This window comes from Primulina tabacum, chromosome 17 (assembly GCF_025594145.1).
Source record: "Primulina tabacum isolate GXHZ01 chromosome 17, ASM2559414v2, whole genome shotgun sequence".
NCBI lineage: Eukaryota > Viridiplantae > Streptophyta > Magnoliopsida > Lamiales > Gesneriaceae > Primulina > Primulina tabacum.
Genome location: NC_134566.1, coordinates 4,226,700 through 4,298,788, shown reverse-complemented (window position 1 = coordinate 4,298,788; position 72,089 = coordinate 4,226,700). Strand labels below are relative to the sequence as shown.

Genomic DNA, 72,089 nt, shown 5'->3' with positions numbered 1-72,089 from the left:
CCAACCACAGTAAAATCAATTCCTACTGAAAGACTGATATCTTCAGATGCCCAACAGCCTATCAAAGCAGTTCCTCTGAAGATTATTCCACCAGAAATCTCAGCTGGTGCAACAAAGGAAACAGTTAGAATCAAAGCTCCTCTAATCCACATCAATCGTCCTACCGTTCTAGCACCTCCCATACCCAAAGGTATAAAGATTATAGAACAGGTGGATACTACTCATACTGGATTGGAAATTCCACACATCCTCAGTACTGAAAAAGGCAAAGGCAAATTGATTGAAGAGCCCAGGCCATCCAATTCAATTCAAACTCATATTGACCTTGTTTGGTAACAGGTTAATAATTTTGCAGCATCAAAACTTAAAATCTATGATGACTGGACCGTCTACAGAACTCAAATTTTTGCTAAGCAGCTGAAAAAGAAATCCCAGCTGAACAAATTTATCAAACTGGAAGCAATTGTCCTCAAGACGGTCAAAGCTGCTACAATTGTTCAGGCTTTGGGGAGAAAAACATATTTTTTTGATCAAATTCGAGCTAAGAAGCTATCTCAACTGCTTGCGAAATTAAAGGCAAACTACATTCCCACCAGTCCAACTGCCTATAATGATCGAGCTGTGATCACTCAGCTAGATACAGATCTTACTAGCTTGCAAGCTCAGATAAAAATGTGGGAAATGGATCAGGAGTTAGTTCTTCCTGAGGGAGCCTCTGAAGAAGAAGAAGAAAACCCCTCCTCTCAGCAGAAAGAGCCATCCTCAGAACAAACTATTTTACAACTGAAGAACCAGTTCAGGATGTGCCACAATCATCTGCTGTGGAACATCAGCTGTACTCTGAAGCCGAGTTGAATTTTGCCAACGTACATTGATGAAATAATTCAAGCAATAGTGACAGAATCTATGAATAATGAAACCATTTCTGAAAAAGTTGATCACTCAACTGATCAAATCACTCAAGAGGTTTCTATCTCAACAGAAGCACCAGTTCAGCCTGCTGTTTCTGAACTAAAGGAGCAAACAGGGGTGCCTACTCAATCACCAAATCAACAGATTGCTGAAAATATGGAGGCAATTCATTACCCTTTCACTGAAAATCTTATTCAGCAGGAAAGCCCAATTGTTGATCAACATCAATCTTCATCTCCTCCAGTCCAAGTAGCAGTAACTGAAACAGATGTTCCAGCACAGACTATCTCTGAAACGATATTATCTGATAGAACCATGGTGGTCTTTGATCAAGTCTCACATGAACCAAGAACATCCAATCAGTCACCTCCTCTTCAATCCACAGAAATGGATCTTGTTCTTGAAGAAATCCAGAATATGCAGCACAATATGCAGCAGCTGATTACTGAAATCAAGAAAATTCAATCCACACAATTCTCTCATACTGTCAAATTGGATTCTTCAATTGAATATGACTCCGCAAAACTGAAAGCCATTCAAGCAAACATGGAGTCTCTTACCCGAACTGTACTTGATATGAAAAATAACAGAGGTCTAGCTCAAAGTCTCTATACAACTCAGGATATAATCAGTCAACGAGTTGAGCGATTGGAAACTTCTGTTTCTAATAAAATGGAATTGCTGCAGACTTGCTTACAAACTGCTGTCTCAAGTATCTCCGCAGATGTCAAAATTCTTTCCACTGACGTTCGAAAATTATCTGAGAAGATGGATTTGTTTGACAAAAAGGGGGAAGAAATAAAAGATCAAAGATCATCTTGAAAAACAGCAGAAAACAGCAGAAGCAGTTAATCAGATTATTATATTCAGCTGTTATTAAATCAAGATCTCTTTCAGTTCAAGAAATTCAATCTCTTATTTTATCTACAATGAGCTCAGATGTTCAGTTATTATTTACTTAGTTTTGTCAAACACCATAAAGGGGGAAATTGTTGGAAACTAAATTCGGGCGTTTGACAAAATATGAATCAACTGAAAATACGAACCAACTGATCGAGTAAACTGAACTCAGCAACTGGACTTAATAACTGAAATCAACTGACTGATCAGTTGGAAACTGATCAACTGACTGATTAGTTGGAAACTGATCAGTTGATATATTCAGCCGTATGCTAAGCACCCTTCAACAGAACATATCTCGGGAAAGAACAATCAACCGTCAAGAGACATAAAGATTGCAACGCCGCACTTCAATCAATACAGCTTAGAAAAAAGCATTTCGGCGAAAACAATTAAGACGCCGCATCACAATAAATGAAGCAAACAATGTCCAAGGAATAATCAACGGATACAAAGATTCAAATTCATCTCAAGTTACCGTTGGAGAAAAGAAGCTTATAAATATGACAGAAGAACATCTGAAGAAAAGAGAGAGTCAACACTATTCAAAAGCTTGCTGTCACTCTGTCGAAATCTCAGCTCAATCTTACTTGATATATTCGTAGCAGTTAAGGCTACAATTTGAGCTCATTAGCAAGTTGTAATAATCGTTGAAATTCGATAGTGCTAATATCAGTTACGCACTTAGAACATTCGGTAATACTAAGAGTTTCAGTATTGGCAGTGTTAAGTCCAAACTGAAGTGGGTCAGTACAATTCTTGTATTTGATCAAAGTCTTTTAGTGGATATCCTATCCTTGAGATAGAAGGGGTGACGTAGGAGTAATTAAATTCTCCGAACATCCAGAAACAACCCTTGCCTATTTTATTTCAGTTTCGTATTCTATCTTTCAGTCAGCTATTTTCCGCAACTACTTTAGTTTAACTGATTGTCATTGACCAACAAGATTCCGAGAATCAGTTTGTCACCAAACTGATCTCAAAATTCGAAAAGATCAGTTTTAATTGTGAGTGTTTATTCAACCCCCCTTTTTAAACACTCTTGATACGTTAATCGATCCTATCAAGTGGTATTAGAGCGGTTGAATCTTGTTCTTGAATACTTTTGATCTAAAAACTTGCCAGCATGACTTCATTCAACAAAATTCCCATGTTCTCCAGAGAAAAATTTGATGATTGGAAAATCCGAATGCAGGCTCATTTGGCTGCACAAGATGATGACATGTGGTATGTCATAACTGATGGACCCATGAAGATTCTAAAAGCAAATACAGCAGTTGCAATAACAGAAGGGGCACCACAAAGAATAGAAAAGCCCAGAGATGAATGGACAACTGAAGACAAAAGAAAAGCAAATCTTGATAATGTGGTAAAAGACATTCTGTACAAAACGCTGGACAAAGTAACCTTCAGCAAAATAAAGATGTGTAAAACAGCCAAAGAAATTTGGGAGAAGCTGATCCAGCTGTATGAAGGAAATGATCAAACCAAGAAAAATAAACTTTCTTTTGCTATGCAAAAGTTTGATAACATCAAAATGAAAGCAGGAGAATCGATGCACGAGTATGATGAAAGAGTAAGTAGTGTCATCAATGAGTTAAATGCACTTGGAAAAGTGTATACTAACAAAGAGATTGCACTAAAGATAATGAGAGGTCTTCCCAAGGAATGGGATGTCAAAACCATAGCAATGAGGGAGTCCAAAGATCTAAACCAGATTGAACTTCATGATTTATTTGCTGATTTAAAGACTTATGAGTTCGAGCTGCAGACCAGAGAAGGAGAACCATCCACCCATGCAGCCACAATTGCTCTAGCTGCTGTCAGAACTGAACAAATCAGTTCAGTCGAAAAATCTGCTGATCAGTTGAGTAATGATGCTACGTCATTATTCATCAAAAAATTCGGAAAATTCATGAGAAAGAATCAAGGGAACTTCTAGAAGCTATACCAAAGGAACAATTCCAAAGATGAACCAAATGTCTGCTATAACTGTGGCAAATCAGGTCACTTCATTGCTGACTGTCCTAAACCCAAGAAGGACAGTCAAGGCTCAACTGACAGAAGAAAGAAATCATATGAACGCAAAAGAAGATCCAAGGAAGATAAGAAGGTCTTCAGAAAGAAACATGAGGTACTCTTAGCTGAAGAAAACAAATCTAAATGGGCAAAAACTGACAGTGAAGAGTCGGAACCGGAAAGCTCATGCAGTTCAAGTGATGATGAGGAAGTAAAGTGCTTGATGGGTAATGATGCAGCAGAAGAATCATCTAGCCAACAGGTATTTGATTTCAGCTCAACTGATTTCACACGAGAAGAACTCATTCTAACACTACATGACATGGTAAATGAGTATCAAAAGCTTGCATCATCATTTGAAGAAATCAAAGCAAAGCAAACTGATCCCACAGACAATAAAACCAAAACTGATGAATCAGTTGATGGGTTGAGTCTAAAAAGGGAAATTGCTGAGCTAAAAACAGAAAGAAACAAAAATCAGGAATTAATCCAGAAGTTAATCCTTGAAAATTCAAAACAAACCGAACTTATTCAGGCTTGGAACAAATCATCTGTGGCATTGACTGATATACAGAACTCCCAAAAATCAGTAACTGATAAAACTGGTTAGGGGTTCTGTAACCAAGATGAAATGTCAACCAATGATACTCAACCAAAACTGAATATGGGCAAAGGGAAATACATTCACTTTGTCAAATCAGTTATGGTACAAGAACAATCAGAGCCAAGTAAACTGGTTGAAAAGCCAACTGAAAGTATGAACAAGGTCAAAAGATATGGTATTGGTTATAGTCAAAAATTCTCAATTGATTCACAAAGTCAGTCATCAAAGAGATTTTACAAAAACTATTCGAATGGCTATTCCAATTACTATAACTGCAAGTCAGTTCAGAAGAGATATAGACTGAACAATCAGTTGAATATAGCTAAAACACAGATTGTATCATTCGTACACCACACAAGCACACAAAAGCCGAGAAAAACCATTTGGAATACAGCTACTGGAAAGCCTGTTAGACTAATCAAAGTATGGGTTCCTAAAGGACTAATCAGTTCAGGACCCAAATAGATATGGGTACCAAATTATATTATGTGTGTGACTGCAGGTAACAGGTGCAAACAAGAACTCAATATGGTATTTGGACAGTGGATGTTCGCGACATATGACTGGAGATGCAAGTGTGCTATCTCAACTGATCAAATACAGTGGTCCAAATATCAGTTTTGGGGACAATTCCAAAGGTAGAACTGTGGGTAAGGGTAAGCTTATCCATGGTAAATTTACTTTTAAAGATGTTCTATTAATAGAAAACCTGAAGTATAACTTGATCAGCATCAGTCAGTTATGCGACAGTGGATTCTCATTACATTTTGACAAAAACTCATGTTCAGTCAAAACTTCAACTGATGAAATCATACTAACTGGTAAACGTTGTGGAAACACATATAAAGTCAGTTGGAATGATCAAACTTATGCACCAGGTTGTTTTATTGCTTCAAAATCATCTAAAAACTGGTTGTGGCACAAGAGACTAAGTAATCTAAACTTTAAATCCATTGTCTTTCTGAGTAAACATGAACTTGTAACTGGTTTGCCCAAAATAGACTTTTCAAAAGAAAAACTTTGCTCAGCATGTCAGTATGGTAAACAAGTACGATCTTCTTTTAAAAACAAGGGTTGTAAATCTTCATCCCGATGCTTAGAACTGTTGCACATGGATCTCTTTGGTCCTATATCAGTCATGAGCTTAGGGGGAATGAAATACACCTTGGTAGTCGTGGATGATTTTTCAAGATTTACTTGGGTTATTTTTCTCAAATAAAGACCATACTGCTTCACAATTGATAAAGCTCTTCAAAAGACTTTTAAATGAAAAATCAGTTGGAATTAATCGAATCAGATCAGATCGAGGAACTGAATTCATCAATCAAACTCTTTCAAATTTTCTAGAGAATGCTGGAATTAAGCATGAGCTCTCAGCAGCCAGAACTCCTCAGCAAAATGGTGTAGCTGAGAGAAGAAATCGGACCCTTAAAGAAGCTGCTAGAACAATGCTTGCTGATTCTGGTATTTCTCAAAGGTTTTGGGCAGAGGCAGTAAACACGGCGTGTTATACTCAGAACAGATCAATGATTAATAAGAATCATATGAAAACACCATATGAGATCTGGCATGGAAGAAAAAGTATAATTACTTATTTCAAAATATTCGGCTGCAGATGTTTTATCCTTGATAATGGTAAAAATTATTTAAAAGCGTTTGATGCTAAATCTGCAGAGGGAATATTTCTTGGATACTCATCAGTTAGTATAGCTTATAGAGTCTTCAACAAGAAAACCCTAAATGTTGAAGAATCAGCTCATGTTGATTTCGATGAAACTGAACTAACTAATAAGCCAACTGATCAAGTTGAGCTAGTTGATCGATTTACAAATATCAGTTTGGAGGATGATGATAAAAAAGACAATCATATTAATCAAAACAATCTCCAAACACCCGAACCAGAAGTGTCAGATCAATCAGCTGAACCAGAAGCCATTCCTAATGATCAGTTGATAGAGCATAATGATAACATTCAAATACCAGTTGACGAAGCACCAACTGAGACTGAAAACTGTGTTCAGTTACCAACTGAAGAAATTGCTGATACAACAAATACTGAGTACAGATGGAGAAAATCACATCCACCTGAGCTGGTAATAGGAAATCTATCTGATCCAATAAGAACTCGCAATCAAATGCTAAATTTATTTATCTATTCAGCTTTTGTCTCACAACTAGAATCAAAGAAAACTGATGAAGCTCTTGCTGATCCTAACTGGGTATATGCAATGCAAGAAGAGCTAAATCAAAATTTCCGATCCTAAGAAGGAACTGAAGCATGATGTTCAGTTGCTGGCTGATATCGTAGCCAAAGGGCTATTGGCCAAGGCAGGATCGTATGCTGCCCTGACTTTGGAGAAGTTTCAAGCTATTACGATCATTATGGCTGGAATAAAATTCAACTGGAAGCAACTCATTTTTAGTATCTTGAAGAACATGTTTTCCTCCACCTAGCAATCCAAAGGATTTGCAGTGCCGCTAAGCTATTTGATGAAAGTCAAAGGGTTGGTGGCTGATGATTCGGAGCGATTATCCAAATTCAAAATTTTCAATGGGAAGAATATTCTGCCACCCAAGACTAAACTAGACATTTCTCCTGCTCAGTTTGTAAACATAAAACAGGAGATTGGGACACAACAGGCTGCTCCCAAATCAGTTAAACAGGAGAAGACATTGGCTCAACTGAAGACAGTTAAAAGAAAACTGATTATTAGTGAATCCGATTCTGAGAAGACGACCTCTCCAAAACTTGCCAAGAAACCAAGAACACAAAGGACAAAATTACCAACCACAGTAAAATCAATTCCTACTGAAAGACTGATATCTTCAGATGCCCAACAGCCAATCAAAGCAGTTCCTCTGAAGATTATTCCACCAGAAATCTCAGCTGGTGCAACAAAGGAAACAGTTAGAATCAAAGCTCCTCTAATCCACATCAATCGTCCTACCGTTCTAGCACCTCCCATACCCAAAGGTATAAAGATTATAGAACAGGTGGATACTACTCATACTGGATTGGAAATTTCACACATCCTCAGTACTGAAAAAGGCAAAGGCAAATTGATTGAAGAGCCCAGGCCATCCAATTCAATTCAAACTCATATTGACCTTGTTTGGGAACAGGTTAATAATTTTGCAGCATCAAAACTTAAAATCTATGATGACTGGACCGTCTACAGAACTCAAATTTTTGCTAAGCAGCTGAAAAAGAAATCCCAGCTGAACAAATTTATCAAACTGGAAGCAATTTTCCTCAAGACGGTCAAAGCTGCTACAATTGTTCAGGCTTTGGAGAGAAAAACATATTTTTTTGATCAAATTCGAGCTAAGAAGCTATCTCAACTGCTTGCGAAATTAAAGGCAAACTACATTCCCACCAGTCCAACTGCCTATAATGATCGAGCTGTGATCACTCAGCTAGATACAAATCTTACTAGCTTGCAAGCTCAGATAAAAATGTGGGAAATGGATCAGGAGTTAGTTCTTCCTGAGGGAGCCTCTGAAGAAGAAGAAGAAAACCCCTCCTCTCAGCAGAAAGAGCCATCCTCAGAACAAACTATTTTACAACTGAAGAACCAGTTCAGGATGTGCCACAATCATCTGCTGTGGAACATCAGCTGTACTCTGAAGCCGAGTTGAATTTTGCCAACGTACATTGATGAAATAATTCAAGCAATAGTGACAGAATCTATGAATAATGAAACCATTTCTGAAAAAGTTGATCACTCAACTGATCAAATCACTCAAGAGGTTTCTATCTCAACAGAAGCACCAGTTCAGCCTGCTGTTTCTGAACTAAAGGAGCAAACAGGGGTGCCTACTCAATCACCAAATCAACAGATTGCTGAAAATATGGAGGCAATTCATTACCCTTTCACTGAAAATCTTATTCAGCAGGAAAGCCCAATTGTTGATCAACATCAATCTTCATCTCCTCCAGTCCAAGTAGCAGTAACTGAAACAGATGTTCCAGCACAGACTATCTCTGAAACGATATTATCTGATAGAACCATGGTGGTCTTTGATCAAGTCTCACATGAACCAAGAACATCCAATCAGTCACCTCCTCTTCAATCCACAGAAATGGATCTTGTTCTTGAAGAAATCCAGAATATGCAGCACAATATGCAGCAGCTGATTACTGAAATCAAGAAAATTCAATCCACACAATTCTCTCATACTGTCAAATTGGATTTTTCAATTGAATATGACTCTGCAAAACTGAAAGCCATTCAAGCAAACATGGAGTCTCTTACCCGAACTGTACTTGATATGAAAAATAACAGAGGTCTAGCTCAAAGTCTCTATACAACTCAGGATATAATCAGTCAACGAGTTGAGCGATTGGAAACTTCTGTTTCTAATAAAATGGAATTGCTGCAGACTTGCTTACAAACTGCTGTCTCAAGTATCTCCGCAGATGTCAAAATTCTTTCCACTGACGTTCGAAAATTATCTGAGAAGATGGATTTGTTTGACAAAAAGGGGGAAGAAATCAAAGATCAAAGATCATCTTGAAAAACAGCAGAAAACAGCAGAAGCAGTTAATCAGATTATTATATTCAGCCGTTATTAAATCAAGATCTCTTTCAGTTCAAGAAATTCAATCTCTTATTTTATCTACAATGAGCTCAGATGTTCAGTTTTTATTTACTTAGTTTTGTCAAACACCATAAAGGGGGAAATTGTTGGAAACTAAATTCCGGCGTTTGACAAAATATGAATCAACTGAAAATACGAACCAACTGATCGAGTAAACTGAACTCAGCAACTCGACTTAATAACTGAAATCAACTGACTGATCAGTTGGAAACTGATCAGTTGATATATTCAGCCGTATGCTAAGCACCCTTCAACTGAACATATCTCGGGAAAGAACAATCAACCGTCAAGAGACATAAAGATTGCAACGCCGCACTTCAATCAATACAGCTTAGAAAAACGCATTTCGGCGAAAGCAATTAAGACGCCGCATCACAATAAATGAAGAAAACAATGTCCAAGGAATAATCAACGGATACAAAGATTCAAATTCATCTCAAGTTACCGTTGGAGAAAAGAAGCTTATAAATATGACAGAAGAACAGCTGAAGAAAAGAGAGAGTCAACACTATTCAAAAGCTTGCTGTCACTCTGTCGAAATCTCAGCTCAATCTTACTTGATATATTCGTAGCAGTTAAGGCTACAATTTGAGCTCATTAGCAAGTTGTAATAATCGTTGAAATTCGATAGTGCTAATATCAGTTACGCACTGAGAACATTTGGTAATACTAAGAGTTTCAGTATTGGCAGTGTTAAGTCCAAACTGAAGTGGGTCAGTACAATTCTTGTATTTGATCAAAGTCTTTTAGTGGATATCCTATCCTTGAGATAGAAGGGGTGACGTAGGAGTAATTAAATTCTCTGAACATCCAGAAACAACCCTTGCCTATTTTATTTCATTTTCGTATTCTATCTTTCAGTTAGTTATTTTCCGCAACTACTTTAGTTTAACTGATTGTCATTGACCAACAAGATTCCGAGAATCAGTTTGTCACCAAACTGAACTCAAAATTCGAAAAGATCAGTTTTAATTGTGAGTGTTTATTCAACCCCCCCTTCTAAACACTCTTGATACGTTAATCGATCCTATCACACTTAAATGTCACGTCCCGGGATCGAGGCGTCGGTGACATCCGGTATTGTTTAACAATTGTATGAAAACAATAAGCCTCGTAGCAAATATCCCAAACCAGCCTTTTTCATAAATAAATATTGTCTTTTACATTGACAACAAAATGAAAATTACATCAGTAGAGTCGCGGAAGCAAAATACAAATATATATAAAATCTTGATCCTTGATCTTTTGATACTATCACCAGCCCCAGAACGTCTCCTGTTCTTCCTCATTCAACTGCACCTCATTCTTATATGGAGATATATAATGGGCAAGTGCTTTGGGAAACACTTAGCAAGTGGGAGCCGATCGATTACCACAAATACATATAGAGATAGATTTAAAATACATTTCGTAAACAGATTTTCAAAACTTATCATATCAAAACATTAACCGAATCAGAATCGATATATGAAAAAGAGATTATAAGAACATATATAAACATAACAGATCAGAACAAACAGAACTGCAAAAGCCCTAAAACTTCTTGCTTAAAAATTTGCGGAAAATTAAAAATTTTCTTTTTAAAAGAACTTAAGTGGCCTCATTCATAAAATCACTGGTGAAACAAGTTCAATATTTCAAAATATTGCAGCGGAAGAAAATAAAGTTTGCCAAAAATCATAATTTAAAAAAAATATCCAACGACTGATAAAATGTTTGGGGAATAAAATAACAACTGCTGCTCTGAGGTCCTCGGGTGCCACTACTGCCGACCCAAGCTGGCTCACTGGTCCCCGCCCTCGGCCCTGGCCTCATCAGTACCTACAACAATCAAGTCTAGTGAGCCTAAAGACTCAGCATGCATATATCGCAGGTAACGAGTAAAAATCTGAATTAAAATATGCATGAGTTAACATATCCTGTCCTGAGGCATGCTGAAAATAATCTGTACTGAGCAATTATAATACGTGCATAACTGAACTGATAATCACAGAAAAAATGTTTGCTCCTTGGAGCCTGTACTGAAATAACTGATAAAATTTTCTGTTGAGATTATGTTTTACGCCTGTGGCCACTGCACTAAGCTGAACTGATCGGTAACTGGCTACCGGGGAGGCTGAAACTGAACTGAGCTGGCCGGTCACTGGCGACCGGGTGGTACCATACTGAACTGATCGGTCACTGGCGACCGTATAAAATAACACTCCCACATAGTGAATGAACCACAAGCCATATCGCATAAATCTCAAAAATAATCATTTTCTATTTAATGCACGTAAAATAATTAACTGGCATAATGAAAATGTCCCGTAATTTTACCAACTGGATTGGATTGGATCGTCCCCAGGCTCGCTGCAACCTAACTGTGCTATGAAAAATATGCAATAGCTTAAACATGACCAACTACGCAATTTACGTTCAAAAGATGCGACTATGATGCCTAATGACTTCGCATTTAATCATGACTCTGAGCCAACCTTAACCGACACCAAACCGACGTATAGTCATGATTAAAATACGCTGAAAAATCATAAAATAATGCTCCTAAAATGATAGGGTCGAAATCTAGGTGGAATGGAGGCCAAAACACGAAACGCTCTTTCGAGAGTCAATTTGGCACATCGCACCGTAAATTCTCGTACGACCTCAAAAATGATCCAAATGACAAACGGTCAAAAACATGACCTTCCTAACTCAATGAGGCACTGTCCAGTCCAAGACCATGGGCTAAAAGCCAACCAAGAACTCGAACGAGACACCGAACCAACACAGCAACTTGCTGTAATTTTCCAGCAGTTGCAACCTTGCTTGCATCGCGTCGTTTGCGAGACTTTTGGCCATTAGGGCTTGAACCACCGACCAAATCCTCTCCAAAACGTCCCAAGGAATGATTCGAACCATGGCTAAGGGCTTTTTGCCAGCCATAGTTCGCACCATTCCAGCAACAACCGAAAACTCATACCGAGAATGCTTTTGTATGCGTGTGTAGTGTGTTGCTTCGATTGATGTCTCGTGTCGTTCCAGTGGCCATTTGATTGACCATGGCACAATCTAGACATCTAGGGGCATGGTATGAACCGTGGCTAAGGGCCATAGGCCAACCAAGATCCACATCAAACCACACAATTCGAAAAACATGTTGCTGTCAAAAGAAGGGAAACCGAGAGGGGAGGGGCTGTTCTTGTTGTTTATTGAAAACCGATGAGCCATGGACCAAGCCACCAAAAGGGCAACTTAGTCACGTCTTAGACATGCTAGGGGAGTGATCCAACCATGGCTAAGAGCCCTTAGGGCAGCCAAGATCAGATCCAACCCCTTGACATAAAAACTGAAATTTCGAACACCAATCTGCGCCTATGGGAAACTTGCTGTCATTTCGGTTTTCCAGCAAGCATGGGGGCTGAATGAATGGGCTAAAATGGTCCTAATGCATCCTATTACGTGTCTAGGAGTCGCCTTGGGAGCCTGGAGTCGATCCCTAACCTGAAACCACCAAAACTCAGAAAAACGTGAGGTTGCCAAGGAAGGTGCCGAAAATCTGCAAGTATTTTCTAAAAGTTCTTTGATGAATATTTCGGTTTTCATGATAAAAATCATGCACATGTGATATTAAAAATTCAGTATATGACTTGATTGATGTTTTGAAAGAAATCTAGACATGCCTTGATTCGTTTGATGGAAAAACGAAAGGATGCGACGACTCGGCGCGGAGGAGACGGAGTGGCTAGCTTCTCTACCTTTCTTGTCCTCGATTTCTCTCCCTTATTTTCCTACTGGATTCCCACGGTTCTCAGCTTAAAAAGTTCACTCAGATTTCGAAAAAAAAGAGAGGGGAAAAATGGTTAGGAAGGTGAGGAGAAAGGGTGCAAGATATAAGGAATGAATCAAGACTAAGTCCACTCTCCTTTGAAATTTGAATTGTGGTTTGCTATCAAATCTTCTTGGAAGCTTCTAGGAGGGGTGGCCGATTATTAGCTTGTTTTCTAGTCTAGGATATGTCCATTAATTAATTAAATTGTGCTCCCAAAAATTCTAGAATTATCCTACAACTTACATGCAAAGAAATGGTCAAAAGGTTGATGAGTTGGCAATTGAGTTGCCTAGCAACTATGGGGCCGAAATTATGCTAATAAAATGAGTGGGAAGTGTTGGTTATCTAGTCAACTAATAATCCTTGAAAGCCTTACTAATCCTTTAAATAATTTAGTGAGCTAACCCCTTAATTAAATAAATTAAATGAGTTCATTTCTTAATCACCTCAAATAATTAAATTAAATCCTCAAACCTCCCTTTCTAACTTAAATGAACTTAGTTGCTAGCTAAATTAACTTCTGAAAATATTTCTCGAATCTTAAATTCTATCTCAAAATTCCAACTCCGGTCCGCTCTCACTGAAATAACTGAAATGCTAAAAAATCAAACTACTGAACTGAAATAATAAAATAATTAACTTCAAAGAAATGCATTTAAAATAATCATGCAATGAAGTCAATTAAATTTAAAAATATAGAATTATGCATGGCTTATACGTCTACTGATTTACGGGTTCTACAAGAACACTTTTATTCATCTCGTTATCCATGGTCAAATTGTCTCCCATATGTTAGTCCTCTAAGGGGTGAGGCCAGAACTCAGTTTTATACCAACTGATAGGGGCCAGATAAAAAGCAATTTTATACCCACTGATGGGAGCCAGAACATAGTTTTATACCCACTGATAAGGGACAGAAAGAATTTACAATCGTCGTTACATATCCAACTCGAATCATAACAGTGTATTACAAAACCAGATTCATCAGACAATACTTATCAGAATTATGAGGACCCAGCAGAATCAAAGACATCGAACATAGAAGAAACATAACGTACATCGATCGAGATTTTTATCAAAATGAATAGCATTTTTAAAAAATTGTTTGACACACAAACAAGCATGTCATGATATACTTATACAAATTTTAAGTTACAAAGGAATACATTGCAAAAACCCACTTACTGTAATTCGAAGATGTGGTTAGAAACTTCCTGAAACTTGGATGAATGGTGGCCGAACTTGGACATGAACCTAACGATAGTATAGACAGCAATCTACAGCATGAAACAGCCGGAACAAGTCCTCCTTCTTCTTCCTTAATGGCGTCGGCCGAGAGGTATTTTTGTAAGGAGAGGGAGCCAAATTTTTGAAGGCTTTTTGGGAGAGATTTTTGTAGAATTTCCTTCGGCATATGAGGTTTTATTTATAGGTGAAAAATGACCTTTCCTTTGCCCTCCATTCAGCCGAAATGTGCCCCTTCATTTGCCCAAGGATGATGGTCTAAATAGCCTCCAAGTGGTCAAAGATTATCCACAACCAAGGGTCACCTTGGTTAACTCAAGGGTCATTTTTTCCACATTAAATTTGTCCAATCCTTTATCTCTTTTCCTAGCTCCATTTTTTGTTCTTTTAGGACAAGAAGGGATGAGGTTCCTTGAGCTAAAATATTGGGTTAATGAGCTGGGGGTTTACTTATCTGGTGATGAATCTTCGATTGTTGCGGTAGATCCCTTTTTGAGCTAATCCTCGAGCTTTTGAGTTACTCCCTCGAGCCGTGTTAGATGAAATTCTAAGTTTATAGTTGAGTTTTATGGTTAAGCTTAAAGTTTTGAGATTAATTTCGAGTTTTATTACTGACATGATTTGCTTCGAAATTCCGAATCCTCACAGGCTAGGCTGGTTCAGTAGGGTCTAGGAGGATGGATAGGGGTTAGGACACGGTCTAGTGCAGCATGGTCCATGGTGGCTCGGTTTGTTGAGGGCTGCAACGTTTGGAGCTTAAGGGAAAAGGGCGCGCGGCTTGTCTTGAGGCTAGGGGCGCTGGTCTAGTGTTTTATCAACTGTTCAAACAGTTTATCCGTTAAGAATTTTGATTGTCACACCCCAAGCCCGGGCCCGCGCCTGCGTGACTGTACAATGTGCCCCTATAGCAACTACTTCGTATTCGTCCTCGCTTTACGAAAATGATTAACCCAAATTGCTATAGAAGTCTATTGTAAGCTCATTATAAACTCATTTTAAATCTTTAATTTTTAAGATGTGGGACAAGGGTATCACAATCACCCTTCTTTCAGAACGCGACGTCCTCGTCGCGGCCTGACCACTTAATCCACCAGTGCCGAGAATCTAGAGGTGGCTCCTAGAGGTTCAAGAGGTGGCTCCCATCATGTAGCACTTTGCCCCGCAGGTTCAAGAGGTGGCTCCCATGCACGTAGCACTTTGCCCCGCATAACACTTATTTCCCGGTGTTTCTTGCCGGTGATCGGCTATGATACCATTCTGTCACGCCCCGAGCTCGGGCCCGCGCCTGCGTGACTGCATAATGGCCTCCTATAGCAACTACTTCGTATTCGTCCTCGCTTTATGAAAATAATTAACCCAAGTTTTTTTATATAAGTCAATTGAAAGCTCATTATAAACTCATTTTAAATCTTTAATTTTTAAGATGTGGGACAAGGGTATCACATTGATAAAGTCTCATAGCAAGCTCTGTGAGCTTGTTTGAGACCATACAATGCTTTTTTAAGATAATAAACATGATCTGGAAAAGAATGATTTATAAAACGTGGTGGTTGTTTAACATAGACTTCTCCCTGTAGCTGACCATGTAGGAATGTACTTTTGACATCCATCTGGTATACCTTGAAGTTTTTGAAAGAGACATAGGCTAGGAATATTCTTATTGCTTCTAATCGTGCAACTGGTGCATATGTCTCATCATAATCAATTCCTTCCTCTTGCATGTTACCTTGTGCAACCAACCTGGCTTTGTTGTGCACAATTGAACCATCTTCGTTCAGTTTGTTTATGTAAACCCATTTTTTTACCTATAATTGTTTTTGAAGGTGGTCTTGGAACTAAAGTCCAGACATTGTTATGGGTAAACTGATTCAACTCTTCTTGCATGGCATTTATCCAGTTAGGATCTGTTAGAGCTTCATCAGTTTTCTTTGGCTCAAATTGAGAAACAAATACTGAGTATACAAATAAATTATACATTTGATTTCTATTTCTTACCGGATCAGATGGATTATGTGGGGCCCCGGGTCCAATATCTGATACTAATATTTTAAATGTATCAAACCAAACGATTTAATAAAATATATAATTTCTTGTTCACAAACTGACATAAACATCGTCAGAATAATTTAAATGTCTCAAATGTTTGAAATATAATTTTCAACATGTCAAAATAACTAGTGAACAAAAGTAATCCAAATATCATCAAATAGCTCCTAAGACCCGAGAATCCCACTCTAACTCGTATCTCCTCGCCTGGAACTGGACTCTGGCATCCCAAGCCTCGCCTCACCTTCCGTCAAGCACATGAAAACAAGAGGTAGCCGACGTGCCGGTGAGTATAAACCCAGTATGATACAATCAATAACATATGAGAATTAACATTTCAAATATCTCATATAAAATTCATAAAGATGCAATATAATGCAATGCATGATCAGAAGCTGTGGGCTATCAATAAATCTCAAGATCAAGTGAATAATCTGGTCATAGGGTACCCAAGGAAAGAGAATCCCCCAGCAACATCCACCGACTCATCCGCTCGAGGTGGGGTGCTGTGTTCTACAATCCCAGGACTATGGTGCGCCTATAGAGAGTGTTCAGGCCATAGCAGCGACCTCCACATACACTATGCCAACTCAACTATAGCCCCATACGTCCAACAAATCAATATATCAAGGCGACCTCCGCCATATAAAATCTGAATCGAAAAGTGGCTCAATATGCAATGCAATGATGCATTTCAATCTCATCAAGTCAATATCATAATAAGCTCATCTCAAAAGATCATTCATCAAAAATCACAAGTATTTCATCAAGCCATAGAATTTTCAATTTAAAATAAAAATGATACTTTTACCTCGTATGTTATCGACCGTAACATACCTTTCAAATATTACCAAAAGAAGATCAAAATGTGTAGGTGAGAAGTCTTGAACCTCTGAATTCTACTATAACTCAAGAACTCAGATCATTTATCAAAACAGAGCAATTTCTGCACAAAATTCATAATTAATTCAATAATGCTTCGAATCAAGATCCGCAATTTGGATATTCAAGAAAACTCAAATCCCAACAATTGTGTAAAGCAGGAATCCATATCATTTCTTAACCGTAATATGACATAAAAACATTCATTGAATAATTTTGTCAAACACGTGACGTGCGTGCTAAAGAGTTAGGTCCTCTACAATTCCATTTCTTTTCCAAAATATCAATACATACAATACCATCAATCATTATATTAACAACTTTACCTCAACACTCAAACCAAACAACCCATTGTTTTCCCTTCAATCAATAACCCAAGGAAATAAGCTTTCTTACCTTGCTTCTAAACTCTTGAGGAGAAGAACTTCTAATCTCCAAGCAAAGATTAAGGCTTCAATCAAAGATTAATGTCTTGGATGAAATTGGATTGAAGGAGAAATGAGGAACCCTAGCTCTAAATCGATGGAGAGAAATGAGGATGAGAAGAAATGATACAAAAATCATTCCCCAATCTAATATATACCATCCAAACCTCAAAACACGTTTTTTGTACAAGTTCTGGGCGCCATGGCGCGTGTTTTGGCGCAGGGGCGCGCACCATACTGCCCAAACACCAAAATTTCAGCAATGGGCGCGCCATCGCGCGGGATCTGGCGTAGGGGCACGCCGTATTCTGTCCGAAACGCATTTTTAACTTCAGAATTTGCGAAAGCGGTAAACTAGAAAGTTGTAGCCCTATGTCTTGGCTTGCATCTCCAATTGACCCCATGTCATTTAAAGGTCTGAGTAAAAGGTTATGCTCAATCTCCCATCATGTGTCATTGTAGGAACGACGATATGCACGACACACTTCGGGGCGCTTTTGGCTCGTCTTCCCTAATGATTTGACCAAAAGTCAAAATAAGAAGGTTATAGCCTTATGTCTTATCTTTCTAATGAAAGTAGCCTCACATCAATTGGATCAATATACAAAATATTATACTAAAAACCACAACTACTGCCACATTTTTCATACCGTTTCTACACTTTCATTACCTATTTAGCTCAAATTCAACCTTTGATTCTACCCATCCATTATCTATTCAATTCTATAACATTCATTACCATTCATACCATAACGTAAAGCCATAAACCATCACAATTTTATTTTTTTCAAAATTCGGGAATTACAATTCCTCCCCTCTAAAAATAGATTTCGTCCTCGAAATCAATCATCTCTTTCAAGTCTAAGATGTAATGATCCATACTGAAATAAAACCGAGAATAGAAGCGTACTTCATTTGAATAACTCTGGATATTTATGTCTCATTTTATCTTCTAATTCCCAAGTTGCCTCTTCGACACCATGTCTGTTCCACTGTACTTTAATCAACGGTATCAATTTATTTCTGAGTTGCTTATCTTTTCTATCTAGAATTTTAATCGGTCTCTCAATGTAGCTCAAATTCTGATCTAACTCAACTTCATCGGGTGGAAGTACATGAGAAGGATCTGGATGATATTTCCTCAACATGGACACATGAAAAACATCATGAACACCTGATAACATAGGAGGAAGAGCTAATCTATAAGCAAAATCACCAACACGTTCCAAAATCTCATACGGACCTATGAATCTCTGTGATAATTCACCCTTCTTTCCAAATCTAACTGTACCACGGAAAGGAGATATTTTCAGAAAAACTCCGTCACCTTTCTCAAAAGTCAACGGCCGTTTCATGATGTTCGCATACTTAGCCTGTCTATCCTGAGCAGCTCTCATACGACTCTGAATCAATTTCACCTTCTCTGTCATGTCTCTTATCATATCAGGTCATACAATTGGTGCTTCAGATAAATCGTCCCAATACAAAGGAGATCGACACTTCCTGTCATATAGTGCTTCAAATGGTGACATTCCAGTGCCCACTTGATAACTATTGTTATAAGAAAACTCGACAAGTGGTAACGGATCCTGCCAACCAATACCAAAATCCATCACTACAGCTCTCAACATATCCTCTAATGTCTGAATAGTACGTTCTGACTGTCCGTCTGTCTGAGGATGATATGCTGTACTCAAATGCAAACGAGTACCAAGGGCATCTTGTAAACTCTGCCAAAAATGAGAAGAAAATCTGGGATCACGATCTGATACAATTGACTTAGGAACACCATGCAATCTCAAAACTTCTCTGTTGTACAATCTGGCCATCTGATCATGCCTATATGTCATCTGATAAGGAATAAAACAAGAAGACTTGGTTAATCTATCAATGATAACCCAAATTGAATCGCAACCCCTCGACAACCTCGGCAATTTCGTGACAAAATCCATAGTGATATGATCCCACTTCCATTCTGGAACTTTAAGGCTATGCAAAAGACCTCCTGGTCGCTTTCTTTCTGCTTTCACTTGTTGACAATTCAAACAACGAGATACAAATTCTGCTATGCCAGATTTCATTCTTTTCCACCAAAATTTTTTCTTCAAATCATTGTACATCTTTTTACTTCCAGGGTCTACACTGAACTTACTGCAATGAGCATCACGCAAAATCTGTATCCTCAACTCTGAAATATTAGGAACTACAATACGATCATTCACAAACAAAATACCCTCATTATTGACCTGAAATTCTGATTGATGTCCTGATTTAACAAGTTCAACTGATTTCTGAATGCTTTGATCTAACGTTTGGGCCTCTATAATTTTGACAAACAACTCAGGTTCTGCCTGAATCATAAATACTCTTACAGGTTGAGTATCTACCACAAAATCCAAACCAGAAAGACAACATTCTTCTACTAAATCAGATACACTGCTAGTGATCAAGGACATATTGCATACTTTTCTGCTCAAAGCATCGGCTGCTGCATTCGACTTGCCTGGACAATATTTTATCTCGCAATCATAGTCTTTCAACAAGTCTAACCAACGTTTCATTCTCATGTTCAGCTTCGCTTGTGAAAAGAGATATTTCAAACTCTTATGATCAGTGAATATCTCAAATTTCTCCCCATACAAGTAGTGACGCCAAATCTTTAAGGCAAAAACCACTGCTGCTAGTTCCAAGTCATGCACTGGGTATCTAGACTCATGTGGCTTCAACTGTCGTGAAGCATAGGCAACCACACGGCCATGCTGCATTAATACACAACCCAGTCCTTAATGTGAAGCATCAGTGTGCATTGTAAACCCTCCTACACCCGAAGGAATAGTCAGAACTGGAGCACTAGTCAATCTCTGCTTAAGTTCAACAAAACTAGCCTCACATGCTTGCGACCAAATAAATGGTACATTCTTTTGTGTCAGCTGGGTAATTGACCTCGCAATCTGTGAGAATCCTTCAATAAATCTGCGATAATAGCCTGCCAAACCCATAAAACTACGTACCTCAGGAACTGATGTCGGTCTAGACCAATTGATGACTTCCTCAACTTTACTCGGATCAACTGATATACCAGCACTCGAAATCACATGTCCAAGGAATACCACTCTATCCAACCAAAACTCGCATTTGGATAATTTAGCATACAACTTTTCAGTTCTCAAAATCTGCAGTACAACTCTCAAGTGTTCGACATGCTCAATTTCAGATTTTGAATAAATAAGAATATCATCAATGAAGATCACAACAAATTGATCTATATACCGTTGAAACACACGATTCATTAAATCCATAAATAACGCAGGTGCATTGGTCAATCCAAAAGGCATAACAAAAAATTCAAAATGCCCATACCTGGTACGAAAAGCAGTCTTAGGCGCATCTGTCTCTCTAACTCTTAACTGATGATATCCGGATCTTAAATCAATCTTAGAATATACTGAAGAACCCTACAACTGGTCAAAGAGATCATCAATCCTTGGCAAAGGATACTTATTCTTTGCTGTGGCTTTATTCAACTGTTTATAATCGACACAAAGCTTCATAGACCCATCTTTCTTCTTCACGAATAAAATTGGAGCACCCCAAGGTGAAACACTTGGTCTTATATCCTTTAGCCAATAGATCCTCAAGTTGTTCCTTTAGTTCCTTCAGTTCAATTGGCGCCATCCTATAAAGAGCTCTAGAAATAGGCTGTGTACCTAGCATCAACTCAATGTTGAACTCAACCTCTCGGACTGGAGGAAATCCTGGAATTTCATCTGAAAATACATCTGAAAATTCACTAACAATTGGAATATCTGCCAATTTAGGTACTGACCTTGAAATATCAATCGCATAAACCAAGAAACATTCTGCTCTTTTCTGCAACAAACGAGTCATGGACAAAACAGATATAAAAGGAATCTTAGCTCGGGAACCTTTACCATAGAATGTCCAGTGATCTGTCATATCAAGCCTAAACTTAACAAATTTCTGAAAAAAATCTACAGTAGCCCTGTATCTTGTCAACATGTCAATACCAACTATGCAGTCAAAATCAGACATCTCCAATATAATACAATCAAGCTCAATGACATTATCCTCATAACGAAATTCACAACCACTTATCATTTTAGCTGACCTCATCACTTTGCCCAGTGGAGTAGAAATAGATAAGGTAGATGATAATGGTATAGAATGCAACGAATGCAATGTGACAAAGTGCTCAGATATGAAAGTATGTGATACACCCGTATCCATCAAAACATAAGCAGGATAACCTGAGAGAAAACAATTACCTGCAATGACATTATCTGGAACATGATGTGCCTCATTCTCAGTGAGTGCAAAAACTCGAGCCTGCTGTCTAGGTGGATGTCCTGCCCTGTGGCCACCATTCTGTTTGTTCTGATCTGACCGGTTTGATTGCTGATAAGAATGAACTGTAGGGGTCTGACGATTCTGGTGAGGTGTCTGTCTCGATGATCCCCCACTCTGAGATATTTCACTGCCACGATTAGGACACACTCGAGCATAGTGTCCCACCTGGTTACACAAGTGGCAAGCTCCTGAGATTCTTCTACAGTGATCGGTATAATGTCTACCACCACACTGACCACAAGCTGTGCCTGAATAACCAGTGCTCTGAACTGAACCAGACTGTCTCGATCCACTAGAATTCGAAAAATTACTGCCATGCCTCTTAAATTGCTTCCCTCTAGCCCTAAACTGCTCTCTTATGTTGCCACTATTACCCTGTCTGAACTGCTGTCGGAACTGTGGCTGTTGGGGTCGTTGCGAATAGTGAGAACCTCTCTGCCTATTGATTTCGGTTTCAGCTCCCTTTTCTCTATCAAGAGCCTCAGCAAAAGTGTTAGGCCTTCCAGTATTAATCAGGGTAAAGATATCAGGATTAAGACCATTTATGAAGTGATCAGCCTTAGCTTCTTCATCGGATGCTACATGAGGAGCAAATCTCAGTAAATTCGAGAACTTAGCAACATAGTCCTCAATATTCAGATTTCCCTGCTTTAAATTTGCAAACTCGGCTCCCCTATCTTTCCTGTAAGAGGTAGGAAAGAAACGCTGATAAAACTCTAAAGCTTTCTTTGTTATGATCCACCAACTCTTAGCAACATCCAATAAGTGATGAACAACTAATTTGATTCTACGATCATCTGGATATTCAAGAGATTCAAATAATTGATCCATATTTTCCAACCAGTTCTCACACTCTAATGCATTCTCGGTACCCTTCAACATCGGTGGGTGCAAAGACTGAAATCTGGCTAACAATATCTCCATCGGAGTCGGAGTTATATCCATCTGAGTATGAGTAGCACTACCCTTATCTTGTGCCATTGGTATGTTCTGTCTAGGTCTACCACGACCTCTACCACGAGTAGCCATGTCTGATATACAATAAATCAAACATAGATAAATCACAATATCATAATCATCTCAATCTTGTATCAATCATCTCTGGCTCTCGAGACTCAATAATCTCAAAAATCTCGAATATAGCTCAACAATAGAGTATCTCAATTATGATCTTATATTTCACATTACGGCACAGTGAAAATGCTAGAAAATATATCACATGATCAAGCAATTCGAACTGACTCAATCTACCATGTTCCCAAATATCTTTCGCTCTGATACCACCTAATGTGGGGCCCCGGGTGCGATATCTAATACTAATAATTTTAAATGTATCAAACCAAACGATTTAATAACATATATAATTTCTTGTTCACAAACTGACATAAACATCGTCAGAATAATTTAAATGTCTCAAATGTTTAAAATATAGTTTTCAACATGTCAAAATAACTAGTGAACAAAAGTAATCCAAATATCATCAAATAGCTCCTAAGACCCGAGAATCCCACTCTAACTCGTATCTCATCGCCTGGAACTGGACTCTGGCATCCCAAGCCTCGCCTCACCTTCCGTCAAGCACATGAAAACAAGAGGTAGCCGACGTGCCGGTGAGTATAAACCCAGTATGATACAATCAATAACATATGAGAATTAACATTTCAAATATCTCATATAAAATTCATAAAGATGCAATATAATGCAATGCATGATCAGAAGCTGTGGGCTATCAATAAATCTCAAGATCAAGTGAATAATCTGGTCATAGGGTACCCAAGGAAAGAGAATCCCCCAGCAACATCCACCGACTCATCCGCTCGAGGTGGGGTGCTGTGTTCTACAATCCCAGGACTATGGTGCGCCTATAGAGAGTGTTCAGGCCATAGCAGCGACCTCCACATACACTATGCCAACTCAACTATAGCCCCATACGTCCAACAAATCAATATATCAAGGCGACCTCCGCCATATCAAATCTGAATCGAAAAGTGGCTCAATATGCAATGCAATGATGCATTTCAATCTCATCAAGTCAATATCATAATAAGCTCATCTCAAAAGATCATTCATCAAAAATCACAAGTATTTCATCAAGCCATAGAATTTTCAATTTAAAATAAAAATGATACTTTTACCTCGTATGTTATTGACCGTAACATACCTTTCAAATATTACCAAAAGAAGATCGAAATGTGTAGGTGAGAAGTCTTGAACCTCTGAATTCTACTATAACTCAAGAACTCGGATCATTTATCAAAACAGAGCAATTTCTGCACAAAATTCATAATTAATTCAATAATGTTTCGAATCAAGATCCGCAATTTGGATATTCAAGAAAACTCAAATCCCAACAATTGTGTAAAGAAGGAATCCATATCATTTCTTAACCGTAATATGACATAAAAACATTCATTGAATAATTTTGTCAAACACGTGACGTGCGTGCTAAAGAGTTAGGTCCTCTACAATTCCATTTCTTTTCCAAAATATCAATACATACAATACCATCAATCATTATATTAACAACTTTACCTCAACACTCAAACCAAACAACCCATTGTTTTCCCTTCAATCAATAACCCAAGGAAATAAGCTTTCTTACCTTGCTTCTAAACTCTTGAGGAGAAGAACTTCTAATCTCCAAGCAAAGATTAAGGCTTCAATCAAAGATTAATGTCTTGGATGAAATTGGATTGAAGGAGAAATGAGGAACCCTAGCTCTAAATCGATGGAGAGAAATGAGGATGAGAAGAAATGATACAAAAATCATTCCCCAATCTAATATATACCATCCAAACCTCAAAACACGTTTTTTGTACAAGTTCTGGGCGCCATGGCGCGTGTTTTGGCGCAGGGGCGCGCACCATACTGCCCAAACACCAAAATTTCAGCAATGGGCGCGCCATCGCGCGGGATCTGGCGCAGGAGCGCGCCGTATTCTGTCCAAAACGCATTTTTAACTTCAGAATTTGCGAAAGTGGTAAACTAGAAAGTTGTAGCCCTATGTCTTGGCTTGCATCTCCAATTAGCCTCATGTCATTTGAAGGTCTGAGTAAAAGGTTATGCTCAATCTCCCATCATGTGTCATTGTAGGAACGACGATACGCACGACACACTTCGGGGCGCTTTTGGCTCGTCTTCCCTAATGATTTGACCAAAAGTCAAAATAAGAAGGTATATCCTTATGTCTTATCTTTCTAATGAAAGTAGCCTCACATCAATTGGATCAATATACAAAACATTATGCTAAAAACCACAACTACTGCCACATTTTTCATACCGTTTCTGCACTTCCATTACCTATTTAGCTCAAATTCAACCTTTGATTCTATCCATCCATTATCTATTCAATTCTATAACATTCATTACCATTCATACCATAACGTAAAGCCATAAACCGTCACAATTTTATTTTTTTCAAAATTCGGGCATTACAGATTACCTGTCACCAAATCTTGTGGATGTAATTTTATTCCATCTGTAGTTGGAAATGGTTGGTTCATTTTGTGCCACTGTTTCAGTTTGTAACTAAACATTTCTTTCAATTTCAGTTGCGGCAGTTTCAGTTGGTATTTGAATATCATCGCATTGTTCCACCAACTGATTGTTAGGAACAACTTCCCGTTTAACTTTTTGGCCCACCACTTCAGGTTCTGGTGTTTGAAGTATGTTTCGATCTCTTCTTCACTATCATCCTCCAAGCTAATTTCTGTTAAGCGATCAGTTAGCTCAACTGGATCAGTTGGCTTATCAGTTAGTGAAGAATTATCAAATTCAACGTACATTGATTCTTCTACATTTAAACTACGCTTGTTAACCACTTTGTAAGCCTTGCTAACTGAAGAATAACCGAGAAATATTCCTTCATCAAATTTAGCATCAAATTTTTTCAGATAATTTTTGCTATTATTGTGAATAAAACATCTGCAGCCAAATATTCTGTAGTAAGACACCACATTTTTCTGTCCATGCCAGATCTCATATGGTGTTTTCAAATAATATTTATTAACATTGATCTGTTCTGAGTATAACACGTGGTGTTTACTGCTTCTGCCCAAAATATCTGAGATATACCTGAATCAGCAAGCATTATTTTAGCTGCTTCTTTAAGAGTACGATTTTTTCTTTCAGCTACACCATTTTACTGAGGTGTTCTAGCTGCTGAGAACTCATGCTTAGTTCCAGTATTTCTAAAAATTGAGAAAGGTTTTGATTGACAAATTCAGTCCCTCGATCAGACCTTATCATGTCAATTCCAACTGATTTTTCATTTAGAAGTCTTTTGAGAAGATTAATCAGTTGTGCAATGGTTTGGTCTTTTGGTTTGAGAAAAATAACCCTAGTAAATCTTGAAAAATCATCAACAATTACAAAGGTATATTTCATTTCTCCTAAACTCATGAATGGTATAGGACCAAAAATATCCATGTGCAACAGTTCTAAGCATATGGAGGAAGATTTATTACCCTTGTTTTTGAAAGAAGATCTTACTTTTTTACCTAACTGACATGTTGAAAAAACTTTATCTTTTGAAAGATCGATCTTAGACAGACCAATTACAAGATCATGGTTACTCAGATGAGCGATGAATTTGAAATTTAAGTTGTAACTCTCGAAAATTTGAAGGTCCACGTAAACCACATGCATGCAAGTTATCAAATTTCTTATGTATTTTATTAAATTTTTTTAATGTATTAAATACATGTTTATTGCATGAATATGCGTTTTAATTCATGGTTTATTAAAATTTCACGCATTAGGGCTTTAAGTTACATTTGGAGCTCGAACAAAGAACGGAGACCGGGGATAATCAGGAAAAATGTTTTTATTAAATAATTATTTTTAATTATTTAGTATATGGTATTTTATGTGTGATTTTCTAAAATGGGCATTGGTTGGGTATTTTTACTCGTCGGGTTATATTTTTAGCCGGTACAAAAATTTTCAAAAACGTACCTAAACGAAATATTTTTCGGGAGTGTTATTGGGCTTGATGGGTTTGTTTTAATGCTTAATGGGCTCAAAACCCTTTTAACCCTTTTAATTTTAATTAAGGGCACATTAGTGCATTATATTTTTATTTAATTACATCATTAAGCAAGCCTTAAACCTAAACTAAAACTAGCAGCCACCCCTCTCTTCCATCAGCAGCCATTTCGAAGCAAATACTAGCAGCAACTCACGAAATTCTCCATATCTTTCAAGAAAATTCTTCTCCGCCTCTCCGGTGCAAGTCTTACGCGCATACTGTTGGGACATCGTTTTCTCGCGCCCAAGACGCAGAGGAAGTTTTAAAAATTTGTTCCTGGGTGTCGTGTGTTTAAAACATTCATAGGGCGTTTAGGATTATACCTTTGCGTTTTAAATGCTAGACTCCAAACTATTCCGGATATTACGCGGAGATAGTTCTTCTGGTAAATCCCTATGAACGGATCTCTTCTTCGATCGTCGAATCAGGTCCATGATCAAAAGCTATATTCCTCGCTTGGATTGCACTAGAAATCACAAATGATTTGTGCGTTGAGATTTCGCACTCCGAATTTCCAAAATTCGGTGACGGTGTAGCGTCGGTGGTGCGGTGGTGGGAGGAAATCACTTGGCCGAAATTTTCCCAAATCTTTTGAAATTGGCAGAGATCTTTTCATCATGAAAAACTTAATTGATTCATAATCAATCATTATTCAAGATAATTAAGTCATTAATCAAAAACAAATTACAAGATTTAATTTTCTTGCTACTAAATATGGCCGTGAGTTTTTCATAAAGGGAGGAAGAAATTTTTTGACATTTGTGTGCAAGAATTAGGTTAGCAATTATGAATCCTAGTGGTGTATATATAGAGTGAGACTCCTAATCTAATTAGGAGTTTTTCTCCCACAAAGACTCTAATAATTTCATTATATTTAAACTCACATATAATTAATATATAATGTATTTATTAACCTTTAATAATACATGATATAATATTATATACACATATTTTATATCACCATATAAATATATATATAAATACATATATATATATATATACATACATATATTAAATTAAATAACCATTATTTAATTTATAAATTTACTCCTTGGTTAATTTAGTTCTAGACTCCTCTAGAATATTTATGAGAATTTGTGCATGTTAGTAGTCACCATTACTAGCACAATCATTTAATTATTAAATTCAAAATTCACTAAAAAAATGATTTCGAACTCATTATAATCCCGATCGACGATTCGAGAGTGTCGATGTATCAAAGATACAAATCTTTTTCATATAATGAAAATTTAAAATTTCGAATATCAAAATTTTCACTTACCATATTTGGCAGCTGCCAGTTTTAGTGAACTCCTTTACTAAAACAGGCAGTTCCACCCTCTTTTCTTATTTAGCAATCATGCTAACTTCCATTTCTTCCATCCTATGGAATTAGCTCATAAACTCCTTTATAAGCTTCTGTTTGATCTCCATCAAACTATAGTAATCAAATTCCAATTCCTTGAAATTTGATTATTTCAACGGGAACACAAAATCTGATACTTGTGTGTGACCATCAATGGTTCAGGGATACAGCTAGCCGTGGGTACACATCTCCATGCGATTCAGAATAATATTCATTCTTATTCGGGTTTACCCTAGTTAACTCCATTCTTTTCATCAACTCCTTGATCAAGAAAGTCAGAACTCATTTCTGATTGCACCGATCAGATCACGGTAAGAGCGTCTAGTAGTATCGCCCCATGTTCCACTAGGTATCACTGATAGTGCCTGCAAGAACTTTTAGTCATGGTTAGCATACAGTACGGTCCTTTCAACACATATATCCCGATCGAATCTGCAACCATTGGTATATCGAGAGCTGCATATTAATTCGACAACGATGCGATTTATCTTTGAGTACTAATAGTGTCATGGTATGTGCAACTAGGAAAACACCTTTCCCTAAAGCACATTTCTTGCTCTGGCCAAAGACTTCTTGCACTATTAACTCATCATATCACATAGGATATCTTCACCTGTATGCGAACAATGAACCCCTGACTACAATGCATTTTATCCTACGTATTTTGAAACTACACCCAACCTCGCCACCTGATGACCCTCGATGGAGTCGGTAAACAGATCAAAGTGCATGCTAGTACGTATAGCCCCTACATTGTCCCTTGTCAAAGGACTAATAGTGTACAACCATAATTGCGGACTATTCAACTCGATAAGTGAGAACCACTTGGACAGTCCGAGGGAGGTTTGTTCAGTGCATTATCATATGATCACCCATCCGTGTGAATGGACATCTCCATGCCTTTGCCAATGAAATATGGCGTTTACACCATAGATGTTTAGAATATACGGTACACTTTCTAATGAGTTTCATGATCTTACATTGCGATGCAGACCTCATGATACCTATTGTATATTCAAGGACTGTATCTATGCATCTTTGCATTGGTATACAGATAAAGTATAATGTCATAATCGAATAAAATCGTAAAATATTATTAAAATAAAGATTGTTTTACATTAGAGACAATAAAAGCCCTGGCCATAATTTGGCTTGTCGGACACCTACTCTAACAATCTCCCACTTGCCCTATAGCCAACTACCCATAGATCTTAGACCCATTGCTTCGCGATGCTTATCAAAAAATGGTCCTGGTAGGGGCTTCGTTAGTGGATCAGCAACGTTATCTGCGGAGGAGACTCTCTTTACCGATATGTCTATTTTTCCCACAATCTCCCGGATTATGTTGAACTTCCTCAGTATATGTTTAGATCGCTGATTAGACATCGGTTCCTTCGGTTGTGCTACAACACCGGTGTTTTGAGGAGTTTGGTAGGCTTCGGGTCGAAATTTTGAGGTCCATGGGTAAAATGGTCAATTAGGGTTTCCAAGGGCAAAATGGTCATTTTGCACCCGAGTCGAGTTTTAGTCCTGGCAGCGCCCTAAACACGTTTTGACATGTTTTAAATGTTTATGTTATCACGTATATGACTTTTTTGTAATTATGAAAAATACGTAGCATGCTTGATTTTAAGGGAAATTACGTATATGCATGATTTTTATAAATGATGAATATGATGACAAGTTTTAAAGGATAGGAGTTAGATGTGACTAACATGCACATATATACGATGATATGTAAGGCCAAGGCTTAGTGGATGAGTAATACTATAACATCTCGAAAATTTGAAGATCCAAGTTATTAAATTTCTTTTGTATTTTATTAAAAAAATTTAATGCATTAAATGCATGTTTATTTCATGAATTTGTGTTTTAATTCATGGTTTATTAAAGTTTCATGCATAAGGGCTTCTAGTAGTTTTCGTGCTCGAACGAAGAGCGAGGATAATCAGGAAAAATGTTTTTATTAAATAATTATTTAGTATATGGTGTAAGTAAGTATGATTTTTAAAAATGGACTTTGACTGGGTATTTTTACTCGCCTGGTCATATTTTTCCAATACCCAAATTTTAACGATTCAGATGATTTTTGAGGGTTCGGGAAATATTTTCAAAAACGTACCAAAACGAAATATTTTTCGGGAGTGTTATTAGGCTTGGCGGGTTTGTTTATTGTTTTATGGCACCAAAACCCTTTTAATCCATCCAACTTTTATGTTAGGGCCCATTACTGCTTAATTATACCATTTAAACATCTCATTAACAAACCCTAAGCCTCATTCACCCTTGTGGCCGCCCCTCCAATATTCAGCAGAAGCCCTCCCTTCGTTTTCAGCAGCCATATCGTTTTCTCCCAAAGGTTTTCAAGAAAAACTCATCCCCGCCTCTCTGGTGCATGTTCTACGCAAAGATCTTCGAGTTTTCGCGCGTATAAACGCAAAGGCACGCCTGATTCTCTTTTTTCGCATTGATCACATCATAATATGTGTTTTGAAATGTATTTGCATGAAATATTATGGTTATGGTATTACGCATTTGTTTTACGTGAATTCTACACGAAAATACGTAATTTTCTTATCATGTTTCTCACGTTTCTTGACTTGTGTTGAAGAGGCTGCCATGTCTCGAGGTTTAGGAGTGATTTTTTAGTAGATATGCAGGAGCGTAGGTGCTTTTCTTGAGGTCGATACAAGTTTGAGAGAGAATCGATCGATTCCCGTGTTTGTGCTCGATTTTTGGAGAGTTGGGTAGTTCACGTGTATTCAAGGACATGGGGTTAAAAGTCATGGCTAGGGCTGTGCAAAAAGGTATTATTGTGGTCTATGAGAGGTTGGTTCGAGCGTGGTTGGGGTTGGTTGGGCGTGGTGTACCGTTTGGCTTCAAGGTCGAGTTTTGGTTTTCTCCCACAGGGTTAGCGCCGCGGCGCTGCCCCTGTGGGGCCGCAGCGCTGACGTTTCGGCACTTGTAGCGCCGCGGCGCTGGCACATGGCGCCTAAGCGCTTCCCAGCATTGCAGCGCTACGATGCCAGCGCCTAGGCGCCAGTACGATTCAAGTATTTTGCGAGATTTTGGCGGATCTCTCTCGTCTTGGGGTTCCAGTAAGTTACATCGACATGCATGTGGTTATAAATGGTTTAAGTTGAGTCACACGAGGTTTGATTAGGAGTTGTTGAACTGTGGTTAAATTGAATTAAATCTCGGGTTAATTAGGGTTAAACGGGACTCCGGTCTAAGCCCTAAAACGAAATATAGAAGTTATTGCAAGGGTTCGAGATACGTTTAAGGAAATGACTAGAAGTATGTTCAAGGAGTTTGATAAGTTTGAGCGGGTCCGGTAGGAGTTCTGGCAGCGCCCGGATCACAATTTGTCATGTTTTAAATGTTTATGTTATCACGTATATGACTTTTATGTAAAAATGGAAAATACGTTGCATGCCTGATCTTAAGGAAAATGTACGTATATGCATGATTTTATTAAGTGATAAATATGATGACATGTTTTGAAGAAAGTGAGTTGGTTGTGACTAATACGAATACGTTAATACGATAATATGTAAGGCCAAGGCTCAGTGAATGGGTAATATTGTCGCTGATGTACCCGTCGCAAGGTACCGCTATTACATGTAGATGGATCGATCGCCTAATACGATGATATGAAAGTCACAACTAATTAACGGAATTCAAATAAGAAAACGAACACGTATATGATGATATGTTGAGACATGTTATGCTATGATACGACACGTTTAAGTCCATAATTTTAAGATCATGAAACGTTTTATTACAGTACTTTTCACTGTTGCATGTTATGCATATGTACTTGTTATAACGGTTCAGGGTTGTTGAGTCTTTAAACTCACTAGGTGTGATTTATGCAGGCGATCTTTCGGTTGAGGAGACTGGAGGCGTTGAAGACTAGGTAAGCTGAGCTGGGGGTTCATTGGATAACCCGAGGACCTTGCGTTTTTCCGCATAATATGTTTATGAGACACGCGTTTTAGCAATGTATTTTAAATGTGTTTTGTATTTCTTTATTCTACGATGATTTTGACAGACATTGAGTTCTTTTAAAACAGTGGACTATGAGATTGATTTTTTTTAAGATTTAAAACAATTGCAATTATTTTTACTCAGAAGTTGGACGACCTTATAAAAGCACATTTAACTTGTTTAAATGTTTTTGAGCATGTGTATTTTCCGCCATAGCTTTTAAAAAAAATGCTTCAGTAGAATTTTAAAAATGAACGATATGTTTCAATTGGTATCAGAGAAAGATTTCTTGTAGAGGGTTGTGCCACCGCCAGTTTCAGAAGCTCAGTCGCCAAGCCTTAAGTCTATAAGTTTAAATGTTTTTAATGCATTCACCTGCATGTTTACATGGTATACGTTTTACAGAACATGTTTAGTTGTCTAGTTGCATGTTGGGACATGGAATGAGAAATTATATGATTTTCATGTATGCTGGCTTGTGGTGGAATTGGACATGATTAAGAATTTCGCTATTGGGCGCTAGGAAAGTTTGGAAATGATTTGAATTTATTGATTTTTGGTTTGTAAGTACTGATGTTCTACTCTTTGGGTCATAAGTCAGTCATGAAGATTATGAATGATTTTGGGACTTGAAGATTTTCTAAGAAAATACTGATGACTCGTGGTTACCAGTTGAGTTAATTTCATATAAGGAATAGTGATTCGAAAATTACGACCACCTTTAGAAGTATAAAATGTATAATTCGGGATTTTAAGTATTTATGGAAATGTAAGATTGGTTAAGGGAACTAATTTTGGGTTTAATAAGCTTAAGGTTATTGAACTTTATGATACGAAAAACCTATAAAATAGAATTAGAAACGCCAAGAACTTATGGGCAATTGTAGGATTTTAGAAATTAAGGACCAAGTGGATAATTTTCAAGGAAATTGGGAATTTATTTTGCAATTGTTAAGGAATTTGTGAACTGGTTCAGCAATAAATGAGAACTGAATGGTTTAAATTAGAAGAATTTTCGATGATTTAGGTTCGAAGGGATATTTAGAACCTTGAAATATCCGGGTTATAATGTTATATAGAATGACAATCAAGGACATTATAGGAAGAATCGATATTGAGCTTGAAAATCTAAGCGTTAGTAGAGTAATGTTGGGGCGAATTAAGAATTTATACTGATAATAATTTAAGGTAAAGTTGATCAATTAATTAATTTATAAGATTAGACAGCAAGTTAATTTATTTTTGGGAGCTTAAGATTTGATTTAGCATAAGTTTTAATCATGATCTTAAGAGTTAAAATTATATCTGTGTTAGGGTTAAAATTATTTTTTTATAAAGTTGTGTATGACTGATAGTTTGGGTACTTGTTTGACGCATGCAAGAATGGAGGTAGACTTCTTGTCTTGAGGAATTTTTGAAAGTCATTAAGAAAATTGAGAATAAGTGGATATGTGTGTTGGAATTATGTTATCTAAGACTATTTGGGTTGCGTAAGCTTGAATTTCAAGTTTATGAAATAGTTGTTTATATGAAAATTTTGGGTGAAATAAAAACGAAAGGCAATTAGTTGGATTCAACACAGTTTACCAATGGATGAATATTAAGATTTTTATCGAGTAAGAAATCTAAATCTTGATATGGGGATTCTAGAACTCTATGGGTTATAAGTGAAGTTGATTTATTAAAGTTAGTCTAATGCTATCATGGGATAACTTATTAAGTTTTATATGCTAGTATTAATTAATTATTAAGGGTACGTCAGAATTGGGCATTCGTTCCAATGAGAAAAGTCCAAAGGTCTTATGCCTCAACTATATTGTAATTGAGAAGAAAATAGTTTAAGCATGTAATTGATGCTAGAAGGGTTTTATTAGTTAGATAGAAGATCGATATTGGATATTTTGGTTTTATGGATTGACACTACTCGAATTTAAGATTTGCAACATTTTGATATTTGGGATGTACTTGTAATTAGTTAAGTTACGTTAGTTTGGTGCCGTAAGATAAAGATTTGAATCAAGGATCTTAAGCTAATATTATTATGGGGTTGAGATAAAGTTTAACTATTAAGTGTATTATCCAAAATAGAAGTCGATTAGAAAATTTTGGTACTAAGATCTCCTAAGTCTGACTGCTTGAATGCCAATATTTGGATTTGAAGCCTTAGCATACCTTGAGTTCAATAAATTTAAGAAATGATGTTTTTGGGATATTAATGTTGAAATGTAATAGGTTGATGAACATCTTGGATATAGTATAAGAAAAGTAAAGTGCGATAAGTTTGGACTGTCATTTCTAATATTGGGGATTTTGAGAAAAGTCAAAACTCGAGGTCATAGCAGAATATAATTGAGTCGCCAGAAGTCGTTCTAAGTTGATATTCGCAAACGAGGATTTTGAAGGCAAATTTAATTGGGATTGGGGAGACATAAGAACAGTTTAACACTTATATTATCATAGTAGCGCAGTAGAAGCGTTGATTATTGAGATACTAGAATTAAGAGTTTAAACCTTTTGCTTATCGAGAATAAACAAATTTCGGGGACGAAATTCAATTTAAGGGGGATAGATTCTATTGTCCCGAAAATTTGAAGGTCCACGTGAACCACATGCATGCAAGTTATAAAATTTCTTTTGTATTTATTAAATTTTTTAAAGCATTAAATGAATGTTTATTTCATTAATTTTTGTTTTAATTCACGGTTTATTAAAGTTTCATGAATAAGGGCTTCTAGTAGTATTCGCGCTCGAACGAGAAACAGAGACCGGAGATATTCATGACAAATGTTTTTACCAAATAATTATTTTTAATTATTTAGTATATGGTGTAAGTAAGTATGATTTTTGAAAATGGGCCTTGGTCGGACATTTGTATATGTCGGGTCATATTTTTAACTTGTACGCAAATTTTAACGACTCTGAGGCATTTTATTGATGGGTTACGGCCGATATTGCGCCATGATGTGAGGGTTGCTGGTCCGACTACCTATGTTGTTGCCGTATCTAGAGCCTTGGTGACAGAGCAGGACCAAAGGGATATTGAGAGTGATAGACAGGGCAAGACGCCCTATCAGGAACCTCAGCAGCAGCAACATCAACGACCCCAGTTTAAGAGGCCTTTCCAGGGTCAGCAGGGGAAGAGGTCATTTCAAGGACCGTCGAAAGGCAAGGGTCCTATTCCTCAGCAGAAAGCTCCACAGAAGCCTGGTGAGTACCCAGTGTGCCCGAAGTGCAACCGCCAGCATCTGGGATAATGTTTATGGGGATCAGGAAAATGCTTCAAATGCGGAGCCAGTGATCATGTGCTGAGAGACTGCCCACAGTGGAGGCAGCCGACCCAAGGTAGAGTATTCGCCATGCAGACAGAGGAGGCGAACCCAAACACGACCTTGTTGACCGGTAACTTATTTACTTCAGTACCGTATTATTTTGCCTTGCATGTTTTGATTTTTATATGGGATTATTAGTGTGCTAGTTAGTAATTTTGGTGACTGGGTGTAGAGATTTCTAATATGCATGAGGTTAAGATTAGAATTTTTGGGATATAAGTTTTGTGTTGTGTTTATGTCTCTCAGGAAATATTTTCATAAAGAGGGTAGCCACAAAGGCTTTGATAGATTCAAGGGCCACTCACTCTTTTATTTCGGAAACGTTCGCTAATCACCTGGACGTCAAGTCTATTGGACTCGACGTGGGTTACTCAGTGACAGTCCCATCAGGGGAAGAGTTATCAGCTACTAGCGTGGTCATAGATATTGATCTTGAACTGCAGGGCCACCTAGTGTATGCTAATATAATTGTGTTGCCAATGCCAGAATTTGATATCATTTTGGGAATGGACTGGCTGACGAAGAACAGAGTTCTTATTGATTTTCAGAAAAGGTCAGTGTTAGTAAGACCTTTGAGCATGGAGCAGTTTCTCTTTGAGCCAGATAGATGGAAGAGTTTCCCTCGCATGATCTCTTGCATGCAGGCACATAGACTTATTCATAAGTGATGTAAGGCTTTGTTGGCCAGTATTATTTCTGCACCTGACATACCCACTCCGTCTATATCTGATGTACCAGTAGTCAGAGATTTTCCTGATGTTTTTCTGAGGATGTCACAGGACTTCCACTAGAGAGAGAGGTGGAGTTTGCCATTTATCTTGTGCAAGGAATCGTGCCAATCTCTAAGGCATCGTACCGTTTAGCTCCAGCTGAGATGTTAGAGCTCAAACAGCAGATTCAAGAGCTCCTAGACAAAGAATTTATCCGCCCTAGTTTCTCACCATGGGGCGCACCAATGCTCTTTGTGAAGAAGAAAAATGGGTGCATGAGACTGTGTATCGATTACCAAGAGCTGAACAAGATAACAATCAAGAATTAATACCCACTTCCAAAGATCGAGAACTTATTCGATTAGTTGCAGGGAGCTACAGTGTTCTCTAAGATAGGTATGCAATCAGGGTATCATCAACTGAAGGTAAAAGATACAGATGTTCATAAGACAGCTTTCAGGACCAGATATGGGCACTACGAGTTCTTAGTGATGCCGTTTGGACTGACAAATGCTCCAGCGATATTTATGGACCTCATGAACCGATTATTTCAGCCCTACATAGATCAGTTCGTTATAGTGTTCATTGACGACATTCTTATCTACTCGAAGAGCCATGAGGAGCACAGTCAACACTTGGGTAAAGTTTTGCAGGTCTTGCAGAGTCGCAAGTTGTTTGCAAAATTTAGTAAGTGTGAATTCTGGTTGGAGAAGTTAGCGTTTTTGGGTCATATAATATCTAACAGTGGTATCAAGGTGGATCCAGCTAAGGTGGCAGCAGTTAAAGAATGGGTTAAGCTGAAGAATGCGTCAGAGATCCGCAGTTTCCTAGGCTTAGCAGGCTACTACAAGAAATTTATTCAGGGAATTTCTTCGATACCAATGCCACTCACTTCATTGACTAAAAAGAATGCTAAATTCGTATGGAGTGATGAATGTTAGAAAAGCTTTGATACTTTGAAACAAGCTCTTGTTTTGGCGCTGGTGTTAGCCATGCCAGCAAGGCAAGGCAATTTTGTGCTTTACACCAATGCTTCTGAACTCGGTTTAGGCACAGTGTTGATGCAGCATAATCGGATTATAGCTTATGCCTCCAGACAGTTGAAGGTTCATGAGAACACCTACCCGACTTACGTCTTGAGTTAGCCATTGTTGTCTTTGCGTTGAAGATAAGGAGACACTACTTGTACGGCGAGAAATGCCAGATATTTACTGATCACAAGAGTCTCAAGTATTTCTTCATGCAGAAAGAGCTGAATATGAGACAGAGACGATGGTTAGAGATAGTGAAAGACTACGATTGTGAGATTAGCTACCATCCGGGAAAAGCTAATGTTGTGGCAGATGTCTTGAGCCGAAAAGTTGCAGTTGTAGCACAATTGTCAGTGCAAAAATCTCTTCAGTCAGAGATTCAAAGATTTGGGTTAGAGGTTTATACTAAGGGCAGAGCTTTTAAGCTATCTAATCTGACAATCCAGTCTTCTTTGTTTGACCGAATTCGTAGAGGTCAGCCTTCAGATGAGCAATTAGAGAAATGGAGAATGAAGGATGAAGCCAAGGGCAGTGTACTCTACACAGTGTCTGATGGTATTGTAAGGTATAGAGGAAGGATGTGGGTGCCTAGTGTTGATTCGATCAGAGAGGATATTTTGATAGAGGCACATGCATCTCCGTATTCCATTCATTCAGGAGGTATCAAGATGTACAAGGATTTGCAGATTTTGTATTGGTGGCCAGGTATGAAGCGAGACATCAGCCGATTTGTGTCTGAATGCCTCACTTGTCAGCAGATGAAAGCAGAACATCAGAGGCCAGCAGGAATGCTTAAGCCATTCCCTATCCCCGAGTGGAAATGAGAGAATACCACCATGGACTTCGTTGTTGGTTTGTCGAGGTCATTCAGAGAATCCAATGCCATTTGGGTTATAGTGGATCGACTTACTAAGTCCGCACATTTCTTTTCAGTGAAGATGACTTTCTCCATGACGCAGTATACGGAGCTCTATATCAGGGAGATAGTTCGATTGCATGTGATCCCAATTACTATAGTGTCCGACAGGGACCCGAGGTTCACATCGTCCTTTTGGAAGAGTTTATATGCAGCCATGGGGACGATGTTGCTATTCAGTACAGCATTCCACCCTCAAACAGATGGCCATATTGAGCGTGTGATTCATATATTGGAAGATTTATTGCGGGCATATGTGATCGATTTCAATTGCAATTGGGAATCGAAGTTACCTCTAGTGGAGTTTACTTACAACAACAGCTTCCAATCATCTATAGGTATGGCTCCCTATGATGCCCTATACAGGAGGAAGTGCAGGTCGCCGATTCATTGAGATGAAGTCGGTGAGAGATCAGAACTTGGCCCAGAGATTGTTCAGCAGATTGTAGATGTGGTTGTCAAGATCCGAGACAGGATGAAGACTGCCCAGAGTCGTCAAAAGAGTTATGCTGACAAGAGGAGAAGGGATCTAGAGTTCGTCGTAGGTGATCACGTTTTCGTGAAGATAGCATCCATGAAGGGTGTTATGAGATTTAGGAAGAGAGGCAAGCTTAGTCCGAGATTTATTGGACCGTTCGAGACTCTTGACAGAGTTGGGACACTAACTTATCGTGTAGCCCTACCGCCGAATCTGACCGGTGTACACAATGTGTTCCACGTCTCGATGATGAGGAAGTACCTAGCAAATCATTCGCATGTTTTGAGCCATGAGCCGTTGAGCTTGCTCCAGATCTGTTGTATGAGGAAAAACCCGTCCAAATCCTAGTCAGACAGGAGCGGAAACTTCGGAACAAAGTGACCAAGTTGGTCAAAGTCCGGTGGCTGAATCAATCAGTGGAGGAAACCACTTGGGAGACCGAGGCAGATATGAGAAATCGCTCCCCGGAGTTGTTTGGTAAGTTTAATTTCGAGGATGAAATTTATTTAAGTGGGGGAGGAATTGTAGAGCCTAAAATCAGTACATGTAAAACAATGCATTTATTAAATTGTTAAATTATTTATTCAAGTTTAAAATGATTTTAGTGATGCATAATTAGTGAAATTGCATTATTTTAAATTATTTATGTTTATGTGTTTCACGTTAAAACATTTTCGTGAGTTTCATGTTTCAGGCGATTATTCGATGCGGGATCAAGATAAAGAAACCGGCGACGAGTTTGGGCGATTTTAAAAATGTGGTATTTTATTGAAAATTAGGATTGGGGCATTTTAAATTTTTTATTTAGTTTTTAGCATTTTTAAAGCTTAATTTAATTATTAGGTGGATTTATGATTTTTAAATTTTTAAAGGTTGGCTACTTGTACATTTTTTTATTTTTAATGAAGAGAATTTATTAAAGTTAAAAGTGGATTAACATTTACATTAACTTTTTTAATAATTAGTTAAACACTTTTCCACCTAATTACCCTCTAATTACACGCACACACCCACACTATCACACACACACATACACGCCTATGCACACACACATACAAAATTCATTTTCACTTCCACTTCATTTATTTAAGTAAGAGGTTAGGGTTCTTGGAGAGTTCAGCAGCCACCCCTCTTCTATAATTTTCCAGCAAGTTTTCGTCACTTTTATTCAAGAAAATCGTGCCACGTTCGTCCCGGATCGTCCCTCGCATCCTTCAAGCTTCGGTATCGTCGTTTCGGTAACTTTAAAAATCAAAATGCATGTATAATCATTTGTTTCTGCATCGATCTTGTTATATTATATGTTCTTATGTTTATTATGTGTAAAAATTTATGTATGTTGTGCAACGTTTGAGCAAAAATAGTTGGATTGCTTTTGAAATGATTTTTGGATCTCAAAACTCGAAATTGCTGTAATTTTAAATACTGCAACTTTTCGGTCGATTTTCTGGGAAAACTTTCAACATATAGAACGTATTACTTTTTGATACCTTCAATTTGACAGTAGACTCGTAATTTTTGGACAAGAAACGAGTGAGTTATGATAATTTTCATGGGACTGCTCAAACTGTAATTTTCTGAAAATGTGTTCTTGACGTGTTCTTGAAGTTTAATTGTTGCAGGCTTCGTTCGGAATTGTTGGGTGATTGCTGCTGCATTTAAGTATTGTGAGTATGATGTTGTGATGATTTTGGTGCTTTGTTTCGTGTCGATAGGCACTTGGTTGCATTAGAAGTCTTAGGAAGCATTTTGGTGTCAAAATGTCGTATTCACGATTTGAGTAGCATTGTATGATTTGGATTGTTGTTTTGAGGCTTTATGGGAGTTTGAATCATTGCCATAGCATCCTAGGATGGGTCTCGAGGTGTTGGTTCACGGTCCTCATGATCGAGTTAGGAGAACTAAGCCACAGGTGTAGTCATTTCAGTTGGTTTACCATTCCCGTAGGTACACGGACCCGGAGCCGGACCCTGACAGGGGGTCCGTGCCCTTGTTTCTTTTGAAGTGTGAATTTTCAGTGTCTACCCAGACTCGGACCCTGACCTGGGGTCCGTGTCTTCCATGTTTAAAAAAAATAAAAATATGTATATAGGGATTGTTTTAGGGTTTGATGTCATGATTTAGTACGATGATTAAACGAGGTCGAGTCCCGAGAGATTTACAACGTCATAAGGAAAGTTGTCATTTTTGGGTGTGAGCATGACTAATACGTCTAAGTTATGAAAGATAAGTTTTTGAACTCATGTTAGTATGTGCAGCAGTGGCCCCAAGCGAGATCCAACACATCCCTCAACGCTATGTAAGTATGTTCGACGTGCAAAAGAAAATATTTTATGTTTTTTAGGTATGCTAAATGTCTTGTAACCAATTATGAACGGGTTTGGAAGTCAGTGAACGTGGTCAAGGACCTCTCCACCCTGGTAAAGCATGATTGGGTTTAGATCAGGATTGGAAAGCGGTAAAGCATGACCAGGGACCAATCCACTCGGTAAAGCATGACCGGGGATCTCATGTATGCGGTTGTGGATTTTCCCTGCCAGCCAAGTACTGTGGTTTAATCTGATCAGACGCATTTATGTAAGGGTCACTTGCTTTGAAACATATCTCTACGCAAAATGATGAAGTTTATGAATGTTCAAGTATGTATGATGCAAGTATGTTTATGAAAAGTTTTACGCTGATAGTATGTCTATGATTATGTTATTATGTTCAAGTTTAAAGTATGTACGCTCTACTTTAAAGATGCATGTGGTTTTATTACGTATTACTTGTTATATCCAGTTTATACGTGTTGAGTCATTAGACTCACTAGACTTGATCGATGCAGGTGATGATGACTTTGAGGAGACGAGGGGTGGGGACCAATGAACCGACTTGGACTGCGCAGGAGGCTAAACCTGAAGACCGCACATGTTTTAAGATTTTATGCATGACGATTTTTAATACTCTGATTTTTATGAGATTGCTTCACGTTGTTTGAGCAAGTTATTTTTAGAAAACTCTATTTGTAACCTTTTCTTGCAAATATTTTGATTGAATGGTTTATCCTTGTTGCATTTTGAATGATTACTATCTGTTTAAGAAAATTTTTATTTTTTCGCAAGTTTCAAAATAGTTTAAAAGTACGGTATGTTCCATGTTTTGACACGTTATGCCTTATCACGTTTATGTTTACACTTTTAAGATCATGAAATGTATGTTGATTACAGTTCTTTTCACTGTTACATGTTATGTATATGTACTCGTTATAACGTTACATGTGTGTTGAGTCTTTATACTTATTAGGTCTGAATGATGCAGGTGAGCATATTGATCAGGAGATTGGAGGTGCCGAAGACTGAGTTGGCAGAGTTGGATGTGCGCACGCAAACTTGAGGATCGTGCTTTCCGCACAGATCATGTTTATAATATAGGAGTGATTTTGATATTTTTCATAATTTGTTTTTTTATATGTTGATGGTCCGACAGGAGTTTTGGAAATATTTTTAATTGCAGTAATTTTTATGTAGTGATTTCCTCTTATTTTAAAATGTGTGAGTTTCAGCAGTTATTGCATGCATGCATGTGAACATTTATTTTCGAATTGTAGCTTTTAAAAAAAATTTAGTAGACGTTTCTGTAACGTCCGAAAAACCAACCTACGTAAACCAATGCATGCAAATTATTTTAATTAATTGATTTTAAATGCTAGCATGATATCTATTTAATGATTAAAGGTATGATTACATGATCAAACGGTTATACATGATTACATGAAATTTAAGGATTTTACTCGAATATTCAATAATAGACAAGAGAAAGGAGACCGGGGACGACCAAGACTAGAAAATGTATTTTTCATTAAATATGTGCAAGGCTACTTCATATGATTAAAAATGGTTTAATTTTTTAAAAATGTTGGAGTTCGAATTATTTTATGAGTCGAGCTCGATTTTTTCCGGGAAGCCGGTTTTGGGCAAATAAGGAGTTTTTAAAAGATCTAAATATTATGTTTGGAAAAATAATTTAATAAAATTTTATGTTTTAATTAAATAAGCGTTATTGGGCTCAATTTAATTATTTGAAGTAGGCTCAATTACCCTTAAGCTTGCAATCCCAAAACAAAAGCCCATTAACATGTTGATTAAATTATAAATAAGATACCTAGGCATCCCAAACACCATAATTCATCTCCGTCAGCCGAAACCACACTCTTCACACACAAGGATTTTCTAAAATAAGGTTGGGAAGAAAGGCTAGGGTTCTTCGTCGTCCGATCGTCCAACTTCACACCCTCGTCGACGATTGAGTATTCGAGCGTTATAAATACAAATGCACATTTTCTAAACCTTTTTGACGCATCATTCAAGCTATTATATGCATTTTTTTATGTATTTTTGCATGAAAAATATTGGAATTTTAATCGCAAAATGTTTCGTCAAATATTTTCAAATTTTGAATGTTTTTACGTATATATGATCGTATTATGGTTTTATACGAGTACGCTGCCAAAGTAGGATGAAATATGAACGGAATATGAATAAATTAAAGGAAAACACATGCTGGAATCCATGCATAAACAAAAGAATAGGGTCCTATGGTTTTCTAGGACACAATTCACATGCATGATTTCTAAAGGGTGCGGCTTTGTGTATGGTCACATGGGGCTCGGCTAGGGCTGGTTGTAACTCGGCCAGGGTCATGAACTAGGGTCTGGCATGCTAGGACCCGTGGCTAGTCGGTTAGGAAGAGTCCATGATCGCATGGACTCTTCCCATGCTTGTATATGGCGCGGCCGAGAGCTGTTGCCTTCGAGGGGTTAAGGGCTTGGCTAGATGGTCTAGGTGATGGCTCAGGGTGGTCCAGAGAGGGTCAATAAGGGTTGGGTCTTGGGGCTGTCCAGGGTGGCTCGAGTTGAGGGAAGGTTGTGACTTGAATAAGAGGAAAGGACTCGCGCGGCCTTGCTGGTGCAGGAGGCTGCAGCGTGGTTCAGGTACTTGGGCTGGGTTCGATGTGGGCTAAGCATGGTCTAGGGTTGGTGAGGGTCAGGTGGGAACCCCGACGATCGTATTTCTATGGTGGAGTCTAGTGCTCACCCCCTTGGGCCATGTGGAGCTAAAGACTGATCAGTCGACCGAAGGATAAAAGCTAGTCACTTTCGAGGATCAAACTTCACCCAAAATGATATAAGATAGAAAGCTTTACGATTAAAATGATTTTATGATATATGATTTAAAACTATTTTTAAAATTATTTATTTATGTTCAAAATGATTTTTAATGGTTTATTTATGTTCAAAAGCTATTTAAATAAATGTATGATTTTTAAATGCATGTGCTTGTATATGTATTATTTGTTATCTATGTTTAGAACTTGCTGAGTCATTAGACTCACTAGGTTTGTGTGATTCATGATTTGATGATAGTATAGGAGGCGCTGACGATTGAGTGGATCGTCCGCACTAGCTAGATAGATAAATGATTTAAAGGATTAATGTTAATGATTTTTATTAGAGATATTTTCATGCTTTATTTTATTGTTAGTCGATCTTTTTAAATATCGATATAGGATTGTTGGTAGTTGACGATTTACAGATTTATTTTATGCACTTGAGATTTTTTATGTTAAATTATTATGATTGTTAGATATGTTAAGTTATTTTATTTAGTATTTTCGAGATTATGATTTTTGAAAGAAAAAAAAAGTAGTGGCCATTTCAGTTTCAATTCATAAGTGGTTCAACCTTTTATGTCACAACTAGTTCTTAGAAGAATTTTAAATTACAAAACAAACTGGTGCATTAGGTTGATTGGTCCAACTTACCTTGTAATTATTACAACATCGATTACAAGTTATGATGATGTCATCAGTTGAGTTTTTAACTGTGTAGGTGTGCTTGTTGAACTGAACTGAAAAATTATTATCACATAACTGACTAATGTTAATCAAGTTATATTTCAGATTGTCAACGAGTAGGACATCATTAATAAAAATATTACTATGGATAAGCTTACCCTTACCCACAGTTCTACCTTTTGAGTTTTATCCAAAACTAATGTTTGGACCAGAATACTTAATCAGTTGGGATAACAAATCAGCATACCATGTCATGTCTTGAGCATCCACTTTCCAGATACCAAATTGAATCTTTTGTTGATGTACCTCTGACCTACAATCACACACAATGAATAATTTTGGTACCCACATCTATTTGGGTCCTAAACTGATTAGTCCTTTAGGAACCCAGACTTGGATTAGTCTAACTGACTTTCCAGTTGCTATGTTCCAGATAGTTTTTCCCGGCTTGTGTTTGCTTGATGTGTTGTGTGCAGATGAAACAATATGATTTTAACTTTGTTCAACTGGTTGTGCATCCGATATCTTTTCTGAACAGGCTTACTGTTATAATAATTGGAATAGTCAATCTTAGAGTTTTGGTTTTTATAGCTGAACCGTTTATGTAACGTCACGAAAATTCGACGGTCCACGTGAACCACATGCATGCAAGATTATCAAATTTCTTATGTATTTTAATTAAGTTTCTTTAATTTCATAAAATAATTATGATATGCATGTTTGCATGAATAAAATGTACTTTCTACGCGAATGCATAAAACTGTATTTTAAGAGTTATTTGAGACGCGATCGAGAAACGGAGACCGATGGCTGAAAAAGGGAAAATATTTTTATTAAAAATTGTTTTTAATTATTTAAAATAAGGTTGATGATATATGATATTTTCGAAAATAAGGTGTTTTGAGGTGATTTTATATGCTGAGTCGTAATTTTTAACGGTATTCGATTTTCAATGAAAATATGAATTTTTTGACAACTCGACAATTATTTTCACAAACTTTCCTAAAGAAAATATTTTAAATATTCACTAATGGGCTTAATGGGCCTAAAATACTAAGTTAATGGGCCTAAGCTTACACCATTGATTTTAATTAATAAATAAGACAAAACACTCCCCAAAACCCACCATAAACCACACGCCCCAACGCTTCAACACACAAGGACTCTTCCATCAGCTCTCAACAACACACACCACACGATTTTGAAGGTGATACTCACGCAATTTGGAAGGAAAAATCAGAAAAGGGCTTCTCCTCGTCGACGTCCTCGCATCGCCAAATTGTTTTCGGGCGTAATATACGCAAAGACACGCTTTAATCTTCCTTCAAACATCTTTCACACCATATTATGTACACTTGATTATGTTTGCATGAAAAATATGATGCACTATTTTTATTTTCGTTTTTATGGCTTATTATGCATAAAAGTAGAGTTTTATTTTTTTAAACTCTTTCTAATGATGCACAAAGGGGCTGCCATGGTAGGGGACCTTGAAGAGATATTTTTCCACATGTTTAAGGACCCTTAGGAGTATGTTTAAAAGCTGGAAAAGATAGGACACCATTATGAGCAAAAATTAGGAGTTGCAAGGGCTAGGGTTTCGGCTAGGGCTTCCTAGGTACATGCGGCTGCTAGATGCTTTTATGGGCACCTCAAAGGGCTTAGGAGGTTCAATCCATGGTCATAAATAGGCTGCATGAGGGGTGGTTCAAAGGTCAAGGAGCTGGACGCAAGGACATGGTCGTGTAGGGCATGTAGGTGACGGGTTTAGCGGCTGAGGCTCCTAGGGTTGTTAGGCTCTGTCAAGCAGCATGTTATGGGTTCATTCATGGTCCTAGGAAGGGCCCATAGGGTCTGTTCAAGTCGCTTGAGGGCTAGGATCGAAAATTACAAGGCTAGGGTGGCTTGGGTTTTCAAAGGAATAAGAACAAAATTTCAATAGGCATCCTAGGTTGTTAATGGGTTTTAATTGGCTTAATTTGGGTTGAAAAAGGTTTAGTTATGGATTAGGAAGCTTTGGTTCAAGTTTGGTAAATGTTAGTTAAGTTTCGAGTCCATACGAGTCAAAATCGGAATGTACGTCTAAGTTTAAAAACGATTTGGGAAATTAGTCGAGGGCATAAGTTTATGTCTAAGAAATATTTATGGGTGTATTTTAAGGCGATATGTTAAGTTTGGAATGATATGGGTCGTCGTTTAGAGGTCTAAGTAAAAATATGGAAAGTTAGAGTTTCAGAGGCAAAACAATCATTTTACACCTGAAAAATGATATCTTCATGGTAGTGCCCCGAGTGCTGTAATATATGATAAAATGCTTATTTTAAATGTTTAAGGAGTTTTATGATAAAACGTTAAAGCTAAAAGATATGTTGCATGTTTGGTTTAAAAGAAAAATGATATTTAAATGCATGATTTTTATAATTGATGAAAATATGAAACGTTGGAGGAGGTGGAGTAATTGTGACTATTACGATGTTATGATGATATGATTGGGGATATCGTGAGAGAAAAGGCCCCAGAGGGATCCCATTTACAGGAGAAGGCCCAGAAGAAGGGAGCCCATTTACGGGAGAGAGCGCCAGAGGGAGCCCGACGATCGTAGGCCAAGGCTCAGTTGAAGGGTGAGAGTGTTGCTGATGTCCCCGTCGCCCAGTACTATGGTTACATGTAGATGGATCCATCGACCCTATGATGAAATGAATGTCACAATTAACGATCTGAATTAAATAGAAGGAAACGTACATGATTATGATGAAAAGAAAAATGTTTATGATGAAATGATATATGATATGAAATGATGAAACAAAAAATGTTTATGTTTATGCACGTTCATGAAAAGTTATTTTAAGTAAAAGTATTTTCACTGTTGCATGTGATTGTATATATATTACTTGTTATCAAGATTATGGATTGCTGTCATTAGACTTACTAGGTGTGATGGATGCAGGTGAACATGATATTAATGTTGATGGAGCTAGGTTTTGATGGTTGATCTTACTGGACTAAAGGTGCACACAACCCGAGGACCAGTGGTAGGTTTTCCGCATTATGATTATGATTTAAGTTTAAGTTTATGATAAAGATTTTTACGATTTCTATTATGCTTTTTGAGAGGTTGTTTGAGTTACTCTTATTTTGAAATATTGTTAAGTTAGGTTGGTAATGTTTGACGATTTTATGTTTTGAACTATTTCATTTCAATTTTCAAATATAGTTGGTTGTTTTATTTTTAAAATGGTACAAAGTATTTTAAAGTATATATATATATGTATTGGCCGGGGGTATGAGAAAAAAAATTCTAATATATTTTAAAGAAAAACGAGAAGTGGATGTTTCAGTTGGTATCAGAGCAATGTTCCTGCAAAGGGTTGTGTCACTACCAGTTCCGGAAAAGTCAGTCTTCAAGCCTCCTGTCTGTAAGTTTAAATGTTTTTAATGTTATCAACTGCATGTTTACGTGGTTTATACGTATAAGCTACATGTTTAAATAATTTTTGAAGTTAAATGGTATTTATGTTTAAGTTCGCATGATAAATGATTTTTATGATTAAATCTGCATCACTGCATGATTTTTAAAGATAAAAGATTTGATGCTTTAAAATTTTTATGCATATTACGATATGAAATAAGAAATTATATGATTTACATGCATGCTGGCCTTGTGGTGGGATTGGATATGTTTAAGAATATGGTTAATGGGCAATATGAAAGGTTGAAAATGATTGGACTATATTGATTTTTGGGCTTTAGTACTCATGTTCTACTTTTTGGGACATAAGTTAATTGTGAAGATTATTAATGCTTCTTGGGACATGTAGATTTTCTAAGAAAATACTGATGATTTGTGGTTTACTAGTTGAGTTAATTTTAGGGAATTACACATAAGGAAAAATGATTCGAAAACTGCGATGGTCTTTAGAAGGAATAAAATATATAATTTGAGATTTTTAGGTGTTGATGGAAAGGTAATATCGGCTATGAGAATTGATTGTGGGTTAATAAGCTTAAAAACTCTCGAAATTTATGTTATGGGAAACCTATAGAAGGGAATTAAGAATGCTACGGAGTTATGGGTTAATTGTAAAATTTTCGAAATTTAGGACCAATTGAATAATACTTGAAGGAATTAGGAATTAATTTTGCATTTGTTAAAGAATTTGGGGGACTAGTTTAGCAATAAGTGAGAATTGAATGGTTTAAAAGATAAGAATTTTCGATGATTTAGGTTTGAAGGGATATTTAGAACCTTGAAATATAATAAGTCGATGAACATCTTGGGTATAGTATAAAAAAGTAAGATATTATAGCTTTGGACCTCCATTTATAATACTGAGAATTGTAAGAAAAGTCAAAATTCGATGTTATATTAAATAGAACTAAGTCACCATAGGTCGTTTTAAGCTGCGATTCGCAAACGAGGATTTTGAAGGCATATTTTATTAGGATTGAGGAGACGTAAGGACATCCTAAAAACTTTGAAACATCTACTCATTTAAAAGTGCTGAAATATATATATTTTTTTTGAAAGCTCGCATTTTCAAAATATAATTAAGATGTTTTGCATGCATGCGCTCTATAGAAAAATATAACATTTAAAAATGATCTTAAACATTTGACTGTAAAAGTAGTACAATTTAAAATAACCGAACTCATCCAAAATCATACGTAAGTGTTAACAAATAAAAATCTTAAAATCATCAATGTATGAAAATATTCATCTTCTCTCAAATCTCATAAATCAAAATGCGGAAACATGCGGTCCACGGGTCGTGTCACCGCACCAAAGCTGCCTACTTAGAGTTCGGCACCTTCAGTCTCCTCAGCATCAAGCTAACCTGCATCACACACGCCTAGTGAGTCTAAAGACTCAACACACCTGTACCAGAAATAACAAGTACAAATACATAGCACACCGCAGTGAAAATTACCATACTCAACAAATCTTTTTTGAACTTAAAAGCATAACATAAATGTGTCGTATAAAATCATATCGTGTCAAAGCATGTCATCATATACGTATACATTTTTTTTAATTGAATTCAGTTCATTAGTTGTGACTTTCGTATCAGCTCAATCGTATCAGCTCTATCAATGGATCCATCTACGTATAACCACGGTACCGGGCGGCGGGGACATCAGCGACAACATTACTCGTCCACTGATCCTTGGCCTCAGCTCATCATATCTCATGTCATCGTATACATATACATCGTCAGTGACAACCAATTCTCATCCTTCAAAAACATCATCATATTCATTACTTAATAAAAACATGCATATACGTAACTTTTTCCTTAAATCCAAGCATGCACCGTATTTATCTTAATTTCATAAAAACCATAAACGTGATGCGTAAACATTTAAAACATGATAAAATGTGCTCAGGGCGCCACCAGAACCAAAATCTCACTCCGGGTGCAAAATGACCATTTTGCCCCTGGAAACCCAAAAATTACCGTTTTTCTCCTGGTTCTCTAAAATTGACCCGAAGCTTACCAAACTCCTTAAAATGTCACAAAACATATTTATAAGCATTCCTAGATGTAAACTCGATCCCAATTTACAACTTAAACGATTTGTTTTAAAACTGGACTGGGTCCCGGTTTTAACCCGAATCGACTCGAAACTTAACCGAATTATTCCCAACTTTTTATCACACCTTAAAAAAACTATAATTCTCCTAAAAATTTAACATCAGGCCCATAAGCCCTAGGCTGATATCCCAGCAAAGTGCGAAAAATCTCGGCCCCTTCCTACTTTTCACCCTAATGCATTCACCTTCCCAAAAGTCACGACGCTAGCCTAACCCCGACGGTACCAGCCATGAACCAGCCTACCTTAGACCTAGAAAAGCCCCTACTAGACCTACATGAGCCACGGTCACAGCCCCATGCAGCCTCCACAAGCCATGATCGCTAAAATCCAACACTTCACCACCCGAGCTCCACTCTTCAAGGCGTGCAGCGGTTCCAGCAGTGGTTGGCCCTCCCAGGGCCATGAATCAGACACACCAGGGTCTGGTCCAAGCCTTGGTTCAGCCTTCGCACTACCCGTTCCACCCCAAACCCGAACCATAGCCCCAACCGAGCACAACCATGAAACAACCTCTCGATCTCTCCTCCTACAGCAACGCCGAACAGTTTTAACCCCAAAACCACATCTTGACACCATCATCAGACACTTAATCAACCCTAAGCCGCAGCCCCTTGCACAACAATACATAAAACGTGAGTTGGAGTGAGCAAAAACATGGGTTTTCTTGTCAAAACCGATAAAACATGTAAGCATGAAGTGGATCGATATTTTCACACACAAATAAACAACTAACAGCATGTATACAACGTGTGTGATGCACATACGAAAGTACAATGCATGCCTTGATGATTCCTATGCAAGAACGTCGAAGAAATGAGCAACGGGGAAGCGCCGGAAAATTTCTTTTGCAAGAACAAGTGAATGCCGAGACTCCTTGAGGTTGCTGCTGAAAAAACTGAGGGGAATTGTCTGAATGAGGGGGGTGTCAGCTGGTGGCGTGTGTAATAATAGGTTTAGGGTTAATTAGATATTATTTAAATGGTTAACAAATAACTAATTAGTGAATTGAGAATTTACTAATTAAACGATTGTGCTAGTAGTGATGACTATTAATATGCACAAATTTCCATAAATATTCTAGAGGAGTCCAGAATTAAATTAACGAAAGAGTTAGTTTATAAATTAAATAATTGTTATTTAATTTAATATACATATACATGAATATATTTTATATGGTGATATAAAATATGTGTATACAATATTATTATATCATATATTACTAAAGGTTAATAAATACATTATATATCAATTATATGAGAGTTTAAATATGATGAAATTATTAGAGTTCTTTTGGGAGAAGGACTTCTAATTAGATTAGAAGTCTCACTATATAAATATACCATTAGGGCTCATTGTTAGATGCTGAAAAAAATTACACAAAACTCACTTTTCTTGTTCCAAACTCACGACCACCACCATGCCAGATTGAACGAAGAAAAAAATGGCATGGATCAAAATATTATTATGGAGATAATTGGCTTAAGTAATTTTTTGATTAAGAATCAATAATTGCAAAATTCATGATTAAGGATCATGAACCTTTTGGTCACCTTTTGAGAAAAGGCAAGTCACGACTGTGACTATTCTTCCGAGCGTCGCGCCTTGCCGCCGTCATACCGTCTCTAGATTTTGGAAATTCGGAGGCTACAGTCTCAACGCATAAATCGTTTGGATTTTCAAGTGCAAACCAAAAGAGGAAAATAGTCTTCGATCGTGGACCCAATTAGGCGATCAAAGGAGAAGAGCTGTTCGTAGAGATTTACAAGAAGGGATATATCCGTCTAAACACAAGAATAGTTTGGAGTCCAGTGTTATGAACGCAAAGGTGTAATTCAAACACCCTATGTATGGTTTTTGAACACACAACGCCCAAGAACAAAATTTTTAAACTTTCGCTGCATCTTGGGTGCGAGGCTAGGAGGAGAGTAGATAGGGAAAGTTTGGTTTGATTGTGACTTGTGTGGGCTTGATTTCAGGTATAGCGCACGGGACTGGTTGAATGGGCAGTATGCATGGTTAGGGTGAGTCCAGTAGGACGTTCTTGGTCTGAACTTTGTCCTAGGTAGCCATGGTGCAAGTCTGGTGCGGGCTGGTTAGGTCTAGGATCGAATAATTGCGGGTTTTGAGCAACTAGGGTTAGGGTTTGTAAGCGCTAGAAATTCCAGCAACTTTCACGCGTGGTTCATAGGTCCTAAGGGGTCTGGAACGAGTGGTTTAGGGGCTGGTTGAGTAGGTCCAAATCATAGTTTAAGTTGGGAAAGATTTAGTTGAGTTTCGGGTTGATTCGGTTTAAAACTGGGACCCCGGTCCAAGTTTTAAAACAAATCGTATAAGTTTTGTAACGGGCTCGAGTTTATGTCTATGAAATGCTAATTAATATGTTTTGATGTGTTGTAAGGGGTTTGGTAGGCTTCAGGTCGAAATTCTGAGGTCCATGGGTAAAGTTGTCAATTAGGGTTTCCAGGGGCAAAATGGTCATTTTGCACCCGAGTCCAGTTTTTTGTCCTGGCAGCACCTTGAGTACAATTTGACATGTTTTAAATGTATACAATATCATGTATATGACTTTTTATGAATTTATGAAAAATACGTTGCATGCTTGATTTTAAGGAAAATTACGTATATGCATGATTTTGATAAGTGATGAAAATGATGATGTTTTTGAATGATGATAGTTGGTTGTGGCTGACGATATATGTATACGATGACATGTAAGGCCAAGGCTCAGTGAATGTGTAATACTATCGCTGATGTCCCCGCCACCGGATACCTCGGTTATATGTAGACGGATCCATCGAATAGAGCTGATACGAAAGTTCCAACTAACGAACTGAACTCAATAAAGAAAATGTATACGTGTATGATGATAATGATGAGACATGTTTTACATGTTATGCTTTTATACGATATGTTTACGTTTACGCTTTTAAGATCATGAAATGTATGTTGATTACAGTATTTTTCACTGTTGCATGTTATGTATATGTACTCGTTATAATGTTACAGGTGTGTTGAGTCCTTAAACTTCCTTGGTGTGAATGATGCAGGTGAGCATGTTGATGAGGAGGCTGGAGGTGCCGAAATCTGAGTAGGCGGGGCTGGATGTGCGCACCTGAACCAGAGGACCATATATTTTCCGCACATAATGATTTGATATAGGAGTGGACATGATTATTTTATACGCTTTTGTTTTGACATGTCGATGATCGTGAGGATTTTTAATTGTTTCATGTTATTTTATTTTTAACGTAAGTCTAGTGTTGTCGACTCGGTGATTTTTAAACTGCAGTATTTTTATCTACAATTGGATTACATCTATTTTTAAATGGGAAATCTTCAGTAGTATTGCATGCATGCACAAGTCATGAATTTTTGAAATTTAGCTTACAAAAAAAATTCTAGTGGCATTTTAAGTAGTAGATGTTTCAATCCAAGTACCAGACTAAATTTTGGTCAGTTTTCCTTCAATCTGCAATCACAGATAATGAATAAACTTGGTACCCAAATCTATTTTGGTCGTTAACTGATTAGTCCTTTAGGAACCCAGACTTAGAGCAGTCGAACTTACTTTCCTGTCTGTGTTCCAAATTTTTACCTAGTTTTTGTGTCGGGTGTGTTGTGTGCAGTTAATACAAGATGCGTTTTAGCTTTGTTCTTCTTGTTGTTCATCCGATATCTTTTTTGAACTGGTTTACAGTTATAGTAGTGATTGTAATAGCCATTAGCAGAGTTCTGCTTGATATAATTGGACCGTTTAGGTGACCAGCTGCGCGTATCAGTTGAGCTCTTTGGGCTATATCCAATCACATGTCTTTTAGCCTTGTTCATCTTTTTCATCAGTTTTTCAACTAACTTACTTAGCTCAGGTTGTTCATGTGCCATAACTGATTTGACAAAGTGAAGGTATTTTCCTTTGCACATGTTCAATTCTGGTTTTGTACCGCTTGATGAAGGTTCACTCTGGCTGTTAAAGCCCAAACCAGTTTTATCTCCAACTCATTTATGCAATCCTTGCATCTCAGTCAATGTAACTGATGATTTGTTCCAGACCTGGATCAGATCAGTAAGTCTTGAATTTTCAGACTTTAACTACTGAATCAAAGACCAGTTCTCATCCTTTTCAGCTGTCAGCTCATCAATTTCCTTTTTGAGATTCGACATATCAACTGATTGTGAGCAATCAACTTCAGTTTTTTCGTCTTTAGGATCATTTTGTTTTGCTTTAGATTCCTCAAAGGAGATAGCAAGCTTCCGGTACTCTTTTGCCATGTTATGCAATGTTGAAATAAGTTATTCTTTTGTAAAATCAGTTGAACTAAAATCAAATACCTATTCACTGTTGTATTCAAGTTTGGCATCATTGTACATGAGGCATTTCACCTCTTTTTCATCACTGGAGGTGCTTGATCTCTCAGAGTCTGATGTGTCACTATCAATTTTTTCCCATTTGGGCTTATTTTCTTCGACCATTAAGGCTTCATGCTTCTCGCTGGATGATTTCTTGTCATTCTTAGATTTCTTTTGTGCTCAAATGGATTCTTTTCCTTTTCAACTGATCTCATGTTGTCTTTCTTCGTCTTGAGACAGTCAGTTATGAAGTGACCAGTTTTGCCACAGTTGTAGCAAGGATTTGGTTCATCCTTGGACTCATTCTTGTGATAGTGTTTCTCGAATGATCCTTGGTTCCTCCTCATGAACCTTTTCGGACAAACAATAACATTGCGTCATTGCTTAGTTTTTCGACGGTCTTTCAGCTGAGATGGTTGGCTCTAGTTTCATAGTACTTAGGGCATTTGTGACTGGTGGAATGGGTTGTTCACCCTCTTTTGTCTGTATCTTGAATTCATATGCTTTTAGATCAGCAAAAAATTCATGAAGTTTCACTTTGTTTAGATCTTTTGATTCTCGCATGACCATTGTCTTGACATCCCACTCCTTGGGAATACAATTGTAACGTCTACTAATTTTAAAATACTACTAGAAATTATTTTTTTGTAAAGCTCACATTTTTGAAAATAGACATTTAAATATTTTGCATGCATGCAACTCCCTTGAAAAATATATTGTTTAAAAAAAAAACACCCGTAAACATTCGACATATAAAATGTTGCAGTAAAAATAATGTCAACCAGTCCCACAATCATGCATAATTAAAATAAAACAAGTAAAATTCTGAAACTCAGCAGCATATCGTAAAACGTATAATATCGCTCATGACTACTCAAAGCTCAAGAAAACGTAATGTGCGGAAAGGTGTGGTCCTCGGGTCACGCGCGCACATCCAGCCCTGCCGACTCAGAGTTCAGCACCACCAGTCTCCTCAGCTTAATGCTCACCTGCATCAAACACGCCTAGTGAGTTTAAAGACTCAACACACCTGCACCATTAATAGCAAATACATATACATAGCACACCGTAGTAAAAAATACCTTAATCAACATACATTTCATGAACTTAAAAGCATGAACGTAAACGTGCCGTATAAAATTATAACCTGTCAAAACATGTCTCAACATATCATCATATATGTATACATTTTCTTTTGATCGAATTCAGTTTATTAGTTGTGACTTTCGTATCAGCTCTATTCGATAGATCCATCTATAAAACCATGGTGCCCGGCGGCGGGGACATCTGCGACAGCATTACCCGTCCACTGAGCCTTGGCCTTAGCTCATAATATCTCATATAATCGTGTTAGTCACAACCAAATCCCATCTTTCAAAACGTGTAATCATGTTCACCACTCAATAAAAATATGCATATACGTAAATTTTTCTTGAAACCAAGTATGCACCATATTTTGCGTAATTGGATAAAAATCATAAACATGATGCATAAACATTTAAAAGCATGATAAATTGTGCACAGGGCGATGCAGGACTAAAATCTCGACTCAGGTGCAAAAATGACCATTTTGCCCTTGACCTCCAAATTTCTACCCGAAGCTTACAAAACTCCTTAAATATCCCAAAACATGTTTAAAATTATTCCTTAGACGTAAACTCGAGCCCATATTAAAACTTACCTGATTCGTTTTAAAACTTCGACAGAGGTCCCGATTTTAACCCGAATCGAACCAAAACTTAACCAAATTTCTCCCAACTTGTTACCACACCTTATAAACACGTTAACAACCATAAAACCATAAGATCAGCACTCCTAACCTTCGAAAATCCCCTGAAATACTGCTGGAGTTTTTCGGCCACTCCTCAAATGAAACCCTAGATGCAACTCTCAGATTTAACTCGATCCCTGCCCTCACTAGACCTGAACCGAACCACTTAGGACCTAGACCAGACCCTACTGGACCCAGCTGATTAGGACATGCAGCCCCTCGCACGTCCCCTCACCCGAGCTCCTAACAACAAGCCACAATTAAGCCACAACCAAGACTCCTCTTCGATCGGTGACATCAAGGCCAACTCCAGCCGTGTTCAAGCCATCACGTACTATAACACCTTTGACTCAATCAAATGAAGATATAAACTTTTATGCGGAAGCTTAACTAAAATTGGAGACAATATGCATTTTAAAAATTTTCAGCAGAGTTTAGTTATAATTTAAACACATCAACCTGCCACAAACAAAGCTCTTTAAACCAACAATCCAACTTAACCATTAAAATAACACACAAAATAAACCATAAACATTTAGTAAAAGAGCTATTATCCATCTAAAATTTCACACAATCCTCCATACATAATTAAAGTTTTAATAAAAGATAACATATACATGCATAACAAAATATATCTTTTGTTTGACCAAAATCATTCAACATAGCAAAGAGCATTCATCTCCAAAATTTGGCATATATAATTTCCATTTGCTGCGACAACTCCGCCGAAACTAATCTTTAGGACCTGCATCCCATAAACATAAATTGAATGAGTTTATAAAACTCATCAAGTAGACATCATACTAACAAATACATATATAATAGCGAAACCAAAGAATCCTTAATCTTTCTTTTAAACTTTTATATGTCATAATTAAATAAAATCATAGATAATAATCATATCATAAGATGGCATTCGTTTCTTTGCTTTATCTGTATTGGCAATGATAGTTATGAGTCATTGGTATACAGGTACTTTTCAGTCAAATCAGTCATGCACATGTTCTTTCGTTGATCAACATCAGTCATGTGGGTTTAGAATTACCAAAGGTAACACCTCTATACCATTTAACTATCAAGCCATAATAATACTCATTGAAACCATTCATCAAACACATGGTGTGCATATAAAAACATTAAGCTCCTTTTTCATTTCAATGACATAGAAACCTTCCTTTCCTTTTCAATCAATACATAGATACATAAACATAATACCTTTGAATCATTTAAAAGGAGCTAATCATTTAAAACCATTTCATTATCTACATAGTTCATGAGATGCATTCAATGATGAGGTCTACTTACAACCAACGATAGGAATTGTAAACTCAATCATTTGATGATGCTCCTACAAATCAATCCAAGATATAATCAATCATTACATAAATAACAACCTTCATTTAACATTTAACCCATAAAACATCAACTCTTGAATTCTAACTTAAAACCCAAAAGAAACAAGAATGGATTCCTTACCTTAAACCCTTCAATCCTTAAAGTTAAATTTCCTAGCTTGTATTACAAGATTGTTCCTTGAGATGAAGAGATTAGAAGAAAAAATAAAGAGAACTTGAAGGAACCCTACGTTCTAAATCGATGGAGAGAAATGGGAAGAGAAGAAAATGAAAGAAAATTGATACACCATCTATTAAAATCATTTTCATACCTCCAAACATGTTTTTACACTCGCTGGGCGCTCGGGCGGTCACATATTACCGCCCTAGCACAGACCATACTGCCCTAAACTCAAAAATCCAGAGCGAGGCGCGTTGGGACGGTCAAACATTACCGCCCTAGTGTGGCACCTCCTGTCCCGACGCGTGCTCTTCGCACAGCTTCTCCAAAGATTGCTTCCGAAACGCCTTTTCCCTTCATAATTTGAAAAAGTGATAGACATGAAAGTTATATTCCTATGTCTTGGCTTGCATCTCCAATTGGCCTCATGCCATTTGAAGGTATGAGTAAAGAGTTATGCTTATTCTCCCAACATGTGTCAGTGCAAGAACGACGATACACACGACACACTTCGGGGCACTTTTGGCTTGTCTTCAACAATGATTTGAACAAAACTCAAAACATAAACGTTGTAGCCTTATATATTATCTTTCTAATGAAAGTGGCCTCACATAATTTGGATCAAATACAAAATTTTATGCTAAAAATCACAACTACTGCCAAAGTTTCATACCGTTTCTGCACTTCCAATACCCATTTAGCCCAAGTTCAACATTCTATTATACTCATCCAATATCTAATCTATTCTATGACATTCATTACCATTCATATCATAACGTAAATCCATAGATCATCATCATATAATACCATAAATCATTAATAAAAGAAGAGAAACGATCGGCTATTACAATTCTTCCCCCGATAGAAAATTTCGTCCCCGAAATTTCCCTTACCTCTCAAACAATTCCGGATAACGTTGCTTCATTTCTTCCTCAGTTTCCCAAGTTGCTTCTTCAATTAACTGATCCCTTAATAAAACTTTCACAGGTCCAATCTCTTGGTTCCTCAACACTTTAACTTTCCGGTCAAGGATTTGGATTGGTATCTCTTGATAAGTCAAATTAGGCATCAAATCCAATGGTTCATATTTTAGAGCATGTGAAGGATTGGACATATATTTCCTAAGCATAGAGACATGAAACACATTGTGTACCTTGTCAAAATTTGGAGGCAATGCCAAACGATAAGCTATTTCGCCAATTCTGTCAAAAATCTCAAATGGTCCAATATATCTCGGACTCAACTTCACTTTCTTCCCAAATCTCATTACCCCTTTGAGAGGAGCAATCTTGATAATGACATGATCTCCAACTTCAAATTCCAAGGGCCTTCTTCGGACATCGGCATAGCTTTTCTGTCGTGATTGCGCTGTTTTCATTCTTTCTCGAATTACTTCTATAATATCAGCTGTCTGTTGGATTAACTCAGGTCCCAATAACTTCTTTTCTCCTATTTACTCCCAATATAAAGGTGATCTGCACTTCCTCCCATACAATGCTTCATAAGGAGCCATCCCAATAGTTGCTTGATAATTGTTATTATATGTAAACTCTATAAGAGGTAATTTCGAATCCCAGCTACCAGGAAAATCAATAGTGCAGGCTCGCAGCATATCTTCAAGAATCTGAATCACCCTCTCTGACTGCCCGTCACTTTGAGGATAATATGATGTGCTAAAAGCCAATCTGGTGCCTAAGGCTCAGTGCAAACTCTTCCACAATTCAGAAATAAACGTCAGGTCACGATCAGATACAATTGACATAGGAATACCATGAAGTCTCACAATCTCAGCTACATAGAATTCAGCATAGTGGTTCATTGTAAACGTCGTCTTGACAGGAAGAAAATGAGCCGACTTGGTTAACCTGTCTACAATCACCCAGATGGAGTTGTAACCCTTTGTTGTTCTTGGAAGTCCCATTACAAAGTCCGTGGTGATGTGTTCCCACTTCCACTGAGGCATTGGGAGAGATTGCAAAGTTCCAGCAGGTCTTTGATGTTCAATCTTTACCTGCTGACATGTTAGACATTCGGATATAAACTTTGCAATATCACTTTTCATACCTGGCCACCAGTATAGACGTCGGAGATCCTGATAAATCTTGGTTCTACCTGGATGTATCGAGTATGGAGCGGTATGAGCCTCTGTCAAAACATCCCGTCGAATGTCATTACCACTGGGAACACATATCCGACCTCTCAATGTTAACAAATCATCAGTGTTCATTCCAAACTCTGAATTTCCTTTCTTATTGGCTTTGGATCGCAATTCCATCAACTGATTGTCATTAGGCTTCTCCCGTCGTATCCTATCTGTCAACGTAGGTCGAATAACCAAAACTGAAAGTCTAGCGATGGTCCCTTGCTGTGGGGACCCGGACGCTAATTCATGTCTTAAACATTATTAATATCAAATATAACAATTAAGAAAAGTGGGACTAATTTTTTTTTTCTTTTTAAATTATAAATGCAGAAACATAATAGTAATCTATCTGATATACATGTCAAAATCAAAGTACAAATCATGTACTACATGTCTCTATCTCAACTAGGTTCAACGACTATACATCCAGTTCTAAATCCTATTCTGCTTCTGGGCCCAGATCTCCACGCTAACTATAATCTCTCATCCTCTTCCTGATCCTGATCTTGTCCCACCTGTTGTCATGCACACATACAAACAAGACAACAGCCGGATAACTCCGGTGAGAATTACATTCCCAGTATAAATAATGTAAACATACATTTCATATAAACAGATATAACAGCATGAAACAGATATTCATAACATGTATCAAAATCAGAAACATGAATCAATACAAACTCTGAATCACACTCTGTGACTCTTCGACTCACATGAATCAATGCAACTCTGAATCACACTCTGTGACTCTTAGACTCTGACTCGACTCATCCAAATCTAGGGATCCCGATCTGAATAAGGACATACACCCACCTACACTCCCTATCGAGGTGGTGATACGTTCTTATTCACGGACTTTGGCCCTTTCCGTATCGAATCTCAGCGATAGGAGCTGCTCTACTCCCCAACATAATGATACGACCAAACGTCCGGCGTCTTGGCAAATCAGCCACAGACTAGGCACATCCGCCCTGGCATATCTGCCAAACCTCTGTGACAATGTGCAATGGCCTAGTGACGATTACATCACTATCGGGCACCTCTGTCACGAGATCAATCGTCTACGACTAGGCGCATCCGCCTATGACTCAATACATAAATCAATAGACCAAAGATATCAATCTCATTCAATTGCAAATATCAATGCAATAAGGTAAAGTATGTTATTTTGGGAAACTCAAGTCGAATCTAACTCGAGTTGTGCAATCACGCATCAACATCAATTTATACCTTTCTCTCTGTCAATCTGACTCTGTCGATGTCTCGAATTCAATGCCTGTCAATACTCAATCTGGCAATGACAATATCGAAGGAATCATATCAATATACAACTCAGATCAATACTGGATATAATCAGAACTGAATCAAATTCTGTTTCAACAGCATAACTGTACAATCTCAATATACCCAGCAATACCGATCAACAGATATCGTTTCCAACACAAATCTGATATCAATTCTCAATCAAATCAACTCGTAAAATCATAACAATTTCATACGGTATCTGTTTCTCAATCCGGTTTCGATTATACGATGTCTGATATCGCAAGAACGACATATATGAATCCTATCCGATTCTGGCAATACTATAATTTCAAATCATGTCAAAACTTAAGAAAACTTACGTCCCTATGAAGTCTGCGTCGATAGGAACACAGTATTGAAGTCAGATTGAAATTCTGACGGGCGGATCTTTCACAATCACAAATCTAAAATGTAAAAAGGCCTAAGGATTTTTCGTAACTTTATCTGAAGCTTTCCTCGTTTCCTTTTCCAGCTAAAGAAATGAAATATGTTATATATATATATATATATATCTTGCATGTTAAGGAGCAAATGGCTTAATCTTTGCTCAACACGTCTCGCGCATATGCGCGATCCTCCTCGGCGCATATGCGCGAGACCTACTGATCTCGGCAGTTTTCTTCTCGGCAGCTCGCGCATATGCGCGCCCTTCTTCCGCGCATATGCGCGAGGTACTTCACAACTCTCGGGCACCCTCACGCACATGCGCGGATCCATGTCGCGCATATGCGCCAGGTTCTCTGCCTGCCTCGCGCATCTGCGCCCTATCCGGTCGCGCATATGCGCGGGGTGTTCTGTCCTCGCACATCTTTCGATCTTCTTTTCGGCTATCCCGGTCTGATCCGTTCCGTCTATAACCACATCAATTTGTCAACAAATCATATCGGATTACAGTAATCAAAATCTCGGGCCTTACATTTCTCCCCCCTAAGATATGATTTCGTCCCCGAAATCACAAGCAATCAACTCGTATATCACAGGTAATCATATCAGATACCAAATCAGATACAAGAAGGAGATATACATAAGTTAAGAAGAAAACTCACCTCAATGAAACAATTCTAGAATCTTTATCTAATCTCAGATTCTGTCTTCCAAATAGCTTCCTTGATGCCCTAACCATTCCCTTTAACTTTCAACAACGGAATAGTCTTCATTCTAAATTATCTTTCTTCTATTGATTCTGATTTCCATCTGGAATAATAATTCAAGAAGTATAATGTCATAATACAACTCGAATTAACTTTAATAGAATCAATATCAAAATATTGGCTATACAATATCCGTATATACCAATCCAGAGCTCATAGCAAGTCAATACCATTACCGGCTACCAAATCGGTTTACTCTAAATCAATTCAATATTCAAATTCTTGTTACAATTATCAATAGTCGTCATCTGACGTTGGCATATTTGGTTTGTCTATCTTGTGCTGCTTTCATTTTCTTCTGAATCAGCGGCACTTTCTTTGTCATATCTCTGATCATATCAGGTCCAATCTCAGGAACCTCAGAGATACTATTCTAATAAAGAAGTTAATCTGCACTTCTTGTCGTACAATACTTCAAACGATGTTATTTCAGTACTCGTTTAATAACAGTTGTTGTACGATAATTCTCACAATGACAACGAATCTTGTCAACTAGTGCTAAAATCAAGCACTACAGCTCTAACTATATCTTCCAGTATCTGGATAGTCCGTTCTGACTATCCCTCACTCTATGGTGATATATGGAAGAACCTGCTATACACTCTGCCAAACGTGTAAGGCTAACCAAAATCATGGTCTGGTATAATCAACTCTCGGCACTCTGTGTAATCTGATCACTTTTCTAACTGAAATCTCAGTAATCTTGTCATATCTATACGTCTACATGTACGAAATAAAACTTGCAGACTTGATCAGTCTGTCATTCTTAACTCAAATCGATACTCAATCTCGGGAGTATTGCAGTAGCTTTATCTTCATCTGTCGGAAAGCTATATAACCAATCTCCTGGTTTTATTCTTTCTGTCTTCATCTGTCGGCAATTCAGACATTTCAGCACAAACTCTGCCACATTTGATCTCATCTGTTTCTATCAAAACTGCCGTTTCAGACTATTATACATCTTTCTGCCACAAGAACGAATACTGAATCGACTACTGTGCGCTTCAGACAATATCTGTCGTTTCAAATCTGAAATATCTGGCACAACAAGACGATTACTAACATCTAACACGCTGTCACAAACCTGATACTCGGATCGATGCCCTGCTCTGACTGTCAATATCGAGTTCTGAACATTCTGATCAACTTTTTGAACTGTTTTAACTCTCAAAATCAGCTCTGGTTCGGCTTGAACGGTATCGAGTCTCAACTGTATACAATCTGTATCAAATACTGCTCCAAAAAATAATCATTCTGAAGCAATTCAAAATAACAATCATATACAGTAGCCTGCTAAACTCATGCAACTACAAATTTCTGACACTGATGTCGTTCTCAGCTAACTAATCACGACTTCACTGTGCTAGGATCAACAGATATATCATTTTCAGATATAACAAGCCCTGAATACAATCTATCTTAATCAATATTCACATCTCAACAGTTTCTGTATACAACTTTTCAATTCTCAGAATATTCAATACAATACTCAAATATTCAACAAAATCAGTCATATACTTCGAATATACCAGAATATCATAGATCAACTAATCAGAAAATCATCAAAATATTCTGAACACAGAGTTTATCAACTCACAACCATAGCTGATACCACCCAAAGAGAAACACTCAATCAGATGTAACTCTCGGCTAGTAAATCTTCTACCTGATTTTTCAAATCCTTCAATTCAATCGGTATCATTCGGTACAGTGTTTTAAATTAAAACAGTACCTGGTATCAAGTCAAGGCTGAAATCAATCTCCCTGGCTGGAATCAAACCCGGAGTCTCATCTGGGGAAAACATCAGTAACTCTCATGTCACTGGCAAATCAGCCAATGATGGACTCAACTTCAGTAAGTCAATTGAATACATAAGGAGTCATCTGCTCCTTTCTGTAATGATAGAGTCATAGATAATACGAATATCAAAGGAATTCTAAATCTAGAGTCCTTACCGTACAATATTCCTTCTTCGGCCATTTCAGGTCTGAATCTTACCATCTTCCGGAATCAGTCTATGGTAACTCTGTACTTGATCAGTATATCAATATCAATAATGCAGTCATACTCAGACAACACAAGTACTATACAAGCTAACTCAGTCTCATTCTCATCTCACTGTAGTATACGATGTTTCACAGAGTTCACTGATATCAAAACTCTCCCCCAAACGGTAAAGAGATAAAATACTACAGCAGACACTGACTCAACAGATAAAGCATACATCAATGCAGTTCATTCAGAAATCATACATAGGATGTACGAGAATCTCTCAATACATACACGGAATACTCATAAAAGAACAGTTACCTGCCACTATATCATCAAGTACATCCTGGGTCTGTTTCTCGGTCACTACCACTACTCTGCCTTCCTTCTGGCCCTGGTTGTGTCTAAGTAGGGGGTGGTTGGAAAGATCGAACAACAGATGATGGTCTATCAGTCTGAGTCACTGATCCATATGATTCTGCTCCCTGGAATCTTCGGGAACCTCTCTGTGGACATACTCTCGCAAAATGTCCTGATCGTTTGCGGATACGGCAACTACCAGTTACTCCTTGGCATTGCTCAGTGGGATGTCTCCCTCCGCAAGTGCTACAATAGACCCCGGTGTAACTCTGACTAGAACCACTGGAACTAGATGAACCGCTTTCTAACTTCTTGAACTGTTTCTTTCGGACTTTCAAATAGTCTTTCTTTCCACCACTGCTACTACCAGTCTCAAGTCTGAGAGGTGGTTGTTGTGGTCTCGATGCTGGAGGCACAAACGAAGCTCCTTTCTGTCTCATCAGACTGGCTTCGGCTCTCTTGGCTCTACTCAGAGCATCAGCAAAATTATAGGGTCGGCCTGTGTTTACCAATGTCAATATCTCAGGATTCAATCCCTTAACAAACTGATCAGTCACAGCTTCATCATTCTCAGCCACTTGAGGAGCAAAACGTAGCAAGGTAGAAAATTGAGCAACATATTCTTCAATGTTTAGCTGACCCTGTTTCAAATTTTCAAATTCTGCCCTCTTATCTTCTCGGTACGAAACTGGGAAAAACCTTCGATAAAATTCCACTTTGAAGATTTCCCACGTAATCATCGTACCACGCTGTTCTAAGGCTTCTTTTGTTGCAATCCACCAGCTCTTTGCGGCCTCTTGTAACTGATGTCCAATCATTTTAACTCTACATTCATCCGAGTACTCAAGTGAATCAAACAATATCTCTATATCATCTATCCAGCTCTCACAATCAACAGTCGTCCCAGTACCCCTCAGAATTGGCGGTGTCAATGATTGAAACCTCTTCAACTGTATTTCCATCGGAGTTTCTGACACATCCATCTGATCAATCAAGATACTATCCCTGTTCTGGGATTCTTCGAGGAGATAAATCTGATTATCAAAAGGGTTAGTAACCAGATACAACAAACCTATTTTAGTCCTCGTCTTATCATCTTACTGCTAATCAAGAATCGGTTCTGATTCACTTTAAATAATACATATTACCAAATCAAATCAGATAAATCATGCTAGCAATCAAAACAAGGAAAGAAAACTCAATCTACCCCGCTCACTAGCTTTTATCTCAATCTAAAGGATCTATCGCTCTGATACCACCTGCTGTGGGGACCCGGACGCTAATTCATGTCTTAATCATTATTAATATCAAAAACAACAATTAAGAAAAGTGGGACAAATTTTTTTTTCTTTTTAAATTATAAATATGAAAACGTAACAGTAATCTATCTGATATACATGTCAAAATCAAAGTACAAATCATGTACTACATGTCTCTATCTCAACTAGGTTCAACGACTATACATCCAATGCTGAATCCTATTCTGCTTCTGGGCCCGGATCTCCATGCTAACTATAATCTCTCATCCTCTTCCTGATCCTGATCCTGTCCCACCTGTTGTCATGCACACATACAAACAAAACAACAGCCGGATAACTCCGGTGAGAATTACATTTCTAGTATAAATCTTGTATACATGCATTTCATATAAACAGATATAACAGCATGAAACAGATATTCATAACATGTATCAAAATCAGAAACATGAATCAATACAAACTCTGAATCACACTCTGTGACTCTTCGACTCACATGAATCAATGCAACTCTGAATCACACTCTGTGACTCTTAGACTCTTACTCGACTCATCCAAATCTAGGGATCCCGATCTGAATAAGGACATACACCCACCTACACTCCCGATCGGGGTGGTGATACGTTCTTATTCACGGACTTTGGCCCTTTCCGTATCGAATCTCAGCGATAGGAGCTGCTCTACTCCCCAACATATCGATACGACCAAACATCCGGCGTCTTGGCAAATCAGCCACAGACTAGGCACATCCGCCCTGGCATATCTGCCAAACCTCTGTGACAATGTGCAATGGCCCAGTGACGATTACATCACTATCAGGCACCTCCGTCACGAGATCAATCGTCTACGACTAGGCGCATCCGCCTATGACTCAATACATAAATCAATGGACCAAAGATATCAATCTCATTCAATTGCAAATATCAATGCAATAAGGTAAAGTATGTGATTTTGGGAAACTCAAGTCGAATCTAACTCGAGTTGTGCAATCCCGCATCAACATCAATTTATACCTTTCTCTCTCTCAATCTGACTTTGTCGAAGTCTCAAATTCAATGCCTGTCAATAATCAATCAAACAATGACAATATCGAAGAAATCGTATCAATATACAACTCAGATCAATACTGGATATAATCAGAACTGAATCAAATTCTGTTTCAACAGCATAACTGTACAATCTCAATATACCCAGCAATACCATTCAACAGATATCGATTCCAACACAAATCTGATATCAATTCTCAATCAAATCAACTCGTAAAATCATAACAATTTCATACGGTATCTGTTTCTCAATCCGGTTTTGATTATACGATGTCTGATATCGCAAGAACGACATATATGAATCCTATCCGATTCTGGCAATACGATAATTTCAAATCATGTCAAAACTTAAGAAAACTTACGTCCGTATGAAGTCTGCGTCGATAGGAACACAGTATTGAAGTCAGATTGAAATTCTGACGGGCGGATCTTTCACAATCACAAATCTAAAATGTAAAAAGGCCTAAGGATTTTTCGTAACTTTATTTGAAGTTTTCCTCGTTTCCTTTGCCAGCTAAAGAAATGAAATGAGTTATATATATATATATCTTGCATGTTAAAGGGCAAATGGCTTAATCTTTGCTCAACACGTCTCGCGCATATGCGCGATCCTCCTCGGCGCATATGCGCGAGACCTACTGGTCTCGGCAGTTTTCTTCTCGGCCGCTCGCGCATATGCACGCCCTTCTTCCGCGCATATGCGCGAGGTACTTCACAACTCTCGGGCACCCTCGCGCACATGCGCGGATCCATGTCGCGCATATGCGCCAGGTTCTCTGCCTGCCTCGCGCATATGCGCTCTGTCCGGTCGCGCATAGGTGTTCTGTCCTCGCGCATCTTTCGATCTTCTTTTCGGCTATCCCAGTCTGATCCGTTCCATCTATAACCACATCAATTTGTCAACAAATCATATCGGATTACAGTAATCAAAATCTCGGGCCTTACACTTGCTCTACTATAGCAATCTCGCTCCTCTTAAGATCCAATAACAACGGCTTCTGAATCAATGAGCTCAAAGAAGAAACTGACTTGCGGCTCAAAGCATCTGCAACGACGTTTGCTTTACCTGGGTGGTAGCTAATGGTCACATCATAATCTTTAACAAGTTCTAACCACCTCCTCTGCCGCATATTAAGTTCCTTATGTGAGAATAGATATTTCAAGCTCTTGTGGTCTGTGAAAACTTCACATTTCATGCCATACAGATAATGCCTCCATATTTTTAATGCGAAGAGCACAGTCGCCAATTCAAGATCGTGGGTGGGATAATTCTTCACGTAGTCTTTCAACTGACGAGAAGCATAAGCGATTACTTTCCCACGCTGCATCAGTACAGCTCGAAGTCCCATCTTTGACGCATCAGTGTATACAATAAAATCTTCAGTGCTGCACGGAAGTGCTAGGATAGGGGCTGATGTCAACTTGTCTTTCAACACCTGAAATCCGTGTTGGCACTCATTTGTCCACTCAAACTTCACCGCTTTTCTCGTCAGATTGGTTAATGGCAGGGCTATTTTGGAGAAATTGGCAATAAAATGTCGACAATATCTTGCCAAACCAAGAAAAATACGCACCTCGAAAACTGTAGTAGGAGTAGGCCATTGTTTAATCGCTTCAATCTTCATGGGATCCACTGCAATGCCGTCTCTCAAAACGATAGGGCCCAAAAATGATACTTGGTCTAACCAGAATTCACACTTTTCCAACTTTGCGTATAACTGATTTTCCCTCAATAACTGCAATACAGTTCTGAGATACTCGGCATGAAGTTCCTGAGTCTTGGAATAAATCAGGATATCCGTCAATGAAAACGATAACGAAGCTATCCAGATATGTCTTAAAGACCCGGTTCATTAGATCCATGAAGACCGACGGAGCATTCGTCAACCCGAATGACATGACTAAGAACTCATAATGGCCATACCTGGTTCTGAATGCAGTTTTAGAGACGTCGGCTTCCCTAACTTTCAGCTGATAATAACCAGAACGCAGAACATTGTCGCTCCCTGTATCTGATCAAAAAGATCGTCAATCCTCGGCAATGGATATTTATTCTTAATCGTGACTTTGTTGATCTCTCTGTAATCAATGCATAACCGCAAAGATCCATCTTTTTTTTTTTTTGAAAAATAAAACCGGAGCTCCCCACGGAGAAGAACTCGGACGAATAAAGCCTTTGTCTAATAGATCCTGCAACTGATTCTTCAGCTCCTTCATTTCAGTCGGGGCCATTCAGTAAGGAGCTTTCAAAATCGGAGCAGTACCTGGAACCACATCAATCACAAACTCAACTTCACGGTCAGGTGGCAATCCAGGCACATCATGTGCAAATACATCTGAAAAATCCCTCACCACTTCAATATCATCTGTATTCACTTTCACATTTTTGTTCACATCCACCACCGAAGCCAAAAACCCAAAACATCCTTTTCACAACATTTTACGATCTTTCATACAAGAAATAAAAGGAAAAAACAGCAAAGTACCTGAACTGACTATTAATCCTCCATCATTTTTGTCTATACAAAATCTCACTGTCTTTGTAACACAATCAATAACCGTAAGGTAAGTTGATAACCAATCCATGCCCAATATCACATCAAAGGCAACCATGAGAATAACAATCAAATCAGCAAACACTGTTCTTTCATTAACTTGCACAGAACAAGCACGAACAACTGTGGTTGGACAAATCTCATCTCCTGATAGTAATAATATATTATACTGGATATCATGATAAGATGGAGTGATACCCAAAGATCTCATAAATATTTCAGACATAAATGAATGAGTAGCTCCAGTATCAATCAATGTAATAGCTACTTTGCCCGAAATTAAAATAGTACTTGAGATCAATGAAGAATCAGGATTTTTACCTTCCTTTGTCATGGTAAAGATGCGTTCTTGTACTTTTCCTTTCCTAGCTATCTGAGGACAATTCATAGCAATATGTCCGGTAGTTCCACACTTAAAGCATTTCTTACTACCCACCAAGCATTCACCCTTGTGATGTTTGCCACACTTTGGACACAATGGTTTATCTGTTGCAGGAGATGTAGGAGTAATCATAGGAGCTTTGGTCCGATGTTCCTCCTTCCCTTTTCCTTTAAATCCTCCCTTCCAACCTTGACTTGAACCATGGCTCTTAGGGGAAAAACTTTGTCTTCTCAATTTCCTATCGATCTCAATCTCTTTCTCATCTTGCTTTGCCATAAGAGCCTTCTCCACAATTTCTTTGTATGTTGTAGCTTTGGACATCCTTACATCTCGCTTGATTTCCGCTCTTAAACCCCTCAAGAAGTACTGCTCACCCCTTTCTGTATAATCTTTGGAAATGTAAGGGGCAAATTGACAGCTCTCTTCAAATTTAAGAATGTAATCGTTCACATTCATACTTCCTTGTTTCAATTCCAAAAATTCTTTTACCTTCTTTGTCTTGACATCTTTAGAAAATATTTGTCGAAGAAAAGATCCTTGAATTCTTAACACTTCAAGGTTTGAATGTTCACAGTCACTTTGGTCGCTTCCCACCAAGTCCTTGCTGCATTAGTAAGAAGAAAAACAACACAACTAACTCTGTCATTCTCTTCAAATTTTAGATAATCAAAGATAGCCTCAACAGCCTTAATCCATTCCATAGCAATCAACGGATCTGAACTTCCAGAGAACTCCGGTGGCTTCATCTTCCTAAACTTTTCATAAGATTTCTCTGTACTAGCCTCTTGTCTTACCTGACCTCTACCTCTCCCTTGCTTTGGGTTATGCAACCTCAATAACTGTTGAATCTGTTCACCATGAATTTTCTCTTGTTCTTTCAACAATTTACCAAATTCATCAACCACTTTTGATGATGAACTATCCCCTTCGTCATTAGCTTTCCACTTAGGAGGGATAGTCCTAGATTGCATCTCAGTTTAAAACTCATTTCAATTCATAATTATAACATAAGCTTACTTATCAAATCATTACATAATATTAATGCAGGAAGAAACATACCGAAGTGTCGATAGCAGAGGAAATCATATGTCAAGTCATTAGTCCAAAAGAACGTTGCTCTGATACCACTAAATGTAACACATTTGACTCAATCAAATGAAGATATAAACTTTTATGCGGAAGCTTAATTAATTTGGAGAAAATATGCATTTTAAAAATTTTCGGCAAAGTTTACTTATAATTAAAACACATCAACCTGCCACAAACAAAGCTCTTTAAACCAACAATCCAACTTAACCATTAAAATAATACACAAAATAAACCATAAGCATTTAGTAAAAGAGCTCTTATACATATAAAATTTCATACAATCCTCCATACATAATTAAAGTATTAATAAAAGATATCATATACATGCGTAACAAAATATATCTTGTTTTTGACCAAAATCTTTCAACATAGCAAAGAGCATTCATCTCCAAAATTTGGCATATATAATTTCCATCTGCTGCGACAACTCCGCCAAAACTAATCTTTAGGACCTGCATCCCATAAACATAAATTGAATGAGTTTATAAAACTCAGCAAGTAGACATCATACTAACAAATACATATATCAAAGCAAAACCAAAGAATCCATAATCTTTCTTTTAAACTTTATATGCCATTATTCAATAAAATCATAGATAACAATCATATCATGTCGAGGCCCATATTTCGTATTTGAAAATTTGAGGAATAATTTAAAATTTTCCTTTAAAAGTAAATAACTTGATTCATTCATAAAATAAACTGATAAAAAGATTTAAATGTCAAAATAGCAGTGGAAGTAAATACTGTTTCAAAACAATCACTTAAAAATATTTCAACATGACAAAATGAGTTTGAGCATAAAAATGGTAAATAAACTGAAACATGAGGTCCTCGGGTTCCTACTACTGCCGACCCAAGCTAGCTCACTGGTCCCGCCCTCGGTCCTGACCTCATCAGTACCTACAACAATCAAGTCTAGTGAGTCTAAAGACTCAGCATGCATATATCGTGAATAACAAGTAAAATATATTATAAAATTTCATGCCATGTAAAGATATCATATCGTAAAGCGTTACGTGAAAATCGTGTCATGAATAATTATAAATGCGTGCATAACTGAAAATCGTACGAAAAAATGTTTGC

The 72,089-nt window shown here is 37.6% G+C and overlaps 1 protein-coding gene across 1 annotated transcript; it reads right to left on the bottom strand.

The window, feature by feature from the left end:
• Positions 1-56,863: 56,863 nt before the first annotated feature.
• LOC142530436 (uncharacterized) lies at positions 56,864-60,001 on the bottom strand. Its single transcript, XM_075636271.1, has 5 exons — positions 59,497-60,001; positions 58,997-59,175; positions 58,620-58,879; positions 58,017-58,080; positions 56,864-56,956 (listed from the first exon to the last, which is right to left on the bottom strand). The coding sequence occupies exons 1-5, from the start codon at positions 59,999-60,001 to the stop codon at positions 56,864-56,866; spliced, it is 1,101 nt and encodes a 366-aa protein (XP_075492386.1).
• Between the last annotated feature and the right edge of the window lie 12,088 nt (positions 60,002-72,089).

Bases quoted from the DNA above. Each gene is read 5' to 3' on its own strand.
- LOC142530436 (XM_075636271.1), bottom strand. From the start codon at position 60,001: ATGGAATTGCGATCCAAAGCCAATAAGAAAGGAAATTCAGAGTTTGGA. The intron at 59,176-59,496 runs GTATTCCTATGT...GGGAGTAAATAG, and splicing joins TGAGATTGTGAGACTTCATG to GAGAAAAGAAGTTATTGGGA. The intron at 58,081-58,619 runs GTAAGGGAAATT...CAAATTATGAAG, and splicing joins TATCCGGAATTGTTTGAGAG to GGAAAAGGCGTTTCGGAAGC.